Source organism: Chenopodium album, chromosome 7 (assembly GCF_948465745.1).
Source record: "Chenopodium album chromosome 7, dcCheAlbu1.1, whole genome shotgun sequence".
Lineage (NCBI taxonomy): Eukaryota > Viridiplantae > Streptophyta > Magnoliopsida > Caryophyllales > Amaranthaceae > Chenopodium > Chenopodium album.
In genome coordinates this window covers 13354947-13427035 of record NC_137840.1, presented here as the reverse complement: position 1 = coordinate 13427035, position 72089 = coordinate 13354947, and the positions used below count along the sequence as shown (strand labels likewise).

The 72089-nt window shown below is 35.2% G+C and overlaps 6 protein-coding genes and 1 long non-coding RNA gene across 12 annotated transcripts in view; 4 read left to right on the top strand and 3 right to left on the bottom strand.

Annotated features, from left to right (window-relative positions):
- LOC145638927 (xylulose kinase 2-like) overlaps positions 1 to 1418 on the top strand; it is a 13843-nt gene extending 12425 nt beyond the window's left edge. The window contains exons 7-11 of the mRNA XM_081689996.1: positions 53 to 127; positions 203 to 256; positions 543 to 637; positions 773 to 947; positions 1060 to 1418. Of these exons, the coding sequence (XP_081546122.1) occupies positions 53 to 127; positions 203 to 256; positions 543 to 637; positions 773 to 947; positions 1060 to 1298 (638 nt within the window). The 3' untranslated portion in view covers positions 1299 to 1418. The remainder of the gene's footprint in view (positions 1 to 52; positions 128 to 202; positions 257 to 542; positions 638 to 772; positions 948 to 1059) is intronic.
- A 5349-nt stretch (positions 1419 to 6767) lies between these two features.
- On the top strand, positions 6768 to 7262 carry LOC145640023 (uncharacterized). Its single transcript, XM_081691336.1, has one exon. It carries the CDS (start codon positions 6768 to 6770, stop codon positions 7260 to 7262), a length of 495 nt encoding a protein of 164 aa, XP_081547462.1.
- Positions 7263 to 18037: 10775 nt separating this feature from the next.
- Positions 18038 to 20340, top strand: LOC145638926 (uncharacterized). Its single transcript, XR_014114743.1, has 4 exons — positions 18038 to 18192; positions 18290 to 18415; positions 19755 to 19881; positions 20105 to 20340. It is a non-coding gene; the product is annotated as an uncharacterized LOC145638926 (long non-coding RNA).
- Positions 20007 to 23671, bottom strand: LOC145638925 (receptor protein-tyrosine kinase CEPR1-like). The gene is made up of 2 exons (XM_081689994.1): positions 20967 to 23671; positions 20007 to 20680 (listed from the first exon to the last, which is right to left on the bottom strand). Exons 1-2 carry the CDS (start codon positions 23446 to 23448, stop codon positions 20286 to 20288), a joined length of 2877 nt encoding a protein of 958 aa, XP_081546120.1. The 5' UTR covers positions 23449 to 23671; the 3' UTR covers positions 20007 to 20285.
- A 648-nt stretch (positions 23672 to 24319) lies between these two features.
- On the top strand, positions 24320 to 52373 carry LOC145638924 (transcription initiation factor IIA subunit 2-like). 6 transcript variants are annotated; one of them, XM_081689989.1, is made up of 8 exons: positions 24320 to 25210; positions 27348 to 27643; positions 29114 to 29213; positions 29515 to 29558; positions 38031 to 38108; positions 51402 to 51545; positions 51668 to 51727; positions 52084 to 52373. In XM_081689989.1, exons 6-8 carry the CDS (start codon positions 51417 to 51419, stop codon positions 52243 to 52245), a joined length of 351 nt encoding a protein of 116 aa, XP_081546115.1. In that variant the 5' UTR covers positions 24320 to 25210; positions 27348 to 27643; positions 29114 to 29213; positions 29515 to 29558; positions 38031 to 38108; positions 51402 to 51416; the 3' UTR covers positions 52246 to 52373. The 6 variants fall into 6 exon arrangements, 5 of the variants coding, with proteins under 5 accessions (XP_081546115.1, XP_081546114.1, XP_081546116.1 ...); XM_081689988.1 differs by having other exon boundaries at positions 51360 to 51545; XM_081689990.1 differs by lacking the exon at positions 29515 to 29558.
- On the bottom strand, positions 47923 to 49905 carry LOC145638923 (uncharacterized). The gene has a single exon (XM_081689987.1). The coding sequence runs from the start codon at positions 49903 to 49905 to the stop codon at positions 47995 to 47997; it is 1911 nt and encodes a 636-aa protein (XP_081546113.1). The 3' UTR covers positions 47923 to 47994.
- An 18778-nt stretch (positions 52374 to 71151) lies between the features above and the next one.
- Positions 71152 to 72089, bottom strand: part of LOC145638922 (receptor-like protein kinase 7) — a 3558-nt gene continuing 2620 nt past the window's right edge. Inside the window, exons 1-2 of the mRNA XM_081689986.1 lie at positions 72045 to 72089; positions 71152 to 71713 (exon numbers count right to left, since the gene is read on the bottom strand). The exon at positions 72045 to 72089 is cut by the window's right edge and continues 2620 nt beyond it. Coding sequence (XP_081546112.1) covers positions 71331 to 71713; positions 72045 to 72089 — 428 coding nt within the window. The 3' untranslated portion in view covers positions 71152 to 71330. The remainder of the gene's footprint in view (positions 71714 to 72044) is intronic.

Here is a 72089-nt window from a genome sequence, read left to right as displayed (position 1 = left end):
ATGTAAGGTGCATAATAGCCAACTAATATTGTGAGCACTAATTCTTGATTAGATATCCGCAACCGATATGCAGAGAATTCTTGGGAGGTTTTTAACAAGTATCTGCAGCAAACGCCGCCTCTTAATGGTTGTCTATGCATTCCATCTTTAATGGCCATGCTGTGAAAGTAATTAACCTGATCTATGTTTCTTACATGTGTAGAAGGGAAGTTGGGATTTTACTACAAAGAGCATGAAATTCTTCCTCCTCTACCCGGTAAATACTATTCTGTTGTCTTTAACACTTGGTACATGGCTATAAATTAGACATCTTTTCCCACTGAATCTTCCTTCTTTCAATTTGGTCAAATAAATTATTGTGACTAGTAAGTCCAGACCCTTGGAGAATGAGAAGGCATTAGAAGGTGTTAATTCTTTTTGATAATTTACTGATGAGTGATGACCCTGTGTTATGTCTATAATAGATTCGTGTCTGAACCTCTCACTGTTACTGAAGATATGAAATACAAAGAACTAACTCTTTTTCTTCATACATTAACAAGTTGGTTTCCACAGATATGCTCTTAAAAATTTCGCAAGTGATAGTATGGATGGTGTGATTGCACAGGAGATGCAAGAGTTTGATGCTCCGTTTGAGGTTCATATTCTTAACTAAATGTAGGAAATAACTTGTCAATTTACCATACAAGGGCTTAGTAAGCATGCAAAGTCTATTTAGACTTTGATAATGATATTGAGTATATCCTCCCACATAAGAAAGGTGCTATTGCAGGTCCGAGCACTAATAGAGGGTCAGCTTCTATCTATGCGAGCACATGCTGAAAGAGTAGGAATGGTTCTTCCACCAAAGCGCCTAATAGCCACAGGTGGAGCATCATCAAATGAGTGCATTCTTAATGCTATTGCATCTATATTTGGATGTGATGTACATACTGTCCCAAGGCCAGGTAAATACTGGGAACTTCAATCTTAATGCTTAAAGTTGTTTTTAACTGAGATAAAATGTCTAGGCTTGGACAAAATCTGTCATTTGTTTAAACTTCTTGTATGTCTTTATAGATTCAGCATCCATGGGAGCTGCACTTAGAGCTGCCCATGGTTGGACATGCCACAAAAAGGGGAGTTTTGTTCCCGTTCGGACTTTGTACGAAGACCGGTTGGAGAAGACATCTCTTAGCTCTAAGCTTTCTGTGAATGCTAGGGACCCAGATTTGTCATTAAAATATGCAATACTGATGAGGAAACGAATTGAAATTGAAGATCGCCTTGTCAAGCAGTTTGGACGTGTAAAAATTTAACATCATGCTATAAGTTAAATGTTGTGTTCGTTATAAAAAAAACATTACATTACGTTGTGATGTGTGATGACAATGTACTCAGATTTAATGTTTCAACTAATATTTGCCCGTAATAGTAAACTAAACTTGGTAAACTGGAATCATACCCAAAACTCCAACGGACTTGAAACGACGATCTGAACTGGATTCGAATTCCGAAACACGTAATGGACCTGACCTGTACTTGACTCGAGGCATTGATTGGCATGTAAAAGAAGGCATATTTGGTGAATTTTGACCTTATATTAGAACCTTAAGGACCAAAATGACTAGGTTAACCCTAATCGAGCAATTTTCTTAAATTATGGAAATGGCAACAAATTGGCAAACCATCTTCAATCCTCTCCCTGTTTCTTCTTAAATTTTCTGTCAAGTGTTCAACTACCCCTAAAAATATTAAAGTAAAACCCTAAGTTTTGGTTTTCTGCAAAGTAATTGCTTTACTGTACTGGTATTGGTGAAGGGGAAAAAGTGCAAAAAGTCGCCATCTTTGGGTGTTCTTTGGAGACCAGAAGCTAGGTGAAGTTAGACTTGGAAAATGGGTCATTCGGGTTGGGTCATTTCGGGTCGGGTCAAGTTCGGGTTAAAAGGTTATCGGGTTAAGTTCAGGTCGGGTCGGGTCATTTTGGGTTTCAGATTGATTTCGGCTCGACTGATAATCGGGTCGGGTCGGGTATCGGGTCAACACTTTGGGTCGGGTCAGCTCGGGTCGGGTTAATTTTCGGGTCAGGTCAGTTCGGCTCGGGTCAATTTTCGGGTCAACTTCAAGTCGGGTCATATTTGGGTGATACATTGGGTTAAATTTAACTCTATGTATATATTTATTTATTTTTTTGACGAAAAACTCACTATATTTATTAAGGCTACTTTTTTCATGGAATATAGTAATTGTTTGGCTTTTATTGGCCTCTTTTTTATTTTTTAGATTGAGAATCAATTTTAGGATCTCCAGAAATTAAGAGAGATGCTCTAACTAATTGAGTTATACCTCACTCTCTTATTGATCTTGGTTTTAATACTCTTATTATTATTGTCACTATTGTAATAATTTCTCTGTATTATTCTTATACTACCAGCGTCCCCAATTTTTAGTTAATTTTATTTCGAACTTTAGTTAATATTTTTAATCTTATGAGTAGTCATTAAATTTCAATCTTTTTACGAATTTTTAATCTTATAGAGATAAAAGGCAGAAGAAATCGAGAAAAATAATGCTCAAAATATGTAAATTACTTACAATGTTACATATTACAAATTAATAAAAAAAAATTAAGTCAATTTGATTGCGGTTTTTTTTCTATTTCGGTTTGCTAAGGTCAAGTCTTTAGCTTAAATAGATTCTGGTACGGTCATTTTAGGTATAAGATAATTTTGGTTCGGGTCACTTTGGGTTTTGAGTCTATTTGGGGCAATTAATTCAAGTTAAAGGTCGAGTCAACTTTGGGTCGGGTCAACTTTGTGTGTCGAGTCGGGTTGTTTTGGGTCTCGGGTCAACTTCGGGTCGGGTCATCTCGAGTCGGATCATTTCAGGTTGGGTTATTTCAGGTTTCGGGTCAAGGTCGGGTCAGTTCCACTTCGGGTCGGGTCAGGTTGATTTAGGTTTTGGTTCAGTTTCGGGTCATTGGTTTCGATCATCGGGTTCGGGTTAGGATTTCCAGGTCTAGGTGAAATTCCTTACATTCACTTGTTGAAAACGTCAATTCAATTGTCCCAAGAACCCTAATTGTTGAAAACGCCCAATTCACTTTCCACAAGAACCCTAATTCCCAAATCTAACCATTTACACCAATTATATATAGTTGGCGAAGAACCCTAATTTAAGAACAAATGGAATCATACGTTACTCCGAATTGAGTGTCTGCAGTTGTGGAGAATTGATCTTTAAAAAATTTAAACAAGTAGCAAAATCTGAGAAAATTTGGTGGAATTTGATGAAGGGGATGAGAATTGAAGTTGGAAGCTGTTTTAAATAGAAAAATCAGGGGAAAATCAATAAAAAAAAAAAAAGGTCAATATAGTCGTTAAGTGGGGCCCTCAAACAGAAAATCCACCGAATTTTTGAAAATGGTGGGAATTGGAATACTTTTTTAATTTAAGAGGTGATAATATATATATATATATATATATATATATATATATATATATATATATATATATATATATATATACATATATTTTTTAACGGGTGGTAATTTTAAAACAAGTCTAATATTTGGGTGGTAATTTAAATAGAGTATGCTTGTGGCAAGCAGACTTATTCTTTACCATCTCAGCCTTGCAAAAGTTCCTAGATTCATGGAGATATAGAATACCATGTTTCCTTAAATAAATTATTTGGGAAATTTTGTGTAGAACTACCCTAAAGATAGGGTCATTTATGAACAACTACCTATTTTTTTTTTTATTTATTTAGAATTACCCGCAAGTTTGGGAATGTTTGGGTAGCACTACCCACTAACGTTTTTCGTCTAATTAAAACGTTATTTTGGCCCAAATTTTCACTTTTATTAATTATAATCGCCGATTAATGCTAAAATAAGCAAAAATCCCAATTCAATTAAACCCCCAAAACTTAGAAATCAAAATCCCCAAATAATACTAAACTCATGAACCCTAAAATGAATTCTAATTAAAACCCTAATTAGGTTAATTGAGGTAAATTAAAACCTTTATACAAATTGTGAGAGTTAATTGGGTGGCAAAAGTGAAAAAAGTGGGCTCCGGTAACGTCTTAATTGGACAAAAAAATGTTAATGGGTAGTGTTACCCAAACATTTTCAAACTCGTGGATAGTTCTAAACAAATTAAAAAAATGAGTAATTGTTCACAAATGATCCTATCTTTAGGGTGGTTCTTATCAAGTTTCACAAATATTGTAAAATACTCTCATTATTTTAGAGAAATAAATTAGCCTCACCACTCTCACTCTATATTTCCTTCTCTTTCACAACAGCTTTTGTGTTTTTATCCCATAATAAATAAAAAATTTTCTCACAAACCTCTTTCTTACTTTTCTCAATTAAAAAAAAATACTTGTATCTATTTAGAGCATTAAAAATAAAAGAAAAATTCTCAATGGTAGCTATGTAAAATTGCACTTTCTCAATGGTAACAATTTTTTTTTTTTTTTTTAACAAATTCTCATAAATAACATTACTTTTGTTAAGTTTCTAGCAACAACTAGTTAACTTAATTAAACACAAATTAACCTAATAATTTTAAAAAAATAAATAAATAAACCAGCCACACTACCCCAATCCCCGCCACCCTACTCACACCACAGCCACCCCCCGCAAGCACATATCACCCCTGAACAACTTAACATTTCAAAATTGTAGGCTGCTCTAATGGAAAATTATTCCCTATTGTTGAGCCCATGAACAACCCACATGTGAGCATTCTCTGGTCCACACTAAAACACTAAACACTATAGGAGGAGTGTAGTGGTAATGAAATCCCACATTGAAAGAATTCAAGAGTTACCACCACAATATAAGGCTAAGGGGCTACTCCCCTCATTGCCATATGGTTTTGAGGTGGAACCTCCTTGGTCTTGTAAAAGTGGTGGACTTGCACTCTCCCGTGACGGGCGCGGCCCAGACCCGTATTTAACATGGTATCAGAGCCAGGCCCACGATCGGGGCCTTAATGGCTAAGGTATACTGGGCCAAAACACTATGGACAGCTCACATGTGAGGGGGAGTGTTGAGCCCATGAACAACCCACATGTGAGCATTCTCTTGTCCCACACTAAAACACTAAACACTATAGGGGGAGTGTAGTGGTAATGAAATCCCACATTGAAAGAATTCAAGAGTTACCACCACAATATAAGGCTAAGGGGCTACTCCCCTCATTGCCATATGGTTTTGAGGTGGAACCTCCTTGGTCTTGTAAAAGTGGTGGACTTGCACTCTCCCGTGACGGGCGCGACCCAGACCCTTATTTAACACCTATCTCGCACCATCACCAAGCTCCATCAAAATCACCGTTCTATCGTATTTTTGCATGTTTGTCACCGTCATCATGAGCGCACCAATATGGGTATTGAATTAGAGCATCAATTGAAGTCCTAGCTGCAATTAGTGGCCATAATGTTGTAATTGATGGTCGAATTGTGGTAGTTGATGGCGGATTGGAGCAATCGGTTGCTGGTTGAGTGAGGGAGAAATTAATGTTGCTTGGTTGCGGTTTGATTAATGTCGTGGTGCTGCACGGGCTTAATTGCTGGCTGGTTTCTCGTTGCTACTTGCGGTGTGAAGAGAGGTTGCGAGTTGCATTGGTGATGCGCAGTTGTTGAGTGTTGTTGGTGAATTGAGACAGCAGGGGAGGCGAGTGGAAGCTACTAGTATCGGGCTATTGTTGACGGAATTGGGGGACGAGGTTTGAGATGAGTGGTGTTGGGATTTGTTTTCAGGAGTCGAGGTGAGATGTAGCCTGTGCCGACGCTCGTTTTCAAGTGTAATATGCGCTGGCGAGGGGTATCCAAGATGGCGAGCAGGGTGGCGAAGGATGGGGCAAGGTGGTTGGGGTGGCTATTTTTTTTTTCTACCTTTTATTTTAAAACACTCTAGCAACTTCAATTAATCACGGGACAAAGAGTCCATAAGAACATAAGGAGAAACATGTTGGGGACAATGGTTTTCCCAAGTTTGTTCGAAGCCAAAATGAACAATTTTTGCTAGATTTGTGAGCTACAATAGTACCATTGTGTTTCACATGGGACCAACAGCTAACAGACATAAAATAAGAACATAGAGCAAAGATATCTCCTAGCACATCATCCATATCCACCAAGTGAGCGTTCTTTGAAAGCCTTTCAATGACAACCTTGCGACTCGAGAATTACCTCGGTGAAGTCGTATCTTCTACCAAGCTTAAGAGCAAATTGCAGAGCTTTAGCCTCAGCAACTTCAAGCGTCCAGTGAGCACGATATCTCCTTGTAGCAGCATCAGGTACTTTCCCCTCGTGGTCTCTAGCAACAACCCCGAGTCCCACCCACCCCTCTTTTGAAAGACAAGCATCAACATTCAACTTAATTATGTTAGTAAGAGGGGCTGACCAGTAATCAGGGCTAGGCGAGGAAGTTTGCCCACAGAGCCATAGATACGCTTAGTATAGTTCCTTTGTTCTTCAACATACCTGGCAACTCAAGCAGCAATGATCATGTTTGGAGTAGTTTTCTTCTGGAAAATTTTGTCATTCCTCTCCCCCCAAATGCACCACACAAGATACATCCCTCGTTGCACAATCTTAGGGTCTAATTTATCCCATCTCACTCCAAGGTCGCAAATGGACTCGAATTCATCCCAATTTGTCATTTCAGCACATGAGCAATCCTCCCAAAGCTCCTGAACACGAACACACCTACAAAGGCATGATTGACTGACTCAACCTCATAATTACACCAGGGGCAGCAATTGTCATTGATGAGATGTCCTTTTAGGGGGGGATTTAATGAGATATTGTCATATGATGAATATGAAGGAGGGGCAGGGGGTGTAAGGAGAGAAATGGGAGCTTTTAGAGAGGTTGTTGACAACTGCGGACTGCATGATTTGGGTTATATTGGAGATTGGTACACATGGGAAAGAGGTAGAACACCGGCCACTCGAGTTAGAGAGAGATTGGACATATTCTTTAGGTCTGAATCCTGGTGTCTATTATTCAAAGAGGCCGCGGTGGAACATCTTTTGCGGTATAAATCTGATCATACTCCACTTTTATTGCGTAGTATTCCGAAGAAAAAACAGAAAAAGAAGAAAAAGAAGGAATCTAAATTTGAGACTTGTTGGCTCCTCGAAGAAGGATGTGAAAGTGTTGTGCGGGCTGCGTGGTTGGAGTCAGGCAGCAGCAATGTTTTATCTAAAATTGCTGAGGTTAGCAAGAAACTTACAATGTGGGGTGATGATTATTTCAATTGAGCATGCTCTCAAAGAAGTGCAAGGGCGTCCTGTTACGGAGGAGAGTTGCAATGAAAGTATAAGGCTTGAAAAGCTTCTTGATGAGTTAAATGAAAAGGAGGCATATTGGCATTTGAGGTCTCGGGTTGCCGAGGTTAGAGATGGAGACAGAAACACGAAGTATTTTCATCACAAGGCGTCTCAACGCGAATGATGAAATACTATAAGGGGGCTTCGTGATGTACAAGGGGAATGACATGATGATGATAATGATGATGATTTCTTAGATATTATTAGTGGTTATTTTGGTGGTGTTTTTTCCTCTTCATGTCCTACTGGTCACACTACTAAAAATTAAGGTTTTTGCGACCGTAAAAAACGGTTGCTAAACATTATTGCGACCGTGAACGGTTGTAAAGCGGTGGTTGCTATTTCCATGGTCGCAAAAACAAATATTACGACCGGTTGACGGTCATAATTATTTTGCGACCGTTTTTTTTTAATTTTCAACAACCAGTAGTAAGACGGTCGCAAATATAAATAATTGCGACCGGTAGAGCAGCGGTTGCAAAAACTTACATTTGCGACGGCTATATATAGGCGGTCGCTAAAATATTATAAAAAAATAATAAAAAAAAACAGAAACAAACTACCAAAACCCAGCCTGCAAAAAATGTTTCTTCTAATGAATGTTGTCTTTAAATATGATGAAACATGCACAGTGTTGAAACAAGATTTCATGATGAAGGGCTCTTAAAGGGAAGGATGATTGATATGGATATGGATGTGTGAGTGAAGTGTGTGAATGTGATACTAAGGCTGGCTGCAAAGGTTATGGTGATGGAAATATATATGAGAAGAATCAAAGATAATGACTCTTTAGGCTGGGTAGGCTAAATGATGTGGGTTCAAGCCCCCACGTCTAGCTCTAAATGGGTAGGGTCATAAGATTAAGCATTGGATATTCTTCAACTCGGTCATGCATATGAATGTGGCTGCACCTCAATATGAGGTTGCCTACGTATCTGTTAAGAATCAGGCCGAACGTAGCTCTAACCGAACTTTGCACAAGTGTGTGTACACCTCAAAGAGGTCTTTCAAGGGTTGTAAGGTGGTTAAGCTGAAGGTTTAAGGAAGAAAGGGGTAAAAGGCTCAAGACCCGAGAGAAGCCCCCAAGATATGCAATTGTGTATTAGACTTTGCAAGTTTTATTTTTCATATATTTTTTGTTTTAAATTTTGCAAGTTTATTTTCATTTTTTCTTCTTTTTTTTTGCTGTTTTTTTTTTCATTCTTTTGAATCAATGTGGACAATCTCTGATCATGCGGTCCATCACTCACTAAGCATTCATGTTTCTCAGGCACGGTACCAAGAACTCGATGAGAGACGCAATTTGAGACGTGTTCATATCAAAGACATTGGAACACTTGCCCTTAGACATTGTTTTATTGTTGCTTTTCTACTTTTTTTTTTTTTACTTGCTTTTTGAATGTTATACAATTACACATCTTCCAATCCCAGGGTTAAGTGAATGTGGGTTGAATAAATGAGGCCAACCGTTAGACGAGGCTCAAAGTGGTTGATGAAGAAATGGATATTTGATTGAAAATGGTTTAAGGGGAATGACAGGGTTCCAAAGGTGCCTCAAGTCATTGGTGTACCTTGTATTTAGTTCGGCAATTTTTTTTTTTTTTTTTTTGCGAATGAATTCGATGATCGATTGCAAAGTAAAGGAATGCTCATTGATGGAAAAGGTAAGAAATATGACACATAGACATTACACATGGATAACGGGAACCTATGCTAGACTTATTAGGGGAGAGGGTTGAAACAAAAGAAGAAAAAAAAGCATGAAATCTTGTATGGAAACTTGTCTTGTACTTTGTTTTCATGGTTGCTTATGAATTACTTGTTACCGCTAGGGGGGACAAGAAATTTGTTGTTGTTGATGCTTTGATTAGAAGAAAAGAAGGAAAGAATGACGTTCCCCTTATTCTTCCAACTATTGCCTAGTGATTTTAGACTCAAGTACTGTATAAGGATGATTTCACTTAATGCATTCACTCAATACTTGGATTGGAAAGGAAGAGTGTATGAAACAATTTTGAAATCTGATGGGAAATACTCCACTCATTCCTATTACGACGGAAAATGACGTATGCATGCATGGTCCTAGTATACGATCATAAACAATATAGTGCATTACTCGAAGACAAAGTGTGTACAATGACTCAACATGTGTGATTAGGTGAGTTTATTAAGACTCATGGTATGATCGCATGGCTAGACATGAGGACGTTGCGAAAAACAAAGGACCCAATGACCAAATAGCACGGAAGACTAAAAGACAAACTAACTTGATTAATTTTGTCCAATTTTAATGTTTATGCTATTTACTAGGTGAAAACGTTCCATTGGCAATCATCAGTCATAAATAAGATCAACCACAATCAAAGACAAAGAACACATGTTAAGGTTAATTAGCACAAAAATCGATCACAGTACAAGAAACTAAGAAGAGGACTAGAATTCTAAAAGAGTTAGGACTCATGGGTATAAAAAAATAAATAAATAAAAATAAAAATCTATAATCCTATGTTATATGAGTTGACACGGATTAAAAGATTGGGCTAATACTATCTTGACACGAAAAGATATAAAAAAAAATTAAAAGAAAGAAAGTTGAAGCTAAAAAGACAACTAAACTAGACAGGCTGTAATATATCAGTTATAACTTTTGATATGTGACTTTTATTGGGATGAAACAAATTTCAAATGAAAGATAAAACTCGGGGCTACAGATCCATAGGTGGCACGGCACGTAACTCTTTCTAGAACTCCGGATATGACCAAAACAAGTTGACTCTTGTGCAGTATACGGGAATAAAAATCCGGGTGACTCAAAAATTTAAAAAAAAAAAAAAAATCTATGGCTCGACTCTAATAAAAAAAAGGGTTTGATAAGAGAAAATAAATAAATAAATAAATAAAAAGTCAAAAAATGCACATATAAGCACATTGTAACGAATGATGCAATGAAGTTCACAACCTAAAGTCAAGTTCTATGTTCGACTATGGTCAAGCTTTTGGGTGTCAAAGGGTACCATGGTTAAGAGTTTGGACGCGTTAGCAAGGCAGTCTCCCTTGAGGGTGTATGCCAACTGGCAGCTCCGCGAGTTCGTGATGAAATCGAACTCGACTCCATGGTTTGGGTGGATTTAAAAACTCGGATGAACCATTATTGCCATGAGCGTTTTCGGGTTGATAGAGCGTAAATCCCCCGGGCTAGCCACATACATAGAACACGTACTATTGTGGCAAAATAGGTGACCTAAAATTGCATATGCATATGTGACAATGCCAATTAAATCGCAGGAATACAATTCAAGAATCTTTCAAGTCTCATCCACTCATCTCAATTAAATACCGATCACGCAAATCGATAAATAACCAAGAATCCTCCCCAGTGGAGTCGCCAAATTGTAGGCGTCGTTCGATGTGCGCCTACGTTAAAGCATGTGTGAATATGCTTGGCACTCTTAGGAAGTGGGAATTGACATATACGATTAAGGACAAGGAAAGTAGGGAGCCGCTAACAAGTTTTTAAGGAACTTGTAAACCGTTCACGGATCATATATAAAAGGCAACCACGAATAAAGGGACAACGAAAGGCAACAACGATTGACCCGTGAAGGTTACACCCCATTCATAAACCATGAGATTAATAACTCCATATGGTTCGGAACCACGAAAGGAGGATTGGGGATGATGGTACGAAGTGAGTCATGGAGTCACATTCACCCGTATTGGCCTCTACTCGATTCTTATAGTGAAAAGTGATTTCTGCGATCTCAAAGGCATACAAACAAAATATTCAATTCGCTCCAAGCTATTATTATGCTAAATTGGTTTAATATTAATGCAATATATAATTCTAAAATATTGTGACCACTTGATTAAACAATAAGATTAAAAAGGAACCTAAACCGGTCGTCCAAATTATCTTATTAGGCGTGATTTTCAATTACATATTCCCTTTAAACATGCAATATGGTGATCATAAAAATAATAGAATAACATCAATATTGGAAGCAATTTAACAATAATATCGTTAGTCAAATTAAATATAAAATAACCTAATCATGATGATAGCAACAAGAATAAAAATAAGAGTAATTAAATGATTAACTACTCACTTTCCGCATTTCCTTGAATTGCTACATCATGAATAAACTGTTAGTAACTTCAATAAAAATATAAATCAAATGAAAATTAAATTAAATAAATGTATATTTGATTTGGTCCAAACCCTCAGGTATTTGTACCTTTCATGCCTTGGTTTAAGTATAGAACTTTGGGTTAAGTATGAACTCCTTGGAGTGCTTAAGGGAAGTATTTTGGAAGAATAGGGAGGCTAGTGTTTAGGCTAAAGAGGGAGAAGAGAATGATTTGATGATCAAGATTGTTGATGATTGTAAAAGGGGTGATATGACCTCTATTTATAGAGAAAAAAGAGGGGTCGAAGAATTAAGATAAGATCCGAATTAAATCGGAATAAAACTCGATAGACAGTAGTTTTTGTGATTTTTGTTTTTATCATATCTTTTGATCCAGAAATCGGAATGAGATGAATAAGATATCGTTAGAAATCTCTTGAAGTCTACTTTCTAATCCAATTAGAATCAGATTAAAATATTTTATATAATAAAAGATATAGCCGAAATAGTGAGACGGTGTAAGTATTGGATAGAGTTTGACATTTTATTCATATATTTTCCGTTATAGCTCGGAATTGATATTATAATATATAATTGGAAAGATAATTTCAAGGGCTATCCAACCATATAAAATGTGGATAAAAACTATGAGGCACGGAAATAATATCTGTCTATCTTTGAATGTCATTCAATTCGAATAGAATTAGGACTTTCAAAAAAAGGAGTTTTATTCAATTTCAAACTCTTTAATCTTATCTTTTCAAAAAGGATAAATAAGATCTTTTAGAAACTTGTAGAAGCTTACAATTAATCCTAATTGTTTTAGGAATGAGATTAAATAATTTGGACCCTCCACATGATCATTGGGTCGTAGGTAAGGTGGGCTTAAGTTCGGTTTGGGCTCAATTTAATATTTTGGCCATAACTTATTCGTTATAACTCGGATTTGGGCTTATAATATATCGTTGGAAAGCTCTTTTAAAACCCCATCAAATTATTCAATCATTGGACCCAGATTATGGACCAAAATAAAATTGAATACATGTTTTTATAAAAAGAACACGAAATGAATTATTTTGGGTTTAAAGGCACGAAAAGAGGAAAATAAGTTATGGTTGGGGGAAATGGGCTAGGAATTGGGTTGGTTTATGAAATGGAAATATGGATTTAAGCACTCCAAGATTAAATAATCAACCCGACCAATAATGGCGGTGAAAGGTTGTTCATCATCGGGTTTGGTTTTGGGGAGACATTTTTAGGTGTCTACAATAATAAAAGATGTGATTTGAATAGTATTTTATGTCATTTGCAATTCTTTTCTTTTATTCCCTATTATTTTTTATAATGTAATTTATTATAATTGAAAAATAAATTCATTATCTTGCCTCACATAACTATATAAGAGAAGTAGAGGAAAACGTCGAGCTACTTGTCATACCATCCGCACATAACTATAGACGAACAAAAGAAGAAATACTAAAATTTACTTGTCATATCATATGTTCAGTATCTATACAATCTAAAACCTGTTTTACCCGTCGCGTTCACTAAATATACAAACACATTACAATAATAGTCTTATATCTTATTCACCGTTATATTTTACAATTATCTAAGCTAAGCATTGTGTCAAAAACTATTACATCATATTCATATAACTAATCAACAACTGATGATTGAATATACAACACAAATATATAGATGTGGTTATTAATAAACTTTATATGATTAAAAAAATAATTATTGAAAATATAAGAATAAAATACATAGGGCATGTTCACTTCAGCTCCAATCACTTCAGAAAATGTGACACAGGCCCATAATTTATCAACTAACTAATCATGTATGTAATGCATATCTTTATGGACATGTATTCTTATAGTGTAACTATGATTGTTATAAAACTCATAAAATTACATATTAAATTATTTAAATTTTGAATATGAGCATTACATCAGTAAGAAAATATGAAAATTTAAAGACATAAATTATTTTGAAACTATTATGGTGTACCTTTCCATCAACTAAAATTGATTTGACTCAAGTGAGCTAATTTATTTGGATTGAAATATTTAGATTGGAATATAGCCTCACAATTCATATTTTTATCTCCATGATTTTTTTAAGAGGGGTGAGGTCAGATATCATAGTGCATGCCATAATCAATAACAATTTATTAACATGTATAAGGCCCTGTTCACTTCACCTTAAAAAAATAATACAGTAAAAACAATTTCACTTCAGTAAAATTAATTTCAATTCATTATATTACAAATAATTTCAGTTCGGTAAAAATCAATAAACTTAAAGAAGAAATATAATAGAAAATCTGTAAAAATAATTTCATTTCAGTAAAAGTAGTTTAAGTTCAGCAAAAATAATTTATGTTCCGTAAAAATAATTTCAGTTCAGCAAAAACAAGGTGAAGTGAACGGGGCTTAAATGATATGACCTTAAAATGAAAATTGTAACATTTACTGAACTAAACTGAGCTGAGCTGAACTGAACTGAATTGATTGGATTTGAACTGAACTGAACTGGGCTGAGCTGAAATGAATATTTTATGAGAGAGGAAAATTAAAAACTGTCTGAACTGATTGGAGCTGAACTGAACTGAACTGATTGGAACTAAACTGAATTGAAATTAAGTAAATGTGAACAGACCCTTATATAACAATGACTATTATTTATATTAACCTAACGTATTATATAGATGATAATACAATAAAAATATTGTATCTTATTTTATTATTTGAATATTATGATTTGATTTTACATGTTAAATATTTTGTTTTTGCCATTTTTTTATACGAAATATGTGACAATATTATGTTTGACTAATTTATGTAAATCATTATTTATATAGATTCTTGTATCATGTTATCATAATATTTATAGACTTTACAAATAAGATATGAAATTGCATTTTACTAATTAAGGTTTTAGTAATTAAGGAAGTATATATATACACGATATCACAATGTTACCATAATAGTACTAATAGAATTAAGGATGTAATTAAACTTCTAACAGAATTAAGAAATATGTAACTATAAGAAGAGGCATATTAGTTTACTAATTAAGGAAGTATATTTATGCACGGGTGCTATGCTACCATAATATTACTAACAAAATCATGCTCTGACCATTTACCATTATTATCACTATGCTAGACTTTACTAATTAAATGTGATATTACATATTTTTTTTCCATAAATTTTTTATGTAGTCATTTAGAATAACATACTTAAAATATTCTTGTTTTTATACGAAAGTATAAACATTAAAAAAATATAAAAAATAATATAAAATAGCAATCATATAGCGACACTTGTCAGGCTTACATTGAGACGCTTCTCTTTTAGTATAGTATATAGATAGATAGATAGATAGATAGATTATAGCCTAGTTTCTCTTTTGTAATTGGTGTATACATCTCGTGTTTGTTAACGAGACTGGCTAGTAATTAAATTATTTTCGTCACTTTATTTTATTTTTGTTTTTTAAAAAATACGTAAAACACTTAAGACAATAAAAAAAAAAATCATTGTGTTGAAGGTCAGTTAGGTTGGTTGCACCTAGAGCTGTCAATTCGGGTAAACGGGTCGGGTCAACTCGGGTCGGGTCAATTCGGGTTAATATTGTAACCTATGTGAGTCGGGTTTGGGTTGGGTCATACTTGGATCGGGTCACGTCGGGTCATACATCTTAACGAGTTTGGATCGGGTTAGTAACAGGTCGGGTTACATTTGAGTCTGGTGAACAATAGGTCAGGTTTAATTCGGGTTTTTACGGGTTAAAACGGATTAGGGAAATTCTCGAGTTCGAGTCGGGTTCGGTTCAAGTCAATAATTTGCGGGTTAGAATCGGGTCGGGTCATTCTCGGGTTTGAGTTGAGTTCGGTTCAAGTCAATAATTTGCGGATTATAATTAGGTCGGGTCATTTTCAAGTCGGGTCATTCTCGGGTTCAAGTCTGGTTTGGTTCAAGTCAATAATTTGCGGGTTATAATCAGGTTGAGTCATTTAATTTCCAAGTCGGGTCATTCTCGGGTTCAAGTCGGGTTATGTTCAAGTCAATAATTTGCGGGTTATAATCAGGTTGGGTTATTTAATTTCCAATTCGGTTCATTCTCGGGTTCAAGTCGGGTTATGTTCAAGTCAATAATTTGCGGGTTACAATCAGGTCAGGTCATTTCCAAGTCGTGTCATATTTGGGTTCAAGAAATAGATAATTATCATTTTTATCAAGCTAATTATTTCCTTTGACTATAATATATATGACAACATACTAGGGAACTATAGTTTATAATTTAGGAAGATAATTATCTCCTTTAACCATACAACACTATATTTAACTTTTAAATTTGGGGATGATATTCCTTTCTTTTGCTAGTCTGGACCGACTTGGTCTCCCTAAACAAATTGCTTTGATCAATAATAATAGGGTGGTCTAAATTTCATTTAAGGTGATTTGAAATCGGGTCAGGAACAATTTGGGTTGAATTTAGATCGGATCAATAATAAGTCGTGTTGATTACAAGTCGGGTAAGTAACAAATCAGGTTGAATTTTTAGGTCGGGTTAGTAATAGGTGGGTAAAATTCGGGTCAGGTCAATAACAAGCCGGGTTGATTTCGGGTCGGGTTTGGAACGGGTAGGGTTGATTTCAGGTCGGGTTAGTAACAAGTCGGGTTAGATTCGGGTTTTGACGGGTTAAAACGGGTTTGGGTCAATTTCGGTTCAAGTCGGATCCGGTTCAGGTCAATAATTTACGGGTTTCATTCAGGTCGGGTCATCTCCAGGTCGGTTCATGTTCGGGTTCGGGTCTCACATACTCGGGTCAACTCGGGTCTGGGGTTGGTTTCATCAGGTCGGGTTTGGGTTAACATTTTTTCGGGTTAAGATGGGTTGGTTAATAATTGAGTTATGGTCGGTATTTTGGGTCGGGTCAACTTTTGATAGCTCTAGTTGCAGCCCCAGTCAATAGTTGATGGTGTTCATGAAGTAGTCCAAGTTCGAGGTGGTGGGTGTACCCAAACTATAATTCAAGGTATTGAGGCCAATTTTGTCTGATAAAAATGGAAAAATTGATAATAATAATTTCACATTCGGTTGGTTGGTGGATAATAATCCCACACATCAATTATTATTTAATAATCAACATTTTCTATTAGTTCCTTATGACCCATAACTTAGAAAATGTTTTTTTTTTTTTTTTTGAAAGGTGAAAAAGATAATGCCTTATTAGTAACTAGGTTAAAATCCCGTGTACTATTTGTTGAAGATTTTTAACAACAATATTACAAAAAATAAAATTTATTAAAGATATTCAAAAATATTTCATTTGGGTATATATGGAACATGATCGTCAAACTGGAAAGAAAATATATAAGGTATAAATAGGCCTTGTTTGGCAATAGGGTGTTGGCTGGTTTGATTGGCTGGTTTGACTGACTGTTTGTATTGATTTTTTTTTGTTGGTTGTTTGACTTTTTATTAGTCTAAAAACATATTTGGTAAAATTGGTTGTTGGATGTTGTTAGTAACTTAGGTAACCAAAAGCCAAAAGCTTAAAGACAAAAGCCAAAAGCTTAAAGACAAAAGCCAAAAGCTACTCTAAGTAGTTTTTTTCATCTTGGCTTAAAAGCCAGTTTTTCAGCTGGCTAAAAAAGCCATTTACTAAACACAAATTTTGAATGTTTGATCAAATGAAAAAGCCAAAAGCCAATAAAAAAGCCAATAAAAAGCCATTTACCAAACAAACCAACTGTATACTTAAATATTTTGGAAAAAAAATAATGAAATTTTTTCCACAAATTAATGACAATGACAAGTGGGATATGCTTTTAGTAGGGATGACAATTCTAAATGGATATCCGCAAATCCAATCCACCCGAAATAAATAAATGGACGAAAATCCGCATTAAATGGATGAAGGGCGGGTGACGGATGAAGCGGGTGATGGATCGGGTCGGATTCGGGTGGGGCTCCGTTTCATCCATCACCCGATCCGTCATCCGTTTATCACCCGATCCGCAGTCCATCCGTATATATATAAAAAAAAATTCCCAATTTTCTTATATACTAGTATACTACACTGTATGTACGGTATATTTCTAAAAATTCTTTAATTTTATTTTAAAAAATATAAAACCTCCCTCAATTCCTAATTATGTAGTACCGAAATAAGTTCATGATTTCGTTCAAAAAAAAAAAAAGTAAGTTCATGATTATTTTTATTGCTAATAGTTTACTTTTTAAGTTTAAAATTGGCTAAAAGTTTTTTTTTTTTTTTACTCTAACGTATTAGATTTTATAGTTAGAGTAGGATTATAATTATCACCCGTTAAGCATCCGATCCACCCGTTTCATCCGCGGATGACGGATGGATCGGATGCGGGTGATGGGTTTTGCGGGTGACGGGTGGATCGGGTGGAGCGGATGATTAATTCGGGTGGATGCGGGTGGAGCTCCATCCGACCCGAATCCGATCGTTGCTATTCCTAGCTTTTAGTACTCCATATATGCGTAGTATTAATAGATTTTTCCAATCCTCTACTAGCCTGAGTCATCCTCATCCCCCCTTATTTATTTATTATCAAAATATTCGTAATTTTTTAAATTTCAATTTAGTAAAATCGTAGTTCAATCTTGTACTCTTGAGTCTTGACTTAATTGTTACTGTTTTTTTTTATACTACAGTAGGAAGTTTTACATTGATCTAGAGTAGTCAGGTGGGTGTTCATGGGCACATTTGAACAATTGAATTTTTCCCCAAATTGTTAAAATATTCAAGCTCTTTAATATCTATCTTTCTTGTTGCTGTGCCAGAGATTAGATTCTTGTAATATGCATATAAAACAAAGGATTTATTGGAAACATTCTCTTTACCAATTTGTTGGATAGGCCGTAAGATTGCGTACATCTGAACCTCATCAAATCCGGGCATCGATCCCGGTATGTATTAGTATTGTTTGTTTGCTTAATCCATTTAGATGTTAATAAACTTACTGTTTTGACGTTATTTCTGCTCAATAATCTTGTAATAAAATGGGCATGGTAAGTTGGTAATGGTCTAATGGGTATAGTACACTCACTACATTGTGCATACCAATTGTTTGCTGAATTGTTTTTAGTGCAAAGCCCATCATCGAATTGCTGAATTACTTTCTTCATTTTGACTATTGTAATGCTTATTCTTTGGTCGTAAATTAATATAATCTTTGCACTTATCTTTGCTTTTCTAGTTGATTTGGTTTATTGGTTGAATATGGGTAATCATTACAGGACCATTTTAGTGATGTACTGGTTATATTTTTATATTAGTAGCTACACTTATTGTATTGGTAGCGTAGGGTACTTTAAGAAAGAGGCGGAAATGGGTCATTCGGATGTGGGTCGGTTTGGCTTAATTTTGTTTAAGTCAGTCTGTTCTGTTCGAGTCGATTCAAATTGGGTCATATTTGGGTCAATTGATTTTCAATAGTCCTAAACAAGTCCGTCAATATTGATCATATTGATCTTCTGAATTGGGTTGATTCAGATTGTATTAATTTCAGTTCGGTTCAATGTCATCTTATCTGATTTTTGGGGCTGGTCGGGTCTAGGTCGTGTAGGATTAATTTGGGAAATCAAGTACTAGTCCAGGTCTGTGAGGTTAAGTTTTGGCTATTATTTGTTGGAGAATGTGAAAACTTACATTATGCATTCACTTGAACACTTGGGTGACAAGCCAACATGTGAAATCCTTTTTCCTGAAACCTGTGATAAAGTTATATGCTAACTATCAGCTATTTAGAAACAGATCATAAAATGATGATAGTTTGTTGCAATGTTTCACCATGCCATGATCCTGGAGTAGTTGGTTTTTCTGCTGTTCTATAGTGGTGAAGGGTGGGAGTTGCTGCAGCGTACACTCAGACTACTGAAACTCTCAATTAACAAGTGTGCATGCACATAGCTGCCGGGCTTGAGGCAATGTGAAATATAGATTTAATAAGTTTTTTAGGTTCTGAGGAAAGTGATTAAACACTAGCTGAAACTAATGTAACACATCTCCACAAGCCATTTGTTTAAGGACCTATAATTAAAGATTTGTTTTAAAGAATGCAAGAATTTGATGATTGACTTTTAATACTAAATTAATTCTACTAATTTAGTGAACCAAGTTGATTAGTGGGCTCTCTTGGTCACACTTTGTGTGGTGTACTGTTTTGTTTTATTTTTTTCCCAATACATAGCTTTAAATTCCCAGTGTAAAGGAGAAATAATACTATGAAATTCTTTTCTATTGCAGTTTGTGCTTCGCCTTACGGCCTGTATTGCAACAAGGGTGCTCTTCAATCAGCCATCGGTCTTTCATCTTGAATCAGGATAACTAATTGCTGAGTTGGGCCCTCCATATTGGGGTTTGGTGTTATATTGTATGTTTAAATTCAAGTTCCCACTTTGATCATTTTCTTTTCATAAAAAAAGCTTCCTTTTCTCTTGTTGTCACTCTCATAAAATAAAGAGAAAAGATAAAAAAAAGAGGAAAAAAACAGAAAAATAAAAGCTAAGAATTATTTTTCCTTTATGGTTATGCAATGCAGATGCTTGCTTTGTTATAAAGCAGTTATATTGATTACATTCCTCATATCTTACAAGGGTTCTTGGATGAAAGGTGGAAAAAAGAAAAGATAGAATCTACCTACTACTTTTTTCATAAAAGAAACAAAAGGGGCCAAATTGTTCCTCATGAAGGGTCTCCTAATGCACTTGGTGAGACGATGCTTTTTGTACAGATGCTCTATTGCTTCACCTTAGATGTCTATTAATTACTGTATGGTCATAATTGAAATGTTTTATTTATTTTTGTGGAATTCAATGTGTCTTTGGTCTTATATGTCGATTTACAAGAATCGAATCTGCATGGGTCTATCTCACCTAGGAACTGCACTATATCATTCATAGTTGGGCGTGGGGCTGGGGCCCTAGCTGTACATCGAATGGCTGTGCAGATTACTTGAAGCATATCATCCCTAAACAAACCTGAAACACGTTTGTCCAAGACTTCCATAGCTCCTTCCTTGGTTTCTGCCTTTGTGGTAACCCAATTTATGATATTCTTGTTTTCACCAAACTCTGCCTCCACTGGCTTCTTCCCTGTGACGAGTTCCATCAACACTACTCCAAAGCTGTAGACATCACACTTTGTTGTTGCCTTGGATGTATTTGCATAATCTGAAAGACAATCAGAGTTAAAAAAAATTAAAATGACGCATTTCTTCCATAAAATTTTGACCCAACCAGTTCTAAATCTGGTAAAATACAGTATTATAGCTTAACTTTGGAAATCTTAATGTTGATGCAAGTTGATTACTATTGTATGCAGCATAAATTTTGGATGGATCTTAACAACATCACATATATTATATAGCAGAATATGCATGTGTGAGTACTTTAGATGAGAAAACTAGAGACTTTCGTTTTTTCCATCATATAGAGACTATTAGCATCTGAAACTTACCAGGGTCCATGTACCCATAAGTGCCTGCAATAACTGTGTTGCTTGAATCTTTTCCACCCTTGGCTTGCAGGACCTTAGCCACACCAAAGTCTGCAACCTTAGGCTGGAAATCAACATCAAGGAGAATATTGGATGACTTGATGTCCCTGTGTACAATAGATGGCAGCAGATCATGATGCAGGTAAGCTAAACCTTGAGCAACCCCTAAGGCAATTTGGTGGCGAGTTGGCCAATCCAATTGAATTTTCCCTTTGTGTAGGGCATCCCAGAGGTTTCCATTAGGCATATACTCATAAACCAGCAAGCTACAATCGAAACTTGACAAATAGCAGTACAGCTTCACGATGTTCTTGTGCCTTATATTTCCCAGAGTCTGAACTTCTGTCTCAAGCTCTTTATCTGGAAAGAGATGGTCGTCAGGCACCTTGTCCTTTGTTTTCCGACTCCATAGCTTCTTTACTGCCACAATTTCTCCACTGCTTAGCCCAATTCTATACACTGTTCCTGATCCTCCATGACCAACTATGTTCTCGTCAACCATGGCATCTAAGATTTCACGCTGATTAAAGCTTATTCGATGGAAGCTTTTGACATCATATGAGCAGAAAGATGATGACATGGTCTCATCATGTCCTATCAATGATTTTCCTTTTCTTAACCATCGTTTAAAGAACAAGATAGCTCCAACGAAGAAAAGAATTACCGAGGCCACTATTACCCACATTAGATTCACTCTCTTCTGGGTGCAAGCCTGTTGACAAAGTTGGAAGCTTCTATCTGATGTGTCTGTGTATGTTGTTACACAAAGCCCTGGATTTCCTAAGAAGCTGTCTTCTAGACCCTCTTTGATAAGGGAGAGAGGAATGGGACCATAAAGATGATTATTTGAGAAGTTGACAGAATTGGGGATTATCTCAGATAGGCTCCGAGGAAGCTTCCCTGTCAATTGGTTGTTTGACAGGTCAAGGAGATTAAGTGATTTTAGCTCAGATAGTGAATCTGGAATGGAAGAATTAAGCTTGTTGCTTCGTAGCAGTAAGAGATTTAGCTTCTTAAGGTTACCAATTTCAGTAGGTATAGGGCCAGACAAAAGGTTGTTGCTTAAATCTATTTTTACTAAACTTACAGCTCCAGAGATTTCAGGAGGCAGAGCCCCTGATATTTGGTTGCTCTGAGCAAAGAATTCTGATAGGTTTTTGGCATTCCCAATCAAGGGGCTTATAGGACCAGTCAATTGATTAAAAGCTAAATCAATAACTGCCACATGGGGAAGACCAAAAAGTCTTTGTGGTACTGACCCCTTTAACTGGTTATTGCTAACACGAAAACGTACTAGTGATGTGCACTTTTCATAAGTTTCAGGTATTTCTCCAGTAAACTTATTAGATAGTACAAGAAAGTACACGAGTTTACCTCCTCTGCAGATTTCTGGTGGCAATTTACCACTCAGTTGATTCTCTGACAAGTCTAACAGAGTCATAGCAGACGACTTCCCAAGGTTTTTGGGAACATCCCCTGTCAGAAAGTTGTCGTAGATAGATAAGAAGCTCAAAGTCTTCGAGTCCCCCAAGGAAGTTGGAATCTCTCCCGTGAGGCTGTTGTTGTAAATCTGTAAACCCCGGAGTTTGGGAAGGCGGCATATTGAATCTGGTATTCTTCCTGTCAATTTGTTAACTGACATATCCAGATCTGTCAGCTTTGTTAGATTACCCAACTCTTCTGGAATGGTACCTGTGAGCTCGTTGTAGTAAAGCATGAGCGACTTCAAATTCTTCAGCTTCCCTAGCTCGGGTGGAATCTGTCCATGAAGGTAGTTGCCACTAAGTTCAAGGTCAACAAGAGAAGACATGTTTCCTAAGGACGGTAAGATTAGACCCTGAAGCTTGGATGTTGACAAGACCAGTGACCTAAGCCTGGTCAGTCGTGTGATGTTCTCTGGAAGTTCCCAACGGTTAAGGTTGTTGTTTTCGTTGAAGTTTATCATCTCAAGATTGGTGAGGTTCATGATGGACATAGGGAAATCTCCATCGAATAAATTGTATGATAAGTCCAGGGCACGAAGGTATCTCATGCGAGAGAAATTTGGCAGTTTGCCACTGAGATATAAGGAACTCATATTGAGCACTTCCAAGAGAGAGCAGTTGATGATGCCGTCTGGAAAAGGGCCTTGAATAAAGTTGTTACTGATATCCAGCACACGCAGCTCAGGCAGGTAGGAGCAAACATTCGATGGAAATGAACCTTTGAGTGTCCAGCCAGAAATATTGATCTTTGTGACTTGGCCTTGCATATTACAGGTGATTCCAGTGTAATTACAATATGACTTCCCTTCTTGGACATTCCAGTAAGACAAAGCGCCACCTGAGAGAGAGTTTTTCATGAGGTTAAAATATTGAGGCTGCTGATTACTTGTGGAATGGATACAGTTAAGGAGCGAAAGAAATAACATGAAAGAAGATAAACGGAAAGATTGAAAAGCCATGACTCGGCCTTGGTGGATGAAACTAGGGAGGAGAAAGGAGAGGTGTTTGTCTAATATGGTTGTTGCGATTGAAGGAGCAGAGAAGAGAATATGTATATAGCTAGCATGATTGAGGAGATAATTGGGTGCAGCAGTAATGAGACTTGATGGAAAAAGAAGGTTCTTCCGGTACTAATCACTGCTGAAGAAAGAGAGAGGATACATATTTTGCATAAAGAAGCTTTATGCTGTACCCACTAACATATGTAGAGAATAAGATTATGTACGCCTATATAATGTATGAATAAACAGCACCGTACTTTTAATAAACTGTTTCATGTTTCGATCAATCAGGACCACTTGATCGCTATATATTCTCTATTAAAAGCTGATCTTCCTTCAGATAATTGATATTTACTGTAAATATCATCCTAGAACCATTATTTTCTATTTACAGGTTTACTTGTTTTCTATATGTAAAGATCCTGCTTGAAATGATTAAATTATTGTGCAGTAAGCTCGAATAAATTCTTAAAATCAATAATTGGCAATTCTTTGGTTAATTATTTTTTTCCTAGTTGCTTGATATCTCTTTTTTTCGGCATTTCCTTTAATCCTTAGCTGTTTCTCTGTTTCTTTCTTCGTCTGTGCTTGGTTGTGATCTCTATGCAATTATCTTATAGGTTATTTGCTATCTTAATATTTTACAAAACAATTTGTAAATTATGGGCTTGTATGTTATAGACGTACAATAATACATAACATATGATATGCTATATTCCTAAAGTAATTGTTTTAAAAGTGCTTTTCTGCAACTAGCATATTGTTTGCGCTATCAGCATTCAGCACTACACTTGAATAAGCCTTGTAGTTGATTGTTTTTTTTTTTTTTTTTTGCTTCTTAGGCCCCACCAACCAATTTGATTTGATTTGATTTAGCAGGAGATTATATTAATAAGAAACTGCAGTATCATTATATATATGCTAATCCTTAATGGTTTTCCAACCGTCTACATATGAAACGTGTGTCAGGTTTTTCATCTTTTTATATTCTCATAGTATAAAGCTTTAGAAGTTGTTCATTATTATGTGAATTCTTTAATAAGAATCTGTAGCAAAAGCTTTCTGTCTCCGGGAATCATCGCGAGCCATAACCATGTAACTTAGAGTTTAGACTGCATCATTTAAGTTTGTAACTGATACGGTAGTTTGTGTTCAGGTTTCTGTTTTGAGAGAAATTATACTGGTAAATATCCGGGTTCACTGGTTTAGTGCTGAATTAAATCAGTTTGCATTAAGGAAAAGCTGTACATCAAATCAAATGAAGTTTTTTTTGAGCCTGTGTAATTTAATCACCGACTAATGATATGACTGTGTGGTTGATAAAATATATTACCGAAGAGAGCGTATGTGAATGTTTATTAATGGTAGTATCGTACGAATTCGTGAGATTCTGATCAATTTGGCAGTAGAACATTCTCTTTATTTATTTAAAGGAAAGCGTAGAAAGTTTAACTTTCTGAGTTGTTTGAAATGATTTGACTTTGATCTTAAGAATGATGTTTTGCTAATGGAAATCATTTACATTACCTTTCTTCTAGTTTGTTTCTTCTGTTTATGATTTTTTTGGTTTTAATTTTCTTTTTCGTCGTTTTAGAGGACATTGTGGAATTAAGGGAGCACGTTCAAATTACTGGCATTAAGAGTTTGGCAGTGGAGGTTACTACTACAACAAACTTCTACCCGTATGACTTTATTTTCCCAAGCTTCACACCAAAAAGAGGCAAGCAGGTTTTTCCTTGTTACTTTATACTTTATTGTCCACACTACCTGGAATTTATAATTTATTTTTAGTTTTGAATTGGAACATTAATCCATGTATAAATTCATGCAGTCAAGATGTAATAAAATACATGAATGCAACATTGAGTTATGTCTATGCTCTACATCCATTCTCATAAACACAACCTCATCCGATCAAAGATTTCTAAACACTGTCTTCATGAAAATCTATCATATAACTGGAACAAGATCTTCCCCCTTTTTCCCGAGTAATGCTTCCACCAAGGTAGCTTTATTAAGTTCTTAATATGCATTGGAATTTTACTCATTATTTCTTTGTTTACGGAGCAAGTATTCAACAATGAATAGAAACGGGTATTGATGGGGAAAGCCCATAAAAGTTTGTGAGCCCAAAAACTAGAATCTCATGCCTTATTTAGATGCCCTCAATTGATATAGTAGAATGTGAATTAAAGAGAGATGCCCACTCATACCCAGTGATGGTTGTGTATTTTGACAGCTAGAAACTTAGATGATCTGACATGGCTGTTTTATTCTCTTGTAAATGTTGTTTAATAATGATGAAATTAGCAACAAGCTCTAATGGAGATAAGGTGTAGATAAAACATAAGTAGTCATTTTTTATGATTTTCACTGCGTAAATCAGAAGCAAGATTAAATGAGAGAAAATATGTGTAAAAACTATCTGACAAAATATTAGTCTGAGTGTTATTAGGTTGGAATTAAAATGGACTGACTTTATAGCCTATTCAAATTATTCTGTAATTATAAGCTGTAAGGTAGTAATACATAGTTTCATGTAATATTCTTTTTGGAAGTTGATTATTTTTCAACTTTCACAAAATTGGCTTATACTTACTATTTAGTGGTTTCTTGACTGGTTAATATTAGTCCTATCACACAATCAATATGTATGATGATTTTAGCAATAAGATTGCATATACCTAAGACTTTTGAGCTAACAAGTGTCTTTGGTTATAATACATCTTATATGATGGTGCTTTATTTATTTAATTTTTTTTACTAAAGCTTAAATGTTTTGAATTTACTATAACTTGGGCCATGTTAGTTGTTTCAGCTTAACATTTCTGATTAAGTAATGTGAAACAAAACAAGCCTCCAAGTATATGTGTCACACTTGGTGTATATTTGTCATATCAGTACCCTCCCTTTCTGCAATCTTATTGGACAATTCAGCACCTCAGAAAGCAGGACTATTTTTAATAGGTCTTTTTGATAGCTAATTGTAAACTTTTCATTGAGGATAGAGGTCGGGCAAAGTAGAGGTTATGTGTTGGTATGTGAAAGGCTACACCCATCACTTATCCCTAGCTTTGCTTATATATTATAATGTAGTAAATAGGGATTCATATTGAATTGTCATGTCATAGTCATATTATATAGAAAAACTCCTTTAATGAACATCTTTTTCCTGTTAAATTTCTCATAATTTTTAGAATAATTGATGTTGGAGCTTTCATTTTCATTAGTATGATTCTACCTTATAACCTTTTTTTTTAATTGCATATTAATTAAATCTTCTATTCAATGGACTGAGTTATGATACACTCTTAGTGGAAGGGGCATCATGTGCATGTTAGTAGTTAAAGATGAATTCTTGTGATTGTATAAATGTAAAATTTTTGAAAAAGGAAATTCCTTATACAAGATGCTTTTTAGGGGATTTTTACAGTGATGTATATATATATTAATGACATTTCTATGCTAGTATGTGCTACATAAGATTTCTTGCCACTATAGAAACAGTAATCCTTCATTTGTTCAATAAGAAATTCATTTTCTGAAAGTTTCTTCAAGAAAGAGCTACTATGGTGCATAGAAGTAAGGCAGAAAATTGATTGGACAACGTCTTAGGTTAAAGCATCTTGTGCACTGGATAAACTCAAAGAAGGCTGTTATTTATTTGAAAATGATGTCTTTTGGTAAAAACCTTAAATGAATTAATGCAGCTGTTTATGGGAATTTATTCTTGATGTCGAAATGTGTTGGTTTTATTGGATACGCATGTTTATTCTGTGAGTCCTTGCTTTGGCAGATTGCAAAACTAACAAGTGCACGATTTGGTTCTTTTCTTTTTTCTTTTGTTTCTGTCGCAGAACTTTATCCAATTGGTATCCATGGTGTACAAGGTCAAAACATGCCCACTTATTCGTCTAGAAGTTAAGTATTATCCTTTACTTTCATTCTCTTTTATTTTATTCTTTCCCTTTCATTTTTTTTTTGTTTTTTTTTTCAACATGATAATCTTGCTGGCATGTGTGATTTGGCTGTGTGCAGTAGGAAAACGGACTAACAGGGTGCAGTAAGGATGTGGAGTTACAAATGAAAGCGGAAGCAGCCAAATCATACCTTCAGCAGTAGGAGAATGGAATTTCTTTCATCCTTATTCAAGGTTAATCTGCTCATTTCTTAAGTGATGATATGGTGATAAGTAGTTTTTAGGAAATTCTACTACCCTGGCATTTATATCTTCTCCTATGTGCAACAAACTACATGGTTTTGGATTTTGAGCTACATACTTAATGGACTTAAGCAGAGACAACCTAAGATGGTTAGCTATAATCATATTTATCAAATTTCGTAATTTAAAGCACATAAAAATTTGTTGTTATGCTGATAAATGTTTCTATGCACTTACAGCCTTACAGGGACCAGCATGTGAAAAATATTAAGACTCTTCCTAGTTTTGTTTTAGTGTGTTTCTTAGACAAGTAAAGGACTGTTCTTGTGAATTGAGGTTTGTAGTCTTTCTAATGTCATGAGCCACATCAATAAAATAAGATTAAATTAGAGGACAATGAAGTTATGTTTGGAGAACAGATGCAAAAGCTTGAGACTTTGCTGCTTGCTGGCATCATGAGTGAAGATTAAGGAAACAGTTTGACCATTTTCTGACCTTAGAATTTTGATTTAAAAATTTCCCTTTTTGTTCCTAGTGATGCTTAGTCTTTGCCAAGTTCTTCTGCCCAGACTGCATGACAGTCCACAGTTATTAAATTTGCATGATGATCTCCAAAGCATTAAGAGTTTATAGCCAATAATGTTTCAAGAGAGTGAGAACTTCATGGATGGTATGGATGCTAAGTGACAAGCAAGTGTCTATATATATATAACTCTTCCAAGTGTGCCAGCATATCAGTAAATTGCATGTATCAAAACTTAGTGCAATATTCATCATTTTATGGTCAATAAATACATTTATAGTGTGCTTGGTTGACAACTAGAGTATATAGGGGAGAAAGTGATATAGGCACACCAAAAACTGATTCTGGCACACCCATTGTGAGAGCACAGTTTTCGAAGCTCTTCTCACATGGAAGTGTGCCAAAATAAATTTTGTATGCCTAAATCATTTCCCTAGCTGCCTAAAGTATCGAAAACTCGTTGAATTGCAGGCTACTGCAGAACAGAATTTCTGAACATTATATCATTATAGGCAATCAAAGATGAATTCCTTATTAAAGTGGGCATTGCACTCCCTTATTAGATTAAATTTGAGACACTAAAGTTTCTTCTATATGGATGCCATAAAATGTAGTTAATTTACTGGCAGAATTCCTAGCAAAAGAGTCACCATTTCTTATTTGGTTAGAATGTGGCACATAGTTTGCAGTTCTTGGGTTTGAATCATGTTTACTATGTTAGATGTTGAGCTATCTGATTGTGCTGTCCAATACACCTAGAGCTTAGAGATTCTTGTTATTTTGATTGAATGATATGCTTCTTTAATTCCTAAAAGTTTGATTTACTTCAAGTTCTCATTTTACCCCCTTATCTTTCAAATAAATTAACGGTTGCATTGTATTACATGTACTTATGCTAACTTTCTGGACACTTAAATGTCATAACATCGAATTTCCAGGACTGTCTCACGTGTGGGGTGTAAGGGACTTCGGAGTATTCTGTGGTTGAGAAACTACAATGCAAACTGATGCAGAAGAGCATTTTGTATATTTTTCTCGGTAAGTAATTAAAAGCTTTTCTGCCCAAAAAGACAAAATATATATCAATATGATGAAATCAGGAGGTATACACTGGGTAGAGCACTTTCAAAACCTTCCTCTCACACACTTAGACCCTGAAAGCATTACAACAGATCACAAACACTCAAAGTCTCTAACAATTCTTTTACTTTCCTTGAAGTGTTGCCAGCCCTGATGCTATTTCTTAAACAATACACTATATGAACTCTAGAATTATTTGATATCTTTGAACGGGTAGTTAGTTGAATGCACACTTAATTCTTACAGAATTTGGTTGTAGGGTTTCCAGATAGAGTATTTAGTAGCAGCAATTGAACAAAAGAGGTATGTTTGTCAAATCTTAAACTACTATAATTCTTGCAATCAACTTCATATAACTTTATATCAGTATCATTGCAATTAACCTAGAACAAACCCTTAACTCCAGTTGTAATGATATTTGATGAATAGGTGGGAGATGATTTCAGGGCAATTGCCACAGAAACTAAAGCCATCATCACATACCTTTAATAGGGACAATTTATTAGGTCTTGCTTTCACAAGCCTAGCCAACCAGCAAGTGAAGCTATGATTAGAGAAATGTTTTGCACTTGGGGTGTGAGCTACAATGTTCCACTCTTAAATCTTAACATCATACATTCCTTTAGGGTTGTCAGACACGTTCAATCAAACTAATAGAAAATTTATCCAGTAAATCCTAATGTGAAGGCTAAAATGCTTGTCCTTGATTGTCTTTGACAGCTAATGTATATAGTACAAAGAGTATACTCCGTAGTAATTATGGCCATGCTCTAACATTAGGAAACAATCCTAATTATGGAAAACTCTAGCATTAGGTAACCATATTATTCCTAAATTTATTCTACCTTTTTTTTATTTGAATAAACTACGAGGATCAATTAATTAATTAAGTTAGGGATTGTTACAACACCATCATTCAAAGCTGGGACATCACCAGCTAAATTAAAGTTTTGGTTTACAAGTTCAGAGCTATGCTCTCTGTCAAAAGTTACCCTACAAACTGGAGGTGGATTATACAAAAAACAGGTTTGGTTCATTGTCTCCAGGTTGATCCTCGCATCCTTCGCCAAGCTATCAGCTACTGAGTTTGCTTCCCGTCCTTCAAAGTGCAATTCCAGAGGGTGGAGCTCCCTTACAAGGGCCCTGCAATTTGTAATCAAGACAGATGAGTTTTCAAGAGTCTGGTTACTATTAATCTCCTCAACTGCTCTTTTTGAATCTGACCAAATGTTCACTCTTTCCCATCCTCTATCTTTAACCCAAATTAAACTCTGGTATATGGCATTTAGCTCAGCATTATAGCTGTTGGGACAGTAACTTTTCCAAGTGATACCTTCAATCCAATCACCCATATGGTTTCTGCAGACTGCACCAATACCCGCCAGTTTAGTTGACTCAATGAACGAGGCATCACAATTGATTTTCAGGTCGGGAAAAGGAGGAGGATACCAGGCAAGGAGGGAGGGCTTAAGACTTTCCGAGTTGGCAATTGAAAAATAGCACTCAGAAGCAGCCCATATGCACTGGTGGACTGTTTGTGTGTTGGATGTGTTTTTTTTGTGAAAAACCCAAGCATTCCTTCGTAGCCAAATATGTCATAGGATAAAAGGGAATAGGATGCTCCATGGGATTTCATTGTGTGAGGGGGTGGAGATGTTGAGGTTTTGATCAAGCCAATCTTGCCACTGAGCAGCAGACTGTAAAGGTGCAGGGGAGGGGATCAAGTCCCAAATTTCTTTAGCTCGTATACAAGAATGAAAAAGGTGGGAGTTTGATTCTTCATGGGTGGGGCAGAAGGAGCAGAAAGGTTGATGATTGGGTATTCTCTTGTGTAGATTGAGGTTGTTTGGTGTTCTATCCCAAGCGAGCTGCCATAGAAACATTTTTATTTTTGGGTGAATTTGGAGATGCCATAAATTCCCCCATGTGAACAAGGGCAGCCTTTTCTTTGTGTTTGTTGTGAGCTCTGTTCTAGCTTTAGAAGCCATAAACTTACCCTTGTAGCTCCAGCAAGAGTAAGCATTATCAGAATTGCTGTTAAGAATCACAGAGCTGAATTGCTCATACATGGAATCAGTAATTTGGAAAGAGGTAAGTAACTCCAGATTTGATTTTGACAGAGAGTGACAGTCAGCAAGGCTTAAGGTCAAGCAGGTTGAGGGTATAGGCCCTGTAAGCATCTGTCTTAAGGACTGATGCAAGAGCCACTTATCACTCCAGATGTTAATGTCTCTCCCACTGCCCACATCCCAAACTAAGCTTTTTTCAAACAAGTTCCAACCCCTGCCAATGCCTTTCCAAACAGGTGAACCTTTGTTGAACGGTGTTGGGTATCTCTTATTATCAATATATTTTTCCCTAAGTAACAAAGCTGCCCAACCCTTTTTATTGTAAAGGTTCCAGCATTGTTTAGTTAGTGAAATAGTATTGATATGCTCATGCTTAGTGAAGCCTAACCCTCCTTCATATTTTGAGTGACAGACATTATCCCGAGAGATCCAAGTGATTTTTTTCTTTTCATTTGATCCCCCCCACAAGAAATTGGAGCAAATTGAATCCAACTTCTTGCAAATGGATTGGGGAAAAGAGAGTACTTGCATGTAGTATCTGGGAATGGATTGAAGGGTGGTTTGGATTAGGATTGCTCTTCCTGCTTTTGACAGCATATTGGATTTCCAGGTGGCTAATTTATCTCCCACCTTATCTATGATGAATTGCAAGGTCTTATTTGAGTGTTTCTTAATAGACAGGGGAAAACCCAAGTATTTTCCAAGATCGGGGGAGGAAGTTACATTGAGCTCTTGTTCAAAATCATCAATCATGCTTTGAGGAGTGTTGGGAGAGAAAAGGATGGAGCTTTTGAGGTCATTCATCTTTTGCCCCGACAAAGAAAAGAATTTGTTGAGAGTGTTTAGGAGAGAGTGGAGAGTTTTTTTTGATGTTTGCCCAAAAAGGAGTACATCATCGACAAAGTGAAGGTGGGAAATTTGAGTTTTTCCTCCCCTAAATCGAAAAGGGGATCATTCTTTCAACTCACACTGTTTATGGATCATATGGGAGAGGTATTCCATACAAATTATAAACAAGTAAGGAGATAGAGGGTCCCCTTGTCTCAATCCTCTCGAGGGAGTGAAAGGGGAAGAAAGCTTTCCATTGATAAGAATGGAGGTTGAGGTTGTAGAAACACAACTCATGATAAGATCAATCGAATCCAAGTCGAAATTGAAATAGAGAAGGCAATGACGAATGAATGGCCACTCCATTCTATCATAAGCCTTTTCCAAGTCGATTTTCAGAGCAAACAGACCCTTTCTTCCCTTTTTTTTCTTTTCCATTGAATGGATTATTTCCGAAGCTACAATGTAATTGATGTCTGTCCCCCTCCCCGGCAAAAAACTGTTCTGGTTAGGGGAGATAAAGGAGTGGAGCTTGGGCCTTATCCTATTCACTAGGATTTTTGAGAGGAATTTGTAGCAGGAATTGACAAGGCTTATTGGACGAAAGCTAGTGATTTTTGTGGGATTTTGAATCTTAGGAATTAGGCAGATAACTGTTTTATTTATGGATGAGGGGACAGCTTTGTTAGCAAAGATAGAGGAGAGGAAATGATGACAATCATCCTTTACAGACTCCCAGAAATGCTGAAAGAAAAGGCCATGAAACCCATCTTCTCCTGGTGCTTTAAGGGCACCAACCGAGAAAACACCTTCCTTGACCTCGGATAGACAAGGAATGGCAGAACAGGAAATAGAGTGAGAGGAGGTTGGGGGTCAGGGAGATCAGGAGGGGAAGAGGAGAAAAGAGAGGGAAAATGGGGCACAATATGATCATGGATAGCAGAGGGATCATAAATCCACTCTCCTACCTCATTTTTTAGGCAGAAAATCCTATTATTTTTTTTCCGGATTGTAGCACATAGGTGAAAGAAATTGGTGTTTCTATCCCCACTTAGAAGCCAATCCGATCTAGAATGAGCCAGCCAATACATTTCTTCCTGCTCATGTAATGAGTTTAAATCATTTAGTAAAGAAAGTTCCAAATCGTGGAGAAAAGCATTGGTTGGGTCGTTCTCAAGCGCCCTTTGAGTCCCACTAATTATGGCCGTTAATGATTTTATGTTCATTGCAACTGAGCCATAATTAGTACGGGCCCAATGGGCTGTTTTTACAGATAAGTTGGAGAGCTTATTCGGTAAAACCAGGTTATTCATAGTCCAGGTTTGCTTTACAAACGGATCAAAATTCGGGTTGCCCAACCACATGGGTTCAAATCTGAACATAGTCGAATCCGGAATGCTGACCCGTTTTTCCAGGTCCAACAAAACTGGATTATGATCCGAAGAGAGTCTTGGGAGGTTCTGGATTACGGCATCTTGAAAGGATTGAATCCACGAATTTGTAGCCCAGAATCTGTCCAAGCGCTCAAAAATTGGATTTTTCTTTCTTTTATTAAACCACGTGAATTTATGACCTGTGAAGCCAAGATCTATAAGATGGCATTTATCCATGGTTTCTTTATAAGCATTCATTTGATTAGTGGGGTGAGGGTTACCTCCCCATTTTTCATGGCTAAAACAGATTTCGTTAAAATCCCCACATACAACCCATGACATATTTATGTTGTCCTTTAAATTTATTAAGTCGCTCCACATTTCTAGTCTTGCTTTAAAGTGGCTACTAGCATAAACAGAGGAAAGAAAGAAGGGTGTTTTGTGATTTACCTGAACCACGGCATGAATCGCACGCGGTTCCTTAGAGACCACAGTGATGTTGTTCACTCCCGAGTTCCAGAGAATAAGGATCCCCCCAGATAGACCCACCGGGTCGACCACCTCGAACGAGTTAAAGGGAAGGTTGTCAATGATCTCCTCAACACCCGATTTGTGCACCTTGGTTTCAGTGAGCACCACAATTTCTGGGTTATGGTCGTGTAGCAGGTGGCGGATGTTGCGCTTGAAGCCCCTTTGCGCAATACCTCTAGCATTCCACAGGAGGATCGACATTCCGCACTTCATGAATGGTAATTTTGCTAGCTCCTTCTTGGACTCGTAGGACGCGTCGTTGTCGACTGTAATGTAGCGTCCCAGATAGTGGCTGTATTTCTGCAGGGTGTTGACCTTGACTTTCACTCCAGACATCTGAGTGGTTGTCCCTTTCTCCGTCCCCCAAGCACATTGGAGCTGGAGCTGAGTGGCCTCGCGAACCAGGTGAAACTACTTGACGTTGTTTGTTCTTGCCACGGACTGGCCAGCAGCCAGTCGCTTATAATCGACATTGCCTTTCTTTCTTGCAGAAGAACGGGTTCCGGGTCGGATAGTTGTTGCAATTCCCAGGGCATCACCAACCCCGAGTAGTTCGACTGGAACTCTCCGATCCACCACCTCAACAGAATTCCCAGTGGTTCGTTCATGAGTTTCACATCCTCCAGGGAAGGGATGTGCGTTGGAATCAGAACTCTGGGATCTGAAGATTTTGGAACATTTGGGCTACCTTTTCTGGCTCTAAAAGAATCTGGCGGATTAGACCTGGGGTTAGAGCATTCCAACTGCCCAAAATTCCCCGAGCAAAGAAAGTTTGAAGGTTGATCATAGTGGCTGGGGTGGTAAATTTTGGTTTGGTTCTTGTGATGATGTTCCTTTCTTGGACTGGTTTGACAATTACCGGGTTTGGCCGGAGTCGGGTTTGGATTCTCATCGGAGCTGGTTTTGGCGATTTTCTGGTTCGATTTTCCATTTTCTTGGTTTTGAATGAGAGGTTTTTTGTTTTTTGGGAAGGAGGTGTGATTGTTTGGCTGATTTGGTGAAGTTAAAAGGAAAGGTGGGGGGTTTAAGATTTGAAAAACGCCGGTTATGGGGGTAAGGGAGGGAGGTAAGGTGAGAAGACATCTGAGATGACTATTCGAATTTTGACGGCTTGGTTCAGAGAAGAGGTTGGGAAAAGAGAAAGAAAGATTTCTGGAAGATTTCTGAGCGGGGATATGGGTAGTCAAGTTACAAGGGGTAGTTTCCTCTTGTGGGTCCCCACTTTCTATTTCTTTTAACCGGAGAGTGTTGAACCTGTTTGTCGTATTCGACCTAGCTGGCAGTTTTGAAGCCAAGAGTTGGTCCCACTCTTCGCGGGATTTTGATCCACTGGGTAATCGGCTACCCCTGTTTTTCGAGGTTACAATTTGCCACGCAGCGATCTGCTGGCTTCCCTTTCGAGGTGAGTCACGTTCTCCGGACGGAGCGGCGATGTTGTTGGTGGCGGTGGTTGTAGTACCACTCACTGAAGGATCCGGCTGGAGAGATGAAGATCTTGCTCTCTGTTTTGCAGGTTGGGGGACTTTGTAAATTAGCGCCTGTTTGAGCGTTCCAATCCAAATGGCCTCTTTTCGATTTTTTGTATCATCGATCAGTACCAAGATTCTAGCCGCTCTTAGACTGTTCCTTCCAGTGTTGGTATCAGCCTTGATGAACGAACCAATTGTGTTTCCAATTTTGACAAGGACGCTTTCAGAGTGAAGTTCTACTGGTAATTCGGGTAATTCAACCCACAGGGGTATCATGTGAGACGGGGCGTTCGATGGTTTGAACCCCGACGTCCATTTGGAGACCGAAATGTAAGTTCCGTTGAGGAACCAGGGGCCAAGTTGTAAGACTCTGTCCAAGTCTTCGTGTAGCTTGAATTTGGTGATGAAAAAACCTTTCCCAATTGGGTAAGAGGATATGTTTGCTTTTGGCTTCCAAATTTTTGAAATGTTTTCAACATAAAAGTCTGTAGAGAAGGACTTTCCACATGGTTTTGAAATGATAGCTAGGTGCCAATTGTTGCACAGTGAGGTGTACTCTGCTTCTTCTAATGGAAAGAAAAGGTCTTTCTCGGCATTGAAGGAAGGAGGGGGGGCAGAATAAGCTATGGACTGTAAATTAGCAGACGGGGTATTCGAGGATTTTGTGAGGGCGTTTTTGAAGGATAAGGAGTTATCAGGGTGGGGGACAGAGGTTTGGTGGTTTCCGGAGGGAAGTAGATGGGAAGAATGGTGGGGGGAGGCAGGGTTGGGGATAGGAGGTTTGAGAAGGGGAGGGGTTTTAGTGGTGGTTGGAGGCTTTTGCTTGGATGGAAAGGGGGACTCTCTCTCTCTAGAACTCATAATGCAGTCTCTGGTCAAGGGTGACTTTAGAAATAGCTCTTATAAGAAGAACTTTGAACAACAAATTACAACCCCACTAAATTTATTCTACCTAATAATAAGGATCTTACAAAGATATCTCAACACCCCCCTTAAGTTGGAAAATGAGAGTGAAAAATGCCCAAAATTGACAGAAGATGAGGACCATGAATGAGAGTATTTGAAGGAGAATATATATTTTTATTATTTAAGTGGGGACATGAAAAAGAGAGAAATGATAAAATAATACAATGGGGTTTAAACTAAGAAAGAAAAATGATAAAATATAGTATAAAGTTAGCATACATAGAAGTGATGCATTTAAAAGAAGTGATGCAACTATAAAAAAAAAACCGGAGGGAATAGTTTATTTCCTATAGCCTTTTGAAGAAATCTTCTTGTTGAGTTGTTGTAGAAATATACTACTCCATCCGTCTCATATTATAGTTTCGTTTTCCTATTTTAGAGACCCAAAATGTTGTTCCTTTTTCTATTTTTGGATAATAAGTAAAGACTATTATACCCTCATTTTTTTAACTTTATTCATTATACTTCCAAAATTACCCTTGAATTTTCAATATGCTTTGTACTTTTTTCTACTTTATCTCTCTAACTTTTGTCTATAATTGTACTTTTTACCTTTTTTATGTACTTTATACATTTTTTCCTCTCTAACTTTTGTCTATAATTGTACTTTTCACTTTTTTTTTAAAAAAAAAATTTTATGTACTTCAATCACTTTATACTCCGATTCTTTAAATACCATGAAAAAAACACAAACAAGAACTATATATTGGGACAGAGGGAGTACATTCTATCCATCTATCTGCTATTGCATCACAAACAACATGGAAATATGCTTTGTTCATTAATAAAAGACCAAATTTTGGCTATATATAGAGCCTATTGATTGTCACAAAACAATTCAATTGCCTCTAGATAATGAACTCCTTACCTCAATAACAAACTCTTTAACAATTAATCACTTCACCACAATGTGATGGTAGCATTCAACATCAAGAACGGGATATCTTGTGATGTGTCTTTATTTACCAAAAAAATGAAGATTAACCTAAAAACACAAGCCAACCTATTAAAGTGCACCTAGTTCAACCTTGTAATCAAGCATGCTACCGAATCTAGGTAACAACAACTTACCCTTAAGGCTAGGCATTCAATAATATACCTGAGTGCCTTTAAGTGTCGAACAACTCTTTAAGCTGCCTCCCAATATTTAACATGTGGCTCCTGTTAGGAAATATTATACTACCTCCATTTCATATTTTTTAGAATTCTGGAATATTTTACATCTCATACCCCAAAGTTGCAAAAGAATATGAAACAGAGGTAGTACAACCATCCTTATGAGTCAGTGAGAATAATATTAATCATCGAATGTTTATCCCTACCTTAGAAAAAGTATATATATATATATATATATATATATATATATATATATATATATATATATATATATATATATATATATATATATATACCCTCATTCATATGTTTAATGTTTTTTAAAAATTGAATTAACTAAAAACGATGAATTATTGATCAATAAAACAAGTTTTATAATAATGTTTTCTTGCTCTGTCTAATGTGGTTGTGGTTTATTTGCAGAAATAAAAAGCTACTAGGCAACCGTAGTGTCATGGCATTTAATCTGTTTGGCTTTTCAAATCTTTAACACATCACTAGGTAAGCCTTATTTATTTTTCTTAATTTGGTGAAACATTACATTAATGTACTTTTAATAAGCCTCAACTTGTTTTATGAAATTAGATGTTTGTGTTATAAACATTATATTACATTAATGTCCTTTTAATTTGGTGAAACATTACATTAATGAAATTAGATGTTTGTGTTATAAGCCTTTGTTTTATAACTACTGTCAAATGAAAGTATTATATTAGCTACTACGCAACCATAGGGTAATTTTGTGTTCTTTTCTTAATTTTCGGATTGACCCATTATTATAAGCCTTTGTTTTATTTTCTTAAGTTAGATAGCAATTTAGGTTAATTTTCTAGTTGTTACTACTCTTTTTCTAGGCTAAAGCAACGTAATTGGGTATGATTTTCTTTCCTTTATCTTTACATGATGTATTTTCCTTCCGCATTGAGCTTAATGGTTATCATAGTTTTGATTACAACTACTTATATAGGTGGACAAATTTATAGAATTTGGACTAATTGGACTCATCGTATAACTCAACATGTTGGAGTCTCTGAATTTGGTCCTAGGTATCTTTTAAATGTCATTTAAGACTCTGTTATGTTACTTGGACTTTTCATTTCACCTCACGTACCCATGTCGGACTCTCGACACTAGGACATGGGTATGCGCCCGGACACTTCACTTTTAGTTCAAAATCATGGAATTTTTTCACAAAATAGCCGAGTCGGACGCTTGGACATGTACCCGTGTCGGACATGGGTGCCCGAGTCCAAGTAACATAGGTCTGTAGTGCCTTATAGATACCTCACAATCAACTTCACTACTAACAAGTATCAACTCCCATAGTCCCGTTGCATGTCCAATTTTTGGTCTGGTACAAACCATTTCGTATATTAAACTTCTTGAGGCATAAGTGACTTGTCAAGGGTGTACTAAGCATCACTCATATTAAATCTCTTTAAAGCACGTTTGATGTTTTCTGATTAAGATAATTGCAAAGCTTTATTATGCCTATCCCTTGTTTTATGCATTCCAAGAATCTTCTTTGCTAGACCCAAGTCCTTCATGTCAAAATCCTTTGATGATTTCCCCTTTAACCTTCTTATTTCATCCATATTCGAACCTGCTACTAACATACATAAAGTAGTAGATTGATATAAAAGGATTATCTCTTGATGCAGCAACAGTGGTCAACATTGCGCTTCTGGCCCTGTGCATAAATTTTTAAACTTTTTGTACCACGGGGCTTGTTTTAGGCCACACAAACTTTTCTTAAGTTTGCACGCATTATTTTCCATCCTATTTTCTAAGAAACCTTCTGGTTCATGCATGTATATTTTCTTCATCCAAATATCCATAAAGAAATGCATTCTTCACATCTAATTGTCTAAGATGAAGATCTTAAATGGTAAGAATACTCAACATTGTTCTAATGATATTACGTTTCAAGCAGGTGAAAAAATCTCATTGTAATCAACTCCTTTTTGTTTGAATCCTTTAACTACTAATTAAGCATTGTATCTCTTGGAACCATTGTGCTCTTTTTTCACTCGATATACCTATATGTTGCGAAGTGCCTTTTACCCATGGGTAACTCATTTGATTCTCGTGTCTGCCATGAAATTGAAGATTTCATCTCATCTTTCATTGCGAGCTCCCACTTGTTAGCATCACTGGCCTACATGCTTTATTATAGCATTCAAGTTCCCCTTCATCATTCAATAACAAGTAATTTATGTATATTTTGTTTGGCACATATAGACAAGTAGTCCTTCTTGTTGGTTATTCCTCTTTATTTGGTTAAAATTAAATTAACAATTAACATAATAAGAGAAAATTAATGAAAGGAATATAAGGGGAGGAAAAAAAGGATAGTAGTAAGAAAATACGGAGTAAGAAATAATCAATGACAAATTATTCCTCCTTGTTTGTTATTCCTTCTTATTTAAGAAAAATTAAATTAGCAATCAGCATAATAACAGAAAAAAGATGAGAGGAATTTAAGGGGAGGAAAAGAAGGAGAGTAATAAGAAAATAAGAAGCAATCAATGACAAATTATTTAACGATAATTTGCACCATTAGTTATTTAGTTATAGACCGATTATAAATATGTAATCAGATTAATTGTTAATGGAAATTCAGATAGAATTTATATCACATTGTTTTGATAAATGGAGAAACACATTTAAATTTGAGAGTATATCATCAAATGTTAGTTTATAGTTTATAAACACTTTGTGAGTCAACCTATTTTATTATATAGATATAGTTGTTATCTATTTTATTTATACACAAAGAGATAGTGAATATTATTTCGTTGCAAGATTATTTGTGATTCCTAACGGTCTGGTATCAGAGCCGGTTACATATATACCTGTATAAAAAAAAAAAAATGGAAGATTCAATGGGGTAAGCTTATCAGAATGATTAAATTGATGTCATCCAACTATTCTATGTGGAAGTCTCGAATAGAGGATATCCTTCATTGTAAGGATATGTATAAACCCATCGGGGAAAAAAATAAATGAAAGTAAAACCGAAGATGTACTCCATCCGTGTTTTTTTAAGTGTTACAATTACCAAATCCGGCCGTGTTTTAATAAGTGTTACACTTCCTTTTTTAGCAAAAAACTACATTAAAATATTATATCTCTCTTCTCTCATGGTCCCCACTCAAACCCACTACTACTTTTTTTTTGTATTATATCTCTGCTCTCACATTCATTACTTTTCAATAAATTATTAACCCCACTATCTTTCTTTTACAATTTTTTAATACTCCAACTACCCCACTTACCTCTTATTTTATTTAAGTCAATTAAATTGCCTAAAACTATGTGCCGGTCAAACTGTAACACTTTAAAAAAACACGGAGGGAGTATGAAAATTGGAGAATCGAAAGGCAGTTGGATTAATACGACAACATATTTATCAAAGCATTTTCAAACATGTTGCTAATGATACCAATGCCTACAAGCCTTGAGTCAATGTATGAGAGGAAGACAACTTTAAATAAAGCTACATTGGTAAGAAGGCTAAATGTTAGCATGATAATTGAAGATGAAGTCCAAGCTTTATTACTCCTTAGCTCATTACCCGATAGTCGGGAAACTCTTGTTATCTCGTTGAGCAATTGGGCTCCAAATGGTAAACTTCCCCTTGATATGGTGAAAGATAGCTTGTTCAATGAAGAAGCTAGAAGGAAAGAATTTTCCTCCACAAATTATAAAACAGAAGCAGACATTGTTGAAAGTCGAAGGAGACTAATGTTTAGAGGATCCTAAAGTCAAGATAAATCAAGAGGCAGATCGAAATCCGCGAAGAGGTTCACTTGCTTTTATTTTCGTAAGGCAGGATATAAGCAAAATGAATGTCGAATATGGAAGAGGGACATGAGATTAATGAATGACAAGAGTAGTGATAATGAAGACAAAAAATGTCACGGCTACATCAGTTGGTGACGATGTTTATTTTGCAAGCAATGATTCATGTTATAACCTTACAAATGAAGATTGTAGCTGGGTGATTGATACAAGTGCTTCATATCTCTAACTGTAAATAAAGATTACTTCACATCTTACACTAACTGGCTTCATAAGAATGGGAAATTATGGATCTTCCAAAATTATTGGTATTGGTAGGGTGCAAGCTAACAGTATGCGATGTCACATGTTCCAAATATTCAGCTGACTGGTAAACTTTGACGATGAAGGGTATTCTAATGGAAAGTGGGAGTTATCGAGAGGTTCGATAATTATTGCTAATGGAAAGATGCAACAAACCCCTTATGTCACAAACGAGAAGCTCTACACACAATTGAATGTTGGTGAAGAATGTTCTACTGAGCTATGGCATAAGCAGCTCGGACATATGAGTGAGAAGGGATTGCAAATCCTTACTTTAAAGAAACTCCTTCCTTAGAACTTTAGAAGGATGTTCATTTGAAATCTTGTGTTGAGCTGGAAAGAGTTTCATGTCGAATAAATCTACCATCTAGAAGACCACGTATTCTAGATAGATTTGATTCACACAGATGTATGTTTTATGGCAGAAAAATCTTTTGGTGGGGCATCTTATTTTGTCACATTTATTGATTACCATTTTAGGAAAGTGTAGGTTTTGTCTTTTAAAAAGTAAAGGCCAAGTCCTTAATGTATTCGAGCGATTTCATGCAAAAGTTGAGAGAGAAATGAGCATGAAAATAAAATTACGTAATGGTGGTGAGTATAGAAGTCCATTTGAGGAATACTGTAAGAAGTATGGGATAAGCTTGAGAAAATTGTCTCAAAAATGCTTCAACGAAATGGTATTACAATCACTGAAAGAGTTTGTTCACTGAAAGAGTTCGTTTAATATTGTCTCACGCAAAGTTACCCAAATCATTTTGGGGGGAGGTAGTTAAAAATGAAGTTCATTTCATCAATCTTTTTCCTTCAGTTCCACTTGATGGTGAAGTTCCACACCACAAATAGGGAGAAAAGTAAATTATGAAAATTTAAAGGTGTTTAGATGTAGAGCCTTTGTTCATATCCCGAGGGATAAGAGATCAAAACTTGATAGCAAGACAAAAACAATGTATTTTTCTTGGTTATCCTGAAGGTGAGTTTGGTTATAGGTTATGGAGTCTTGCAAATAGAAAGATTGTGTGAAATAAAGATGGCATCTTCTTTGAATATCAAACCATTGAAGACATACAAACAATTAGGAAAGTCTATAACATCTCGTGAAGAATTGCCTATGATTATGAATCCAGTTCCTTCCCCAGGTGTGGTTGATGATCACGGGGGAAGAAGAAAATTAAAAAGACCATCCTCACAACATTGCCGATTATGATGATAATCATGAGAATGTGGAACAGATAACACAAGGAAATCAACCACTACCACTAGAGTGACTATCAATTGCTTACTGAAGGTAGAGAGCCAGAGTCTTATGAAGAGACTCAAAGTGATATTCACCAAAAAGAGTGGATTGAAGCCATGTAAGACGAGATAAAATCCTTTCTTGAGAATCACGCATTTGATTTGGTACAATAACAAAAGGGTCGACGAGCACTGAAGAATAAATGGGTATTCAGATTGAAGACCGAAGACTGAAGAAAATAATTCGCAACCAAGATACAAAGCAAGGCCGGTTGTGAAGGGGTTCTAGAAGAAAGGTATCAACTTTGAAGAAATATTCTCACCAGTGGTGAAAATGTCATTAATACAAGTTGCTCTCAGCATAGAAGCATGCATGGGTTTAGAAATTGACCAATTAGATGTGAAAACATCCTTTCTACATGGTGATTTAGAAAAAGAAATATACATGGAACAACCCAAGGGATTTATGGAAAAGAGCACATGGTATGTTGTTTGAATAAGAGCTTCTATGGTTTAAAGCAAGCTCCGCGTCAATGGTATCGAAAATTTGAATCCTTTATGAAGGATCATAAGTATCACAAGACGACATTAGATCATTGGGTGTTCATCAAAAGATTTGCAGAGGGAGATTTTATTACGTTACTCCTCTATGTTGATGATATGTTAATTATTAATTGTGATACTAATAAAATCACCAACTTGAAAAAGGTGATGAATAAGGTCTTTGCCATGAAAGACTTAGGACCAGCAAAACAGATACTAGGCATAAAAATCTCCATGCCAGGAAAATAAGAAGCTATGGTTATCACAAAAAAGATATATTGATAAGTTACTCGAGAGGTTTAACATGTATATGGCTAAACCAGTAAGTTCTCCGCATGCAATTCATTTTAAGTTGAGTTCTCAATAAAGTCCTAAGAGTAAGAAAGAAAGAGAAGAGATAAATAAAGTTCCTTATTCGTTTGCAGTTGGTAGTTTGATGTATGCTATGGTCTGTAAGAGACTAGACATTGCCTATTCAGTAGGTGTTACCAGTAGGTTCTTCTCGAATCCAGAAAAAGAACATTAGGACGTTGTAAAATAGATTTTAAGATATCTACGGGCCACATAAAAAATATGCTTATGTTTTGGTCAAGGAGATCCTGTGTGAAAAGGATACATAGATGCAGATATCTTGCGAAAGTCATTATCAGGTTATATGATGACTTTTGCAGGTGGAGCTATATCATGGCAGTCAAGGTTACAAAAATGTGTTGCATTATCGACAACAGAAACCGAGTATATTGTTGTGACAGAAGCTTGTAAAGAGATATTGTGGATGAGGAATTTCCCACAAGAGTTAGGAATTAAACAAGATAAGTTTACACTATACTGTGATAGCCAAAGTGCTATTCTTCTAGCGAAAAATCCTATCTTCCATGCCCGTTCCAAACATATAGGCGTAAGGTATCAATGGATACACGAAAGTTGTTGCATTTGGAAAAGATCCATACTGATAACAATGGGTTAGATATGATGACAAAGATATTAACCATGCAAAAGCTTCATGTTTTCAAGATAAAACGGGTCTATCAATAATCTCCTAATAAGTCGGAAGGGGGAGATTTGTTGGTTACTCCTCCTTATTTGGAAAAGATTAAATTAGCAATCAACATAGTAAGAGAAAAAGAATGAGACGAATATAAAGGGAGGAAAAGAAGGAGAGTAGTAAGAAATAATCAATGGCAAATTATTTAACGATAATTTTTACCATTAGTTATGTAGTTATAAACCGATTATAAATATGTAATCAGATTAATTGTTAATGAAAATTTAGATAGAATTTGTATAACATTGTTTTGGCAAATAGAGAAACACATTTAAGTTTGAGAGTACACCATCGAATATTAGTCTATAGTTTATAAACACTTTGTGAGTTAATCTACTTTATTATATAGATATAATTGCTATCTATTTTGTTAGAAACACATTTAAGTTTGAGAGTATACCATCGAATATTAATTTAGTTTATAAACGCTTTGTGAGTTAATCTATTTTATTATATATATATATAATTGCTATCTATTTTATTTATTCACAAAGGGGAAATGAATATTATTTTCACTGCAATATTATCTGTGATCTTTCCCTAACACTTCTCTATACTAGTGTAGGATGAGAAGGTTGTGGCATTTTGGACTGTGGCGTATTGTTTTGTCAAGGTTTTCTTGTACTTGTCTATTTTATCGTACTGTTTGAGAAATAATCTTCATATACAAACATCAAATCACTCTTAGTCGCTAGTTTTAGTTGTGTCTATCCTTGTACATGATTTTCATTAAAGAACATATCTCTAGTATGAATCACCTCTTTATTTTCATAATCCCATATTCGATATCCAAACTCATCCTGTCATCCCCATCATAGCTAATGAAAGTACATTTCTTAGTTTAAGATTAAGCTTAACCCTGCCTTCATTAGTAATGTGCACATATGCTACAAAACCAAAGATCCTTAACACTATGTTTGGATTGAAGGAAATGGAGGGAAAGAAAGGGAAGAGAAATGGAGGGATAGATTATCTTTCATTTAGATAACAAATGAGGAAAAAAGAGAATTGGAGGGGGGAGAAATTGAGGGATTAAATTATAAGAAATTAATCTCTCCAATTATGAAGAGATTTTGATGGAAAACTCATGTGGCCAATGCCACAATTTGGATTTTTCATTTCCTGCTATAATCGAAACGGTAGAAACGCCCTTACTGTCATGCAAAAAAAACTACTCTTTTTACCATGAACAATTGTAATTAGTCCCTTTGAAATCTTCCAATTGTCATCTTGGAAGTTTGTAGTGTAGCCTTTCCGAGCCTACTACCTAACTGATATTTAGTTCTTTCTTTAGTCAGGAATATGCCTTACATCCTTCAGCCATTTAACTTAATTTTCATTACACCTTTACCAATAATATAACAAGGTTGGTCATCTTCGAGGTATACTTTTCCTGGTTCAAGGACATACCTTTTGAAGAAAATCTTTCTTCAAAGTAGCGTGAAATGATGCTCTAGAATCTACCACCCAAGATTCTTCCATGCTCTCTAAAGAACATGTCAACCCATTATCTACTTCTACAAAAGAAGCAACATTTGCCTCTCCCTATACTTCTTGGTTTTTCGGTGCAATCTGCACTTATTTTCATAATGCCTTTCTTTCCACAGTTACAACACTCGATATTCTTCGAGTTCATGGAATTATTGTGATTCCTTGATTTTGATCTCCTGATTTACTTTAATAGCTTGATCTTCCACGTTCATTGTTTCTTTTGTTTGACGTTTCTTCTTCTTGACTCTGTATGTCAAATTAAAGAGGATGAAGATTCACTTGACTATCTCTGTGAGATCTCTTCACTAAGAACCATATCGCGAACGTAGTCAAATTAACATTCAGGTCGGGTCATTTCGGGTTTCAAGTAAGACTTGGGTATCGGGCGAGTTTGGGTCAGGTCAATTTCAGGTCGAATATGTTCGGGTCAGACCATTTTCGGGTCAAGTATGTTCGGGACATATTCAAGTGAGGTCAAAATCAGGTGGGGTCATTTTAAGGTTGTTCCATTTGTGGATCAAACTCAAATCGATAATTTTATATTTTGTTATTGTTATAATAAGAAGGAAATTTTGGATTTTAACACCACACAAAAACCCAAAACTGGTTTTTAACACCCCTATAAAAAAAATTATTTTAAGACCAGACAAATTAAAAAAAAAAAAAAAGGATTTTACCACCGCTTAACTGATTCCGTTTAGAAATCCATTTAGTGGGGCCATAAAGCCAAGTGTCGCTTTATTATTGGGGGAAATTTTTTTTTAAAAAAAAACCTAAAATTACCCCAGCCCCATCACTGCCCTCCCTGAACCCACCACCAGCGACGCATCCGCACCCCGCACTCACCTGAACCCTCCCCCTCCCTTTCCCGCAATAGTTTCGCCCCCAAAAATCTCCAAAACCCTCTTTCCCCAAAACGACCACGAATCTGGCCACAAAGCCAGTTAAGGCCACTCAGCCCCAAAATCGGCCGATTTCGGCTATTTGTGGCCGGATTCGTGACCGTTTTGGGGGAGGAGGGTTTTGGGTTTGGTGGTTTTTAAGGGCGAAACGGTTGTGGGAATGGGAGAGGGAGGGTTCAGGTAGGTTGGGGGTGCGGGTGCGTCGCCGGTGGTGGGTTGGGGGAGGCCGGTGGTGGCGCGGTGGTGGTCGGGTTGGGTCAATTTCGGGTTTCGAGTCATTTTTCGGGTCAACATTTTTAGGTTAATTCAGGTCATGGGTTGGGTCATCGGGTCAAGGTCAGGATTACGTATCCTAATGAATTGTGAGGCCTATAATTTTTTTCCTTTTTATTTGTAGTGATCTTAACATTAGTGCCATAAACAAAAGAACCAAGTATCCCACTAACTAAATCATGCTAGTAGTTGTTAATGCCACTAGTAGTAATGTTGGCTTACAAAGTGGTGTTTTCCACTAAGAATTTGACCAAAAGTTATTATTTATTTGTAAGCATCTTTAACAATCAATTCATATTGCTCATGGATTTAATTGATTTGAAATTTAAACAAATCATGTAAACCAGGATCCTCTAAGTAGGTATTGTTATTATTAACCGTTCATTGATGCTCGTGACTTCTAATAAATTTGCATTGTATTTGAAATTAAATTGCTCCTATCGTGATTTCAGCTTATTCATCACAAATGTATAGCATGTTTAGTTTTAGTGTGATGTCTATCATATTCATTTCGAAATGGAGCGAATTTGTTGTGGAGATTGAGTTCTTTACACATGGTTCTCCTGTTTGTATGTTTCATCTTTCTGGATTAATTTTATGCTCTCCAATAATCATTCAATGTTACCGACACCCTTTGAGGCTGATTGTAAACCTTTATTCTAGCAAGTATTTTTAAATGCTAATGCTTGTTTAATAAATGGAAGTTACCACTAAAATAGAAAAGGGAAAAAAAACATGCTTGTATATAGATTTTTACAGCACTTGAGTTGCAAGATGAATTCAAACCTAACTATGGCTTAGTATCTATTTCTTTTTTTCTTAAGCATCGTTTTAAGAACAGTGCAACTGCAACTAGTGAAAGAACTATAGCTGAGGCCACTGTGATCCATAACCAAATTGATCGCTTCTGCTCATGAGTATGACAGATTGAAAAGTTTTTATAAGATGGATCTGTATGTGATTCAACACAAAGCCTTGGATTACCAGAGAAGCTTTCTCCCAAGCTTCCTGTCATTAGTGAGAGAGGAATAGGACCAGAAAGATGATTATATGATAAATTGATAGTGCTGGGAAGTAGTTTAGATAGGTTCTCAGGAATGTTTCCTGTCAACTGGTTATTAGATAAATCGAGAATGCTTAGTGATTTCAGCTGGGACAATGATTCAGGGATAGAGAATGTGAAATTGTTATGTTGTAGCAACAAGAGATCCAACTTTTTGAGGGTGCTAAGCTCAGAAGGTATAGGGCCAGATATTAAATTGTTGCTTAGATCAATCTTCACTAGATTGACAGCTCCAGAGATCTCAGAAGGAAGAAATTCTGATATTTTGTTGTTTTGAATGAAGAATTCTGACATATTCTTTGCATTTGCGATTTCTCTAGGTATAGTTCCAGTCACTTGATTGTCAGCAATATCAATGATATTTGCATTAGGGAGACTGAAAATTCCTTCAGGCACCACGCCAACCAATCGGTTGTTGCTAACACGAAAACGTACAAGTGATGTGCAGTCCGCATAGCTTTGAGGTATCTCACCTGTGAACATATTGGAAAGAGCAAGAAAGTACAGCAGTTTACCTCCTCTGCAGACATTTGGTGGCAGTTCGCTGGAGAATTGATTCTCTGACAAGTCTATAGCAATCATGGCTGATGAAATCCCCAGATTTTGGGGAATTTTGCCTGTCAGAAAGTTCTGGTAGACAGATAATGTGGTCAACGCTGTTGAGTCCCCAAGAGCCGTTGGAATCTCTCCTGTGAGGCTGTTATTATAAAGCTGCAAGATTTTAAGTTTGGGAAGGCGGCATATTGATTCTGGAATTCTTCCTGTCAGTAAATTTACTGACATATCCAACCCTGTAAGCTCTGTTAGATTTCCTACCTCTTCAGGTATTTTTCCACTGAGCTGATTATAGTAAAGCATGAGATACTTCAGGTTCTTCAGCATTCCTAACTCTGGAGGAATTTGACCCTTCAGAAAGTTCCCACTTAGCTCGAGATCTACAAGGGATGTCATGTTGCCTATGGATGGGAGAATGCTTCCTTGAAGTATTGTTGTTGACAGGACTAATGTTTGTAGCCTTGTCAACTGAGTGATATTCTCTGGAAGTTCCCAAGGATTGAAATTATCATTCATGTTGAAGTTTACCACCTCAAGCTCAGTGAGGTTTGTAATCGACAGTGGGAAGTCTCCACTGAATTTATTCATAGACAAGTCCAGCACCCGGAGTGATTTCATGCTGGAAAAATCTGGTAGCCTCCCACTAAGCAATAAATCACTCATGGCTAGAACTTTCAGAACGGAGCAATTGGTGATTCCATGTGGAAACCTGCCAGTGATGTCATTTCCGCTTATATTAAGAACTTGCAGCTCTGGTAGGTAAGAGCATACATCCGGAGGAAGCGATCCTTTTAGTGATTGCCTTGCAAGGTTCATCGCTATAACTTGGTCTTGACTATTACAGACTAAGCCAGTGTAATTGCAGTATGAGCTCTCTCCCTTGGCAGTCCATTCAGACAAGGTACTGCCTGAGAAAGCGGTTTTCATGAGGCTGAAATACTCTGATTGCTTATCAGTTTTGGCGCCGGGACAGTTGATGAGTGAAAGTAATAATACGAAAGACGACAAGCGGAACTTAGATTGAAAGGCCATGGTGAGATTATAGAGAATTGTATTATTTTTACTGTGTTTGCGTAATTGCATGTGAAGAGACATGCTCTACCTGATACAAAGCACAGGTGATAATCCTTGCTATTCATAGGCTCATACAGATAGCATAAAGAAGGTTTATGCTTTGCCCACTAAAACTTGTAGGGCAAAAAATGTTTATTGATTGGTTAATCAAACTTTATATGTGACATTATCTCCCACTTTGGAGGATTTTGTTTTTATATTTTGGACCCAGGTTGCTTTTCAGTGTAATCAATGGACCAATTGAAAACTGCAGAAAGCAAAAAGAAAGGGGTAAGCATTTTTTGCCTTTTTTTTTTTTGTCATGGAAAGAGGAAGGCTTTTTTTGGTTTAACGGTCTGTGATTAAGAGCTAATAAAGCCGAGCCTAATACTCCTTTCGTTCCTTTTTGTTGGTCTCACCGATTCCACACCTGGTCTAACTATACCTCGCTCACCGTTTCCCAAAAATCACAAACAAGCTCATTCTGACCCTAATTGGAATGATGCAATGCGTGATAAATATAGTGTTTTAATTTAAACGAGGACATGTGAATTGGTTCCTAGGCCATCAATGGTGAATTATGTTAATTGCATGTTGTTTAAACATATACTGAATGTTAATGGTGATCTAAATTGAGATATAGCATGTTTAGTATGTGTTTTAGGTCTTAGGTTGAAGGTATTGATTGTGATGAAACATTTAATCAGTTGTCTAACCGGTCACTATTCAGAGTGTTGACTTTGGCCATGGCTCGTAAGTGGTTTACAAACCAACATGAAATTGAGACTCCGAAAAAATTCAATGATGACACTACTAGTTTTTGCTTTTACTTAACACCTTTGACAGAATGGTTGTCACACAACTCAATTAACGCACAACTATAACCCTACAGGTGATAGAAAACAAGGAAAGGATGTGTATACCTTTCAATACTACGCCTAGAAATCATTAATATTTAGACGGTGTTGACTTTGGCCCTGGCTCATAAGTGGTCTATTCACCAACATGAAAATGAGGAACTTTAAAAAAAAAAAAAAAAAAAAAAAAAAAAAAAAAAAAAAAATCATATCAAGACACCACCAGTTTCCGCTTTTACTTAATCCCTTGAATAGCATGATTATCACACTACTCTAATTGATGCACGACAATAAGCCAACAAGTAAAAGAAAACAAAGGAAGTATGTGTATACCTTTCAATCCTACCCTTAGAAATCTTTTTGTTATTACTTGGGTTTACACACACAATATTAAATTATCAATATATCAACCCATCCATTCGTACGAAAAGTACGCAAGCAACATTGCATGTCTTATTTTAATCTCAACACTTAATAGTTCCATGCTTCTCCATATCCCACTTTCATCTTCTTGAAGTTTCTTCCTATTCTAATAATGTCCAATTTTACAACAATTGACTCAATATTATCTCATTCTTGATCTATACCTTAGTTTATATCATATAGCTAACGATATTTTTACGTTAGGAGACATTGAATGTGTAGTTTAATTAGTTACCTTTAAGATAGTTCTTTGGCAATAAAATGGAGAAGATGAAGCTGTATCGTAACTCCACAATTGGTTGTTGCTTGTTGGCTGCTCTTGAGGAACTAGTTCATGGAAATTCCATTTCCAAGGAATTCGCACTTAAAGTTGTCAATCAATTTGATAAGGTACGTGTTCGAACCCAAAAATTGAAATCTCTGCTATCTGTTTGTTCATTATTTCTATTTTTCGCTCTTTTGCAATGTGTTTTGATTTACTGAGTTAATTTATACTCCATACTTTGTATTAGTCTATGTTGGAAGCTTTTCAAACTGAACAAGTTCCGGAGCACAATTTGATCACCTTCAAGGTATAGTTTTGTACTTTTAGTTAATGGTGTCTTTTTTATTTTGCTCCATTTATTGTATATATTACTTATTATGTACTAATCCAGCTCGTGTTGCTAAATACTAATGTCTGCTACATAGGCTTCTTTTCCGTTTTGTTAAATTATATTACTTACATGTGTATCTTATAATGAAGTTCATTTACAAATGACTAGGAGTCTTTAAATTGATCAAAATTGTTTTGCTTACATATAACATACTACTCTGATCTAATCCAATTTCGATCTTTCATACAATTGTTTCAATCGTATAGCTAAAACTTGAAACATTAATTCTCAAAAATTGTTTCAATTTGATTTTGTCTGAATAAAAATGATAGGGAAAATTGCAGCAATACAAGTTCATCGATTCTTGTTGGACCTTTGATTTACTGAATGCTGTAATTTCAGCACGAGGAAAGGGGATATGGTTTAAGGTTGAAGGAAATCTGCGAATAATGGCATTCAATGGAAAGCTTGTCAACAAAAGAATTCGTTGTTAGTAATTTATTTCTCTGTAGCTGTAGTATTCATTTTGAATGTAATGGTATAGAAGAGTTGTATAATTCAAGGAGCTCTAAGCCTTTAACTGTGTAAGATAAATTGGATTAATACAGTCTTCTAAGTGCTTTCAGTAGATGAATGTTAATATGTGAAAAACAAAAAAAATTATGCTCTTGTAATGCGTTCACTTTAATGATATAAAGTCCTATAAGATTAGTTGCTTGTACCATTGTTAGTGATACATGTATAACAATAGAAATTGGATCGGAATCATTAAATATTGAGGGTTGAATCACAATAGTACAGGAATGTTTTTATTCAACAACATTTTAGTCAATTGAGACAGTAAATGTTTGCATCTGCAATACTTTACAAACACAAGTATTTTCATCTTTCAATTTTTCGAGCATCAACTATGTGTGAAGCATCAAAATTCAATAATCTACCAAGAGTTGGGTGTAGAGAATGGTTTTAGAAGAATGATTTAATCTTGTTAGGTTAGTGTGGCCCAAATTCCATAGCCCAACTCATTATATGTCAAGGTTTCTCAAGATTTCTAGAAAACTCTAAAAGCATTGAGAAATTGACAAAGAATGTGGAAGAATCTAGAATTTGGTGATTTTCATGACAATTCTAGATTTATGTGGAGAATTTGAAGAGATTATGTGTAGAAAATTCCACACACTTCTTCCACCTCTGTACATCACCTATAAATATAAGGTGTCATTTGGAGCATGTATTCACCTACATCCTCCTCTAATATTCCGATACCTTTATACACTCTATGATATCTACCTATACTTGGAGAGTATTTACTTACAAATGCCGCTCTCTAAGATATCTACCATGATATGAGTTTTTACCTACACACAATTTCCCTAATCCACTATTCTTAATTTGTATTACTCCTTTGAGAGTTCCTATAGTGAGAGTTTTCTTGTAATACTCACCCTTTTAAGGGTTATTGTACTCTCCTATTTTCACTACTTATCTTGCTTTTATCTTTCTTTTAATTATCTAATCAATCTCTACATCTTTAATTTGCTTTTGCACTCACCAACCCTAACAAATCTAGTAAATAGTAAGTAGTTGTGTTTGTTTTCTGCAGCTATTGAGGTCATAGAGATGTATAATTAAAAGTTTTTTGATACCAAAAACGCACTAATTACTTAATTAGAACTACTAGAGGCAGCTTGCATCCAAGATGAACACAACAATTCATATAAATGGGCGTATAAGCTAAGCCCATGTATAGTGTCTGCAATGATGGAAAGTGGATGGACCAACTTTGAATGTACCTAATAATATAGTGTTTATGCTATAAACTTTCATCCTTTGGATTGGGCTATAAAAAGCAAACCAAGTATGGGCCATTTTGTAGGTTAGGTTAGGCAACATAAATAGGAAGTACACTTTTTGGCAAAACAACCCACTAATATCCCGTCTATAGAAGTATAGAGAAATTATTGATTGTGATGCAACGGCTCAGCCCAACTTAGTGTAACTATAACATTGTTTTTTGTGGCAAATTTTAAGATGCACTGTGGTGCACCTAAAAATAGGTGCACCACGCCTATACTTTTGAACAATTAGTAGAAAAATATGAACAATTACAAATTTTGAACATGTAGTAAAAACATCTGAACATCGCAAATTTTGAACATTTAGTTAAAAAAATTTGAACAATTGCAATGCATCATGCCTATACTTTTGAACATTTAGTAAAAAAATCTGAACAATCGAGAATTTTGAACATTTAGTTTAAAAAATCTGAACATTGCCATTTTTGAACATTTAGTAAAAAAATCTGAACAATCGCAATGCAACACGCCTATAATTTTGAACTTTTAGTAAAAAAATATGAACAATAACAAAATTTGAACATTTAGTAAAAAAAATCGTAACAGTCGCAAATTTTGAATTATTTCGAGTCGGACAAATTTTGAACTAACTCGTAATAATTCAATAGTTTTGTAATATAAACTGAACATTTAATGTATACAAAATGAACATTTCTTAATAAAATATGAATATAAAAATTGCATGTTTATGTTCAATTATTATGACGTGTTCATATTTTTTTTACTAAATGTTCATTTTTTTGTAAAATGTTCAATATTTCTTACTAAATGTTCAAAAGTATAGTCGTGGTGCACCTATTTCTAGGTGCACCATGGTGCAAATAACACTAATTGGTTAGCGTAGCTTAGCCACTTCAACAATACTAATAAGTTTACTTTTCTATTACTTAGTAGTAGTATTTATTTACCAAAACCTATCTATTGTTTTTTTTTTTTTTTTTTTTTTTTTTTTTTTTTTTTTTGCAACTAACGTTTAATAGATACACATACATAAGAAGCTATTGTGGTCTGATGTGAACGTAGATAGAAAGGGAACGCATGTCGAGAGAGTGAGTAATCATAGAATTATCAAATTCTAATGTTCCCGTCAAAAAAAAAAAAAAAAAAATCTAATGTTATAATTATTTCGAAAATTTAATAACAAGACAAAATATGTTACGAGTAATATCTAGTAACAGTACAAGTAGTATTTTGGGAAAGTGAGTCCCTCACCCTATCTTTGCCGCCTAATTATTGTATGTGTATCTAAAAAAATCTTATGTACTCGTAGCAATAAACAATCTTTGCATGGACATAATTTTTGGAATTTGACACAAACTTGACTTGAGAATGGCAGGTTGGGCAATCATTCTATAATAATAATGAACATAGCATCTATTGCCTCCGTTTTTTTAGTTGACACCGTTCAACTTTAACACCATTCACAAATTATTCTTTGATTCGCTTGTTAAAAACATGTGTTGGCAAAAATGATGATAAAAAGATGTCAACTAAAAAAACAGAGGTAGTATATATTGCTACAGGGCACATTAGTGCGCGCAACAGAAGGATTAATTGGTCGTATTTGGTTATCGTTAAGAAAGATTGACATGAGCTCGATATAACACGATTTTCTTTTTTAGTACGACCTAACAGAGAACTAGGCCACTGTTACGGCCCAACTCCCTCCCATCTCTACTTTTCTCAATGAGCACATAAGGTAAACCTGTGTCGAGAGAACTTGTACGTGTTGATTTGTGGGATCAATTAATCAATTATTGGTTCTAGATACACATTGCGTGACAATGAGTTCGACCCCTATTAGGATATAGGGTGAATTATATTAGTAGTACAAGAATCTAGCTACCGTTATAAAATATAAAAGTCTAGCTACTATTATATGATAAGAATGTAGCTTCTATTAAACTTACAGCTGAACGATCCATCCATGCATACGCAATCAACAAAAATGTGTGTCTTAAGATAAGCATACTACGTAAAATAACACAAGTTCTTTAATTATGAAGAATTCAGAAAAACAATGTTCTGCTATTAAGAATTCAGTATCATAGATAAATATAGGGCAATTTACTATTTATACATAAATTGTACCAATGGAGAAGTATGTAGGATAGGGCTTGTAGCAAAGATTGAGATCGACCCTATGTAGAATAGATCGTAAGTTTGTATCATAATTTCCTTGTTTAATATTATAATCGTCTTGTTAATTGTGACTCATTTGGATCGATAAGTAAAATAATAGCCTTGTGACTTATTCATTCGAACCAAAAAAGAAAATTATTCATCAAGGATAACAAGAATTAAGACGATTTTATCATTGTACTTGATCTTACTTAAATTGATATAAGCAAACTCATTGTTTCATGTACTTGATGATATTGATGTGACACTATATACTCCTAGCTAGATCAAGTATATGTAAGCATCTAGTACTACTTTATGTGTGAAAGATGTAAAATTCTTTGAATATTTATAGCTCTAACAATCCATGTGACTCTTCTCAAAGGAAAGCCATCCATTTTAACAGTAATGCTCTATATCACAAGCAGTGATTTGATACCAAACTCTTTTAGTCTAATCAATTTGCTTTCTCTTTCACTTTCTTTTTTTACCTCTCTTTTAATGGTTCCTTAAGATATCAATGTCTCTTGCAACTGTTACAACTCTTAAATGCTGTTGCTAGAGTTTTGGTATCAATGCTTTGAATTATTTTATATGAATTGGAAACATATGTATAAGCTCAATGATTTTTATAAGTCATACTCAAGTAGATATAGTGCATTGATGGATAATAATGTTTGAGACATTCATAATAATTACACCTTTGACTGAGGAATATAATATTATAAGTTGTATAATGCCCCTACTGGGGCTATATGACATGAATTTGATCACATCAATTGGAAAAAATATCGCAATTTATTAACCTAGCTATCAAAACTAATTTGTATTCGATTACTTAATCTCAATCATTTTATTCAAATCTAATATAAATCTCAATTAATTTGATCGTTTATCTGAAGCAAACATATAATTCATCAGTCAATACCTAAGAGCATAGTCATATTGGAACTTGACCAAACAAAACTTGATCCGAATGATTGTTGTCTACCCTAGCCAAAAAAAAAAAAAAAAAAAAATCTAAAACTCTGTATAACTTGTTAATAAAATAATATGTATAAATTTATGTTAGTTATTTGGCATTAAAAAAGAAGACATCTAATATGAATTTAGTGGTGTATGAACATGTTCATATTAGATTTATTAATATTGACATAAACTCTTTATACTCCTTTCATCCCCGAAAGAACCACTCATTTGGGTTGATTTCGCGGTCAGTGGCGGAGCTAGGAATTTTAAACCGGGGGCACAAATGAACATCATCGCTTAGTTTAACAAAAATATTAGAGCAAAAATATATTTAAATAGTTATTGTTTTACAACTCAAAAATATAAAATACAAAGTACTTTGTCAAAAAAATTAACATCATATACAAGTACCATTTTTTTCTCAATAAACTATTTAATTAGGAATTGATAGTTTTTGAAAATTTCGAACAATAAATAATATAACTATTTAAATGTAGTACTCTCATAATTACTTACTAGGCTATTATATTCGTAATTTGGGATAGAGTTCATGCAAAACTACATTTACCTTTAACCGCTGACCCAACTCCTTTGATCTACTTTATAAAGTGCAAAAATATTATATTTAACATATATGTTTTTTTGGAGAAGTCCCACGCTAGCTCCGCTAGTGTTCGCGGGTATTAAGAAACTTAATTTGCAAGTACAAATATATGGGAAAACACAAGTCAACAATAATTTGCAATTAATACCTAGAGAGATGGCACAAAGATCTGAAAAAATACAAGGGTAAAATAGGAAAAAGGAGCTACATGACAAAAATATTTGAGGATATATTGGTAATTTTGTGACTTTAATATATATTGAGAAAAATAAATGGATCATTCTTTTTGGGACTAAAATTAAGCCAAATGGATCGTTCTTTTAGGGAAGAGTACAATAACATATCAACATTTATTGTTAGTTATTTAGCACTAAAAAAAAGACATCTAATATTAATTTATAGTAGTGTATGTTCCTATTTTAAAAATGTTGAAAAACATAGCCCATCCACTGATCTACAGACTTGATACTTCCCGTATTTATTGGCTCTAGCTAGCGTCGGTAGCCACTAGCCACCAATCTTGAACAAAGATTTGAAAGTTCGTCTTCATTAGTTTCTATTTAGTAATAATGCATTACTTTTCCACACACTAAACATATTGATTGACCATATTCCACTTAAATTGGCCACTTGTATAGAATAATCCCTAGTACATTGTATTTCATTCATGTGTGTATTGATATGATTTGTGTATGACAATTGCCAAATCAATTGTTTGCTTCACTTTCATACAATAATTTGGTATGTATTATAAAATAAGGGAAAAGGGAGAATATTAGAGAGAGATGTAGATAGGTAATTGTATTGTCTCTATTCATCTATTTTATGAGCCATCTATATATATACATGATGTGAACATTGTAGCCTATATGGACAATGAAGAGTCCATTCATGAGAGGGTTAATGTGTGAACTAATGACATATGGAGGGTTACAAGGATGTTATTAAAACCATACTTAAGATAGTCATAAAAGAGATAATTACAAGCTATAATGGGCATACATTATTATTGATAACACTCCCCCTTGGATGCCCATTATCTAAGAGAGATTTAATGCACTTATATGTTGCATCGTTAAAAACCTTTCCAGGAAAAACCCAGTGGGAAAAAACCATTGATAAGGGAAAAAGAGTGCAGCGCAATTACTCCCCCTCATTATTATATCACTTAAGATCTTTGAGACAACGCAATCCAATACGATAAACTAACTTTTTAAAGGTTGCGGTTGGAAGAGCCTTAGTGAATAGGTATGCTAAATTCTCACTTGAACGAATCTGCAAAACATTTATATCTCCATTCTTCTGAAGATCATGAGGTAAGAAAAATTTGGGTAAGATGTGCTTGTTCTGTCACCTTTGATGTATCCTTCCTTAAGTTGAGCAATACAAGCTGCATTATCCTCATATAAAGTTGTCGGTGCCTCTTTCCCAGATGATAAACCACAAACTTCTTTTATATGTTGAACAACCGACCTTAACCATACAAATTCACGACTAGCTTCGTGAATTGCTAAAATCTCAGAATGATTGGAAGACATAGCTGCAATGGTTTGTTTCATAGAACGCCAAGAAATGGCAGTACCACTATGTGTGAACACATATCCAGTTTGCGATCGACCATTATCAGGATTAGATAAATAACTTGCATCTACAAAACCAATCGAATTTTCTTTGGACAACTTTGGGAAAAATAAACCCATATCCTTCGTATCTTGAAGGTAACGAAGTAAATGTTTAATCCCATTCCAATGCCTCTGGGTTTGACATGAACTAAACCTTGCTAATAAATTAACTGAAAATGATATGTCAGTCGTGTATGACTTGCAAGGTATATTAGTGCTCCAATTGCACTAACATATGGGACTTCAAGACCAAAAATTTCTTCATCATTTTCCCGAGGTTGGAATGGATCTTTCTCTACTTCAAGTGATCTTACAACCATAGGGTTGCTGAATGGATGTGCTGTATCCATAGAAAATCTTTTAAGAACCCTTTCGATGTATGTTGATTGATGCACAAGGATTTCATTATCTATGTGCTCTATTTGTAGCCCCAAGCAAAATTTTGTCTTTCCAAGATCTTTCATTTTTAAACTCTTTCTTAAAATAATTGACAGTCACTAAAATCTCTTCAGGAGTTCCAATGATATTCAAATCATCAACATACACCGCAATTATAACAAATCCTGATCCAAATTTCTTTATAAAAATACATGGGCTGATGGGATCATTCTTATAACCTTCTTTTAACAAATACTCACTTAGATGGTTATACCACATACGCCCAGACTGTTTCAATCCATAAAGAGATTTGTTCAATTTAATACAGAAATGTTCTCGAGAACTAGATTTTGCTGCTTCTGGAAGCTTGAATCCTTCTGGGAGCTTCATGTAAATTTCATTATCTAGTGGGCCATATAAATAAGTTGTGACTACATCCATCAAACGTAAGTCAAGTCCTTCTCTTATTACTAGACTAATCAGAAATCTAAAAGTAGTTGCATCCACCACAGGAGAGTATGTCTCCTCATAATCAATATCGGGTCTTTGTGAGAATCCTTATGAAACTAATCGTGCCTTATATCTTACAACTTCACCCTTTTCATTTCTCTTTCACACAAAAACCCATTTATATCCCTCTGGCTTTACACCTTCAGGTGTATGGACTACAGGTCCGAATACTTCTCTTTTTCCAAGAGATTTTAATTCTGATTCAATTGATACTTTCCATTTTGGTCAATCATTTCTTTGTCTACATTCTTCAATGGATTTTGGTTCATGATCCTCATTATTATCCATAACATATAATGTTATATTGCATGCAAAAACATCATCAACGTCGATTTGATTTCGGTTCCATGTAATTCCAAACACTCTTCTGAAGATCCTTCAGAAATTGTTTCTTCAATTTAACCATCATCAATCAATGCTCCTTTTCTTTTTCGAGGATTCTTATCTTTAGAACCTATTGGTCTTCCACGTTTTTGACGTGATTTAGATCATTGTAAATTTATTTTGCCCTTCCGGGACATCTATTTTAAATGGAGCATTTACAGCTAGAATATGTGATTTGGTCACTCTTTTTGAGTTAGCAAACGAGTCTGGCAATTTATTTGCTAAAATTTGTAAATGAATTATCTTTTGAATTTCCAGTTCACATTGTTTAGTTCGAGGATAAGATAGGATAATGATAATTCATTCCATTTAATTTCCTTTTCCAGCTCTCTTTTTTCTCCCCCTAATGTTGGGAAAAGTGACTAGTTAAAATGACAATCTGCAAAACGAGCCGTAAATAAATCCCCTGTTGTAGGATCAAGATATTTAATTATTGACGGGGATTCAAACGCAACATATATTCCCAACCTCCTTTGAGGAACCATCTTAGAGCGGTGTGGTGGAGCTATTGGAACATAAACCACACATCTAAAAATTCTTAGATGGGAAATATTTGGTTCCTGACCATAAACCAATTGTAATGGGGAGAACTTGTGATAACTTGTTGGTCTAATGCGAATTAGTGATGCTGCATGTAATATAGCATGTCCCCAAGCAGAAATTGGGAGATTGGATTTCATAAGCAATGGTCTAGCAATTAACTGAATACGTTTAATTAATGACTCTGCCAGACCGTTTTGTGTATGAACATGTGCTGCAGGATGTTCAACATTTATCCCAACAGACATGCAATAATAATTAAAAGCTTGAGATGTAAATTCACTAGCATTGTCAAGCCGAATAGTCTTAATGGGAGATCTGGAAAATGTGCCCGTAACTTAATTAATTGGGCAAGTAATCTCGCAAATGCCAGGTTACGAGTTGATAACAAAGACACGTGTGACCATCTAATTGATGCATCAATTAAAACCATAAAATATCTAAATGGTCCACATGGGGGATGTATGGGCCCACAAATATCTCCTTGTATACGTTCCAGAAACTAATTGATTCAAAATTAATTTTAGCTGGTGATGGGCGAATTATCAACTTGCCTTTTGAGCAAGCAGCACATGAAAAATTATTATGAAGAATATGTTGGCTCTTCAAATAATGTCCACATGAATTCGTAATTATTTTTCGCATCATTATTATTGAACCGGGATGGCCTAACGATCATGCCAAACAACAAAATTATCAGTAAACTTTTGGTTTACTATAGCATGAGTTTCAATAGTATTGATTTTTGTGTAGTACAAACTACTGGAGAATGTAGGGAGTTTCTTCAAAACACGTTTTGTGCCTTGAGTTATATTTGTGATTTGAAGGAATTCATTATTTTCTTCATTTATTGTCTCAATATGATAACCATTGTTGCGAATATCTTTAAAACTTAATAAATTTCTCTGAGATAATGGGGAGTATAAAGCATCAATTATTTTAATTTCAGTTCCCCAAGGCAATTTTATAGTGGCTCTTCCGGAACCCTCAATGATATTTGTACTACCCGATATGGTACTCACATTAATCCTTTTCATCATCAAATGAGAGAAATATTTTTTTATTTTAAAGTATTGTATGAGTAGTTGCATTGTCAGCAAGGCATAATTCTTCAGCATTCATAGCAAATTGTACTCGAGTAGTATCCATGTTCTTCATGAAATAAAATACATGTAAAAATATTAAGCATAAAAATAAAGATGAAATATAAATAAATCAATAAAAACACTCAAATAATTCATAAATTCATAAAGCAAAATTCCTTATTACAACCATAGAAAATAACATAAGTAATTAACTAGATTAAGTCTAATACTTAAAGCTGACACAAAATAATATAATTTTAATTATTCCCTTCTGGGGCAGTGAAGAAATCAGCAACTTCTAAATGAGTTGTACTGCCAAAATCAAAATTATTCCCTTCCGGGGAAGTAAGGAAATCAGCAACATTGAAATGATTTGCACACTACAAGAAAAATCTCTTTTCGTAGCGATTATTTCGTAGCGATTGTACATTAGCTACAATATGCAAGTACGTTTGTGAAATAATTAAGGATGTCGTATCATTTTTACAATCGCCATGGTTTTCCCATATAAAATCGATACGGAAAACAAAATAATGCATATCCACACTATTTTTACACATTTATATAATTTTAAGAAATCGTATCATTTACAATCGCCACTAAATCCTAAAAATCGATACGAAAAGCCTTTTCAACACTAGATATATAAATATTGTTTGACAAAGAATACATAAAATATGTCATAGCTTATTGGTGAAACATTTAATATAAGAGTTTGAGGTTGCATGTTCGAATCTTGTAAAGATCATACACATGTTTTTTTTTTTTTTAAAGAAAATGAGTTAAACATTTATAGCGATTGTAATCGGTACAATAATTACCACGATTGGATGTAGTTTTTCGTATCGATTATTGAGGCCAACCCCAGCGATATTGACAACCACTACTAAAGGCTAAGGCAACAGGGGATATTGTATCGAATAACCATTCGTTGGGAAAGCTTTTTGTTGCAATTACAATCGATACTAAAGGTTAAAATAATCGCTATGAAAATGTTATTTTCTTGTAGTGGCATTGCCAAAATCAATATCACCTTCACCATCTTCAAGGACAAGGTTTGCATCAATTTTCTTTCTTTTCTTCAATGATTCTTGATAAATTTCAGCAAGATGCTTTGGAGTTCTACAAACCCGAGACCAATGGCCTTTTCCTCCACAATGGTAACATATATTGGTATCACTTTTCTCTTTATCATCCCTACGCTCCCACTTCTGGTGGGAATGTGAGTTTGTGAAATGACCTCCACGACCTCTACCATATCCATGTCCACAACCCCGGCCGCGCCATTGGACAAGACCGCGACCTCTACCTCGACCACTACTGCCGGAGTGGTCTCTGTTTTTAGTTTCTTTCCCGTTATGGGTTGTCACATTCGCTTCAGGGAATGGTGTAGAGTCAGTAGGACGTGATTCATGATTTTTCATTAACAGCTCGTTATTTTGCTCAGCCACAAGAAGACAATATATTAATTCGGAATATTTTTGAAATCCTTTTTCCCTATATTGGGTGTGCATGACAATATTATTAGCATGGAAAGTGGAGTATGTCTTTTCAAGCATTTATTCATCAGTAATATTTTCTCCACATAATTTCAATTGAGAAGTTATTTTAAACATAGCTGAGTTATATTCACTAACAGATTTAAAATCTTGCAATCATAAATTTAACCAATCATAACGAGCTCTAGGTAGTATTTCTGTTTTTTTGTGGTCATACCTTTCCTTTAAATTACTCCAAAGGTTTTGTGGGTCTTTCAAAGCTAAATATTCATTTTTGAGTCCTTCATGGAGGTGATGGAGAAGGAATATCATGGCCTTTGCCTTATCTTGGATTGTTGCTTCATTACCCTCCTTAATGGTTTCACCAAGGCCTTTAGCATCTAGGTGTATTTCAGCATCTAACACCCATGATAGATAATTCTTTCCGGTAATATCAAGGGCCACAAATTCAAGCTTGGTAAGGTTTGAAATATTTGAATAGAGTCGACTTACTATAATGCAGTATTATGATTCAAAGGTATGTAGTATCACGTACTTAATTGAACATCAAGACTTCCAATGCAATTGGGTAGAGTATGGTGCTGATAACGTATTATAAAATAAGGGGAAAGGAAGAATATTAGAGAGAGATGTAGATAGGTAATTGTTTTGTATGTATTCATCCATTTCATGAGCCATCTATATATATACATGATGTGAACCTTGTAACCTATATGGACAATGAAGAGTCCATTCATGAGAGGGTTAATGTAAACTAATGACATATGGAGGGTTACAAGGATATTATTAAAACCATACTTAATATAGTAATAAAAGAGATAATTACAAGCTATAATTGACATACATTATTATTTGTAATAGTATGTTCGATTATACATTATTAGAATTTTATTAATTAATGCAAATAATAAGTCTTACTCCCTTCATTCCTAAATAATTGACATAATTAAACTTAGCACACATGTGTCAATGTACTAGTTTGACGCTAAATAAATATGATTAAATATTAGTTTAAAAAAATTACAAAAATTGATATCATGAAACTTTGTATAAATAATTATTTAACAATACATTTCATGATAAAATTATTTTTTTATGCGCTACTAAAAAACCAAAAAAAAAAATATGGTCAAAACTATTATATAAATAGTGAAAAACAATTCACCATATGACGTGTCAATTATTTAGGAACGGAGGAAATATTTTGTACGTGTTTTTAGGGTTTTTATAGTTGATTTTTGAGTCTAGTTTGGTAGCCTTTGGCTTAATATGGTTTGGCTTCGGTTAAGTTGTGATCATTTGATGCCTTCATGGGTAGTTTGTAGTTACGTACCTTGGCATTACGTGACATTATGTGCAATTGTGTTTGGGGTGAAGCGGGGACTCGATTTATAAAATAAGCCCATGCCTAAGCTAGTTTCAGTACGTCCATGCCATCGAGCGGCTTTCCTACCAAATTTGCGCTTTTCGAGCACGCCCATAATGTTGCTTGCTAGCATGTCCATGCTTGGACAAGCTAGGTGCACACTAGAGGAAGCACACCCTTGCTGGAATTTGGTATGCCCGTGCCTAATTGAAAAACAAGAGAAACCGAGCTACTGCCTAGTGAATGTAAGATGAGAAGGCACATCTGTGTGTCGCTAATGGAATTTTATTTTAAAGCTATCAATTCACGATTTGGAAGTTGCACGATCATGCCCTACGTCCGTGCTTGGATGAGGAGAGGTTGTTTTAGGCTGCTTTTATTTTCTCATTTATCCTAAAATTCTAAGATTATTTTAAATATTTCTTAGTTTCTTATTTTATTTTATGTAATTAGAAACCCTAGTTTATTCTCTAGTATTTTATATTATTTGCTTTGAAATTTTATGCTTTCTATCAACATATGTTCTTCTTAGCTTAATTTAATATTCCATATTTTTCTTTTCTCTTTAATTTATTTTATATTCAATCATATTTTCATTATTGTTTATTGTTCTTTCTTTTGTTAATATATAAGCGTGAGTAGTTTTCTTGATCCAGGATTTAGCGGATACTAAATATGATTGATGGATGATTTAAATCTTTAAATTCTCCAACAATTTAATAACTCAATTGACTTGCTTAATTTATTACATTTATGCCTATGCTAGATTAGGAATAATTAACGTTTTTATCATCCTTTTGTTTCTCTTGGGTTTTAATAGGATAAAAAAAAATACTCACACATATTAACGAGATTTGTTTATTTCAATTAAGGGTTGAAGTTTTTCAAGGAAGAATTGAATGAATCTTATTGGGTGTAGAGCTACGTTAAGCATGTGTGAATATGCTTGGCACTCATAGGAAGTGGGAATTGACATTACGATTAAGGACAAAGCAAAGTAGGGAGCCGCCAACAAGTTTTTAAGGAACTTGTAAACCACGAATAAGGGACAACGAAGGCAACAACGATTGACCTGTGAAGGTTACACCCCATTCATAATCCATGAGATTACTAACTCCATATGGTTCGGAACCACAAAAGGAGGATCAGGAAGGATGGTACGTAGTGATTCATGGAGTCACGTTAGCCCGTATTGGCCTCTACTCGATTCTTATAGTGAAAAGCATTCCTGCGATCTCAAAGGCATGCCGTAAACAAAATATTCAATTTGCTCCAAAATATTATTAGTCTAAATTGGTTGAATATTAATGAAACATATAATTCTAAAATATTGTGATCACTTGAATTATCAACAAGATTAAAAAGGAACCTAAGCCGGTTGTCCAAATTATCTTATTAGGCGTGATTTTTAATTGCATATTCCCTTTAAACATGTAATATGGTGATCAATAAATATATAATAGAATAAACATTAATATTGAAAGCAATTTAACAATAATAGCGTTAGGAAAATCAAATATAAATAATAACTCTAATCATGATACCAGCAATATTAAAAATAAAATAAATAATTAATTACTCACATTCCGCGCGTTCCTTCAAATTGCTACATCATGAATATATTGTTAGTAACTTCAATAAAAAATATAAATCAAATGGAAATTAAAATAAATAAATGCAGAGTTGATTTGGTTCAAACACTCAGTTATTTGTACCTTTCACACCTTGGTTTAAGGACGGAACCTTGGGTTAATTATGGACTCCTTGGAGTACTTAAGGGAAGAATGGTGTAATTAGTAATATAGGTTTAAGGCTTAGAATATGAGAGAGAGAGAGAGAAGAGAATGATTTTTTATGTAAAAGAGAGGAAGAGAGAATGATTTGGTGCCCCGAACTGTAGAAAGGATGGGGGTATTTATAGGGACAACGAGTAGGGGGAACACACGGAACCCTAAAAAGATATAAAAAAACCCTAAAAAACACTGCCGCGACATGGCAAAGGATGCCGCAACACGGGGAAACCTGGAGTGACGCGGGATAGAATTAACCTACGGAAGATAAAAGCGTGTGAAGGGTTTACGCGGAGGAAACACGGAATAACCCCGTGTCACAGAATGGGCACCATGACACGACACGTGTCTACCGCGACACGGAAAAAAGTGTCATGACACAGCAAAATATGCCGTGACGCGGAGAAGTAGCTGCCCTAAAAAAAATAAAACCTGTTTAGGTTTTACGCGGAGAAAACACGAGACATCCCGTGACGCGGCAGAAGCTGTCGTGGCGCGGCAACTTCCACCGTGGCGCGGCACATGGCGCCGTGTCACGGTGCACTACTTTTCCCGAAACGAGTCCAAATTCATAAACGTGTGAAGAAAAACGTGGAAGATACACAAAAAGGTACCGTGTCACTGCAATATGCCCCGAGCCACGTTAGTATTTGCCGCATCGCGACATTTTACCTGCTGCGCGGTAATTCCAGTTTTTTACGCGTTTTTACATGATAACTTTTGATCCGTAACTCGGAATAAGGCATATAATATATCATTGGAAATCTTATCAAGTCTACTTTACAACCCAATTAAGATCAGGTCAAAATCTTTTTTAGATTTTAAGATATGAACGTTTTAGTAGAAGGGTGTTGGTTTTGGACCGAGTTTAGTGTTTGGCTCATATCTTCTTCGTTTTAAACCGGAATTGGGCTTATTATATATTTTTGGAAAGCTTATTTCAAGTTCTACACAACCAAATAATAATTGGATCAAAATTATATGTCCAAATAATCAGTTTCTCTCGATTTTGCGATGTGGGCACTAAAAGAGGAAAACAAGTTATGACGTAGGGAAATGAGCTAGGAAATGGATTGGTTTATGAAATGTATTGAATGTAAACATGGATTTAAGCACTACAAAGATTAAATACTCAACCCGACCAATAATGGTGGTGAAAGGTTGTTCATCATCGGGTTTGATTTTGGGGAGACATTTTTAGGTGTCTACAGTAGCGTTGCTTGATCTTAACTGGAATGTTTTTAATTATCAAATTATTCTTCTTTATATTAATTGCGTTGTTTAGCATAGAATTCTCAATATTGATTTGATTACTTGCTTATATTAGCTTGAGTCGACTTAATTAAATAGTTATTAGTCTCTTGGATGGGATACGACCCCTTACTTCCTTATTCATATAGGGAAAATGAGGGAATTTGAAGACGGTTGTAGTTAGTGGGGCTCACCATAACGTCACAATTAAGGTGTTGAGCAAACTGTTGGTAGTATTTAAGGTTTTGAATAATTGTTGGTTGTAGAATTTAATATATATAATTACTAAAATGTAATTTATAGTAGGTAATAATTATCAAATTTTTATTTATAGAAAGATTATATATATAGATATTAACTCTATATTCTCAAAGAAAAATCAAAATTTTCTTTCTTCTCATCTTCATTTAGATGGACCCATATTGAAGCACCACTCCTTTTTCGGATATTAAAGAGTGGGACTAAGCACACTAAAGCCCAAAGAAAAGTGGAGGTGCCCCCAATTTCTTAAAACACTAATCTCTTTGGTGGTTAATTTGAGTGCACTAGGCAGTGTAGGCACTTACTTCATGCTAGTATGCAAGTAGAGATAAAGGATAAGAAGATTAAGAACCCCATTATATTTGTACCAACTACCAAATAAAGTTGAGAAGTTCACATGGAACAGATATGCTGACTATATTTGCTATATATGTGTCATATTAACTACAAGGAAGACAACAGCACTTTGAATATGTCTAAAGGTTGCATTGTTTACACAACACAAATTGTTTTCTGGCACCTAGAAAACTTGATGTCTTTTTCATTACTATTTGAAGCATAATAATCCTTCTTGAAAATTTTGAACTATCTTTTTAATTATTGGTTATGTATGAATTTTCTAATTTGAAATTAATTTAAGAATGGAAAATAAACTATGATATATACTTGACAATATTAATATTTAGTTTATGCATAATATTTAATCTTTTAGTTCATGACTACGGGTCTGTTCTCATTGACTGAACTGAACTGAACTAAACTGAACTGAACTGAATTGAACTGAAATAAATATTTTACAAGAGAAGGAAATTAGGAGCTGAACTGAACTGAATTGAGCTGAACTGAACTGAATTTCAACGTATGAGAACAGGCCCGTATACGTATATCGACCATTTTGTTAATTTCAATAACCTCTAATATTGAGTGTTTTCATTATTTCATAAGATCACTAACTTATTTTTCAAATTATCCATGAAGTGGCAAAATCTTTCCCTTATTCCTTTATCAACATGACATAATTTGTATTAACAATAATATTTTGATCGTCTTTCTAAGCTCAAGTGATTATTGTGTTACAAGTTGTTTAAATTTGTATTTTGTCAATGATTTTTATGGGATAAAAATTTTGGTCACTAACTATAGTGTCCCATATTCCTAATGTAATACCCTCCCCTTGTCCCCTCCCCCTCAAAGTTCCTTGTCTGCTAACTCAAACCACATATATTTGTAAGAGGTTTCGGTCCAATAAGACCTTCTAGTTCTTCCTTACCTACACATAAAAATAAAAATAAATAATAATAAAAATAAAATAAATAATCTATTGTCTCCCATATTCTTATTGTAATTCATTGGGGTTGTAACCCCTTCCATCCTTTAGAAGGATTTCCATTATTTTTCTTAATTTCAATGTACTTTTGCACTTATAATTTAGGAATATTGAAATATAGAGTTTCTAGAAGAAAATATGATGCTTTCTCTCACGGGTAACCAATTATATAGTACTATACGATAGTACTTTATAAGTTTTGCTTAAAATTAGTTGAGAAGAACTAACATTCTACACGAAACAAATAAGTTTTGCTTCTTTGATGCTTCTAGTCGATTGCTGGCTTGCTGCCTTTAACTGCACGTGACGTGGTTTAATACCATACATTATAATCTTTTGAAAATTCTTCAAAATATACTGTATTAGCTGTAGAAGAGTCAGACCCAGTTGATATCTGATATCAACAAACTTTTGTTAATATCACCAGTTTTTCTCTCTCCTCCCCTCACATGACCAATTTTTCTTTCTCTCTCCTCCATTCCCATGGCCAATACTTCCTTCTCTCTCCTCCATTCCCATGCCCAAAGTCGACCACATACGCGGATCTACACCGGCCTGTCGGCCGGCCCAAAAAACGATACCCTAGTAGTAATTTATGAAAATTGGGGCCATACAAACCCTTTAGGGAAAGGGATTTGCTCGTACTAGTGGTGTTGCGGCGGTCGAATGTTGGTGCAGCGGCCTGTGGTGGTCGACTGGGGTCGATTCGTAAAGGCTAGTGAAGCTAAAAGGTGGTGCTGTGGGTGGTAGCTAGTGGTGGTGCGGCGGCCGTGTGGTGGTCGGCTGGGGTCGATTGGTGGTTGGCAGGAGTTGATTCGTGAAGGTAAAGGTGGTGTTGTGGGTGGTAATAGAGGTTGCACGGTGGTGATAGAGGGGAGAGAAAAGGGGTGTGGTTGCTAAAATTACAATATTACCCTTGGTGTGGTAGCTAATTTACAAAATTAGCCTTGATATTAACAAGTTTTGTTGATATCTGATATCAACTTGTATTTACTCGAATATTTTGGTCTTTTGAGGGGGCATTTCGGGAAGAATTATTTGCTAATCAATAATTTATCTTGGAATTAATTAAGGATTTAAATCGAAAAGAAATTTTGGGTTAAAGTTAGTCATATTTGCGTACTAAAGGCAATCTGTTGATTCCAATCAGGCAAAACACAATATATTTTACTATTGACTAAAAGCTTTATAAAATATCAAGTCGGAAAAAGTAAAACACGGAATATAGCTCACTTAGGAGCTAAAAAGTTATTTGGTGTGGACAGTCAATGGTTTTGGTACTTTTTGACCTTAACATCAAATACTCCCATAGTCCCAATATACTCACATTTATCTTTAAAAAAAAATATTAATATGCACTTTGTAGAAAATATAAGAAATGAGATTATTTCTGTGTGGATGATGACATGGTTCACCCTAGCTAATTATCAGGGGTGTTTGAATTTCATGTATGTTGTGTACAATTATACCCTATATATCCTTTATTACACCCTTGTAATTTGTATAAAAGTAAATAAGTGTAGAAGGAGAGTAAGTCCTATAACAGGTGATATGAAAAACATTTTTTGTAAAACATCTGCGGTTTGTAAGTAAGTAATTATGTATGTAGAGCACGTCTTGACTAATTATTTATCAGAGTTGGTCAAATAGTTAGCCAAACATAACCAACTATAAAATTCCAATTAATACCCATAATTTGCATTAATATATTGTGCTTACCAATTTACCATGATTGAAGGTTATAGCCTACAAAAGCCTCACTAAATTGCATTTCCTTGATATGACGTTCTATTAAATACTTTTAGCAACCTGAGGCAGGAAAAAAACAAAAGAGAAAGAGGAGAAAAATTAACTTGGGTTGTCTAATTAGTATTTTTCAAGAAAGCCTATTATAGTACAAGAATTATATACTCTAGATTTTATGGCTACATATTTGAAATGTCACAAGAGTACTAAAACCCCTGAATTCTTCAATATACAATATACTTTGTATTATTGTACATTACGCTTCTCTGCTTAGAACTGCTCTTTGCTTTCCTCTATTTTCTTAGCACCATCTTTGCCAACAATTATGCTTACCAATTGACATGGTTCAGCATCTTCAAGCATTTGGACCACACTCCTCATTGTTGGCCTGAGCTCAGGCAGCCTAGCTGTGCAAAGGATCGCAATCTTCAATATCTTAATCGCGTCTTCTTTTAAGGGTGTTATGATGCTTGAGTCTATTATGCTCAATACACTTTCTCTGTTTTTCAACTTGCTAGAAACCCAACTAACAATGTCTTTGCTGTCTCCAAATTCTGGCTCAATTGGCCTTTTCCCCGTTACTAATTCCATCAGAACCACTCCGAAGCTGTAAACATCACTCTTCTCATTAACTTTGTATGTGTATCCATACTCTGCATATTAATAAAGCTCAAGGATGTTAACATTACAAAACTTACTTCAAACAATTGTGAAAAAATTGACTAATACTCATTGACATACCAAGACTTTCGTTACAAAACATAAGACATTATATCCAATTTTATGGTGTAACAATAAGCAACATTAAAGGGGACATAATTATTACTTCAAAGTAAGATTTATGATTGTTCTTTACCATCAATAATATAGAAGTATATGTTAGCTTACATGACAAATGTACACCTAACCAAGTCAACTATATGCATAAAGGATAAAGCTAATTAAAATGCCTTAATAATTTTGAAATGAGTGTATAAAATATACCTGGTGCAATGTAACCGTGAGTTCCTGCAATCACATGAGTTGAAT

Bases quoted from the DNA above. Each gene is read 5' to 3' on its own strand.
- LOC145640023 (XM_081691336.1), top strand. From the start codon at position 6,768: ATGAGATGTCCTTTTAGGGGGGGATTTAATGAGATATTGTCATATGAT.
- LOC145638925 (XM_081689994.1), bottom strand. From the start codon at position 23,448: ATGGCTTTTCAATCTTTCCGTTTATCTTCTTTCATGTTATTTCTTTCG. The intron at 20,681-20,966 runs GTAAGTTTCAGA...ATTGTCTTTCAG, and splicing joins TTATGGGTACATGGACCCTG to ATTATGCAAATACATCCAAG.
- LOC145638924 (XM_081689990.1), top strand. From the start codon at position 51,417: ATGGAGAAGATGAAGCTGTATCGTAACTCCACAATTGGTTGTTGCTTG. The intron at 51,546-51,667 runs GTACGTGTTCGA...ACTTTGTATTAG, and splicing joins TTGTCAATCAATTTGATAAG to TCTATGTTGGAAGCTTTTCA. The intron at 51,728-52,083 runs GTATAGTTTTGT...TAAAAATGATAG, and splicing joins ACAATTTGATCACCTTCAAG to GGAAAATTGCAGCAATACAA.
- LOC145638923 (XM_081689987.1), bottom strand. From the start codon at position 49,905: ATGCAATTACGCAAACACAGTAAAAATAATACAATTCTCTATAATCTC.